Raw genomic sequence first — 72089 nt, 5'->3', positions numbered from 1 at the left:
TATCTTGGGCTCCTTGGCAATTGGTTTTACCGTCATTGGCTCGTGCCCAGATACTTGCGAACTAACGGATTTTGTTTCTGAAGACACCTTTTTACCTGCAATCATCAAGTTGTCTTCTAACTGGATTGCATTGGCAGTGACTGCTTCCCACGTTGTAAGACCTCTAATGACTAGGCCATTGTAAATGTCCTCGTGGCGCAATCCTCGGATGAATCTATCGAGGAGTTGGTTGTTATTGAAGCGTTCATCGGGAGTGCAGCGAGAATTTAGATGCTTCAATCGACTTATAAAGTCTCTCACTGACTCCCCTTCCTCGCGTTCAGCTTTTTGGAGTTGAGATGCTACCCCCCAAAGCACACCCTCGCGTATGTATTCTTTCAAGAACAATCTCTTGAGAGTGGGGTAGTGAGTGCGCTCTTCAACCCTTAAGGTTCGATACCAATCTCCGGCCTTCCCACTCAAGGTTAAGCCTAAAGCTTTACACTTATGCAGCTCATTGTGCTCTTCCAAGGAATCACACACGTGTTCAAAGACTTCAATATGCTTCCTAACATCCTCGTTTCCACTGAAGTTTTGAGTGAGCTTAGCCACTTGTACTGCCTTGCTTCTAGGTTCTCTCTCAGGCATACCCCGCATGTTTTCTGCAATGGATCGTCCGATCGTCTGAGCAAATGCTGCGAGATCACCTAAGTGAGCAGGCATAGTTGGTGGAGGCACTTCTGGGATAGCCTGGCTGATAGGAGTTGGCATTGGTCTGAGTAGGTTGGCAAATGACGTAGGATATGATATGTGGCTAGGCCTAGCTCCTCTTGGATAATGGTGGTGATAAGGCAGTCTTGGAGCATACGCCATTGGCATACTAGGAGGCGTAGGAGCTACATGGGCATGAGTAGCAATAGGTACATAAGGCCGATAGGCACTACCATGCACTGTTGTAGGTACTGTTCCACTAGGTAGTGGTGTCGTACTAACTACAGTGGTAACAGGTGCACTTTCTGTCATGCTCATCATTGGGGTAGGCATTGTGGATTCCCTAATGGAAAGTTGAGCCAAGGTTGGAAAGGTAAAGTTACTGCTCGTGGGCTCAACCTGCATTGAGACTCCAGGCGAAACAACATATGAAGGGTCTATGGGACTCACCGAGGGAGTCTCCAATTGTGATAGGGTTGGTTGTTTGGCCTTGCCCGTATCCAAAAACCTCATAGGGCCAGTGGAAACTAGGTTCACTCCCCTATTTTGCCTCTCAATTTGGATAATTCTATGAATCACCTCACATATCATGTGTTGTTGCTCCTCTAGATTAGTGGCGCTAGATGTAGATCGTAGGACTTCTAACCAACCTACATGGTATGTGTAACCTGTGTATAGGTCAGTTAGAGTCTCTGTGTGTAGATCATATTCCCAATTTTCATTGAGAAATATCCCATCTAGACTTGGTGTGCCAAATGGTTCTCTTGACGTGGACGCAATGTCACTTCTTATGGATTGGCTTCTAGGGACCTCTACTTTAGGAAGAACATCGGAATGTGGTAGCTCAGTAGGGCCCTCATTAAACGAAGTGGGTAGAATATCCACATGGACACTCTTTGGGAGGGTAGGGTCTACATAAGATGTGAATGGCGAATCCACTACCCCTCCTTCTTCATTTACTTCGCTTGTCGCATGTTCAGAGCGTGTAGCTCTACTAAAAGTCTCTATTAGACGGCTAAACATGCTAGATCCAGGTTGTGGGGCCCACACTGGCATGTTTTGGCTTGTCTCCTCAGGGTTCTTGGTAGGGTGTCCTTCCATGGCTTCTGAGTCAGAAGATGAGTCACTATCCACTATTTGTGGATCTTGGGTCGCACTCCCTTGGGTTCCAGCCGAAGGCCAAGATGCTAATGTGGAGGGATGGTGTGAGCCTGCGTAGACTGAAACGCTTTCTAGTGGCTCAGACTCCAGCACCCGACCAGAGCATAGATGCATGTGACGTGGGTACCCTACGTGCGTTGGTAACTACCCTTGAAACTCACACATCTTCTCTCATGGTGGTGAAGCCAATATAACATTAGCGCTTGCACCTTTAAGAGCTCAACATGAGTTATACCAAGACATAAAGAACTCCATAGAATAGGATTGTGAGGACTAGCAAGCTTCCAAACAAACCTCATTAAGAATTGTCAAAGGTCCAAGTGTACTAATGTACACATTGGGTACTCTTGAAAAAGCGGAGAGCCAAAAATGTAAGATTCCTCCCTCTAGCTTTTGAGGTGTAAAGGTGTAAGAACCTCCTCTTTTGTTCTTGTAATTATTCCCCTCTCTAAATTAGAAGAAAGATCCTGTTTTACCTTGTTTTGGCCTAGAGAGAGAGATAATCCAAAATTGAGATATCTTCGGATACTAGTTCCTCAAACTCTTCTTCAATTTTCACTTGCTGGCTACTGTGTGGATGTCCAGCTTAAGCCCTTGGACAAACCAATCATCAACAATTTGCATCAAGGTCAGTCCATTGGCCAAAAGTTAGTGATGTCTTCACTCCATTCTCGTACATGGTCAATGTAGAACATTGGATCATCAAGAAGATCATCTTCCACCCCTAGAGTGGGTTCTCTAGAAAGGTGGTTGATTGGAACATGGTCAATGTAGAACATTGGATCATCAAGAAGATCATCTTCCACCCCTAGAGTGGGTTCTCCATTTGGAATTCTAGAAAGGTGGTCGATTGGAACATGCATAGATTCCTTCTGCACATTGATGGTGAAATTGAACTTCAAAAGAATATCCAACCATTTGGTGATGTGCCCTATGGGTGCAAGGTATGTTCATCACCAAATATTGCAAAGATTGATGGTCATACAATAAATACAAATTTGGTAAGCTAGCAGGTAATGCTTATACTTCTTCATTGCTAACCCTTCTCTTTCGGTGGTGGTAGCATAGTTTCTCTTAACATCATCAGCTAGTAAAGGTCACAAGGAAGTCCATGTATTTCTCCTCAAGTGTGCTAAGGTGCATCCAAAAGCAAAGGATGAAGTGTCTATATACACATGGAAAATTATATCCCATTAAAGGGGGATCTTAGGATGGATGCACTTGGTAATGCCTTATTTAGTTTCTTGTATATCCATTGTTGTCCATTCAAAGATAATCAATAGCTTACAAAGGTCTAGCATATATGGCATATAAGAAGACAAATCCTCTATAATACCACACATGCCCCATGAATCTTTGCATCCCTTTGTAGCTGATAGGTGGTGGCAACTCTAAGATCACATGGATCTTGTTTTCATCAGTGGTGGTGGGCGATACCATTTCTTGGCACAATGATGTGTCCAAGGATGACACCATATTTAACTCAGAATTGACATTTGATTTGACGAGATGCAATAGAGTCTATAGCTCTCGAAAACTCGCCAAAGATGAGTAAAATGATTCTTCTACTAGGAGTACACGCATAGATTTTCAATGAATATCTCCAAGATCTTCCAAAGGACATCCTAGAAGGTTGTACACACCAAGCATTGGAAGGTAACAGGGGCATTGGTCAATAGCACGATATGTGTAGGTTCTCCATTCTGTAGCAATGCCTTTCTGCATTGGTCAATTGGTTAATCACCACTTGGTTGTAGCCCAGTGAAGCCATCCAAGAATCTGTAAGCTTCGGCTTTGATGACTTGTTCCAACACATGGTCTATGTATGGCAAGGAGTAGTGATTTGCAAAATGTGGGTGGTGTTAACGCCGCACACTCTAAGCTTTTTGTTCTTTTTGGAAATGATCACTATTGATGATACCCACTCGTTGTGCTTGACCCAAATCTTGCATCAATGATCTTGTCTAGATCTTCTTTGATCACCATACTTCATGTGATAGGCTCTTTGTTTGGATGGTTTTATGCCTTCATGTTCATGTAGAGGGATGGTGTGTTTCACCTTTTTTGAAGGGATTCCCTTTATGTCACTATATTTCTAGGCAAACACATCATGAAATGCAGAGGGATGGTGTGTTTCACCACTTCTAGAGGGATTCCCTTCATGTCACTGTATTTCCAAGCAAACTCATCATGAAATTCCTTGAGCAAGGCTATCTATTCTTCTTCTTGCTCAAGGGGAAAGTCCTTGGCAATGAACATTGACTTATTTACTTCACCTGAGCCACCAAGGTTTACTTCCTTGAACTTATTGGGGCCATCATGTGAGGCATGTGGCTCTCCACCTAGGCTCCTTTGAGCCTTCTTGTCATGTACTACTCTTACCTCAATTTTGTAGGACTTAATTACTTGGCTACTTGCTCATTTCTTCCTTTTAGAGGCTTTGCTAGAGGCTTTGTGAGCTCTTTGAGTTTTTCTTTCTTCTCTGCATTGGCCTTAATCGTATATTAAGCTTACATCTAGCTTCAGAGCTTGGTTTACTCAGAGCTCATGGGCTCCTTGTCACTTTTATAGACCATTGTCTTGGTCTGAATGGTGACCTTGTTTAGGTTGTCTTTCCACTATCGAGTGTAGGTTTCATGTGAATCCATGGCCTTAAGATAGTGAAGCCAATGAAGATCTATTTCCATAGGGAGAAGATACTTCTTAGGCTTTCTATGTGGTTTCCTTTTTCTTAGTCGCGTGACTATGGGTAATGCAGAAGCTGATCCTTTTGTGGAGGAGTCCTCATTGTTCTAAATTTTTTTGGAATAGTGTTCATGATGGTTACCAAGACATGGACCTAATCCTCATAGTCATTAGGATTTGGGAGAGGTTTGGAGTCCTCATTCTCATCTTCACTATCCAACAACTTGTTTCAACATTTCCACATGTTGATCTTGAAGCAGTTCGGATAGTTGTATCAAACTCATTGGTGAGAATGCCTTAGCCCACAGGATGAGTCTACCCTGTTTTTAGGTTTATCTTTAAGGACTGGTTGTCTTTATGTATATAGATATGATTGGTTTCCTAATCAATGAACGAGCCTTACTTCTCTCATGCAAGGCCTTTTGAGAATCATTACTGAGGGATCATTGTGTATGACCCTTGTCTTTGAAAACCCATTATCTCAAAGGTGTGGTGGAAACTTAGTGTCAAGGTCTTGATTTTTGCATCTTGTAGGATGCGTATGGGTTTGGTTGTGTTCCCATCAGCAAGTTTCACTATGTTGGGCTAACCCAAGCCTCCCACCAATCCTTAGTGATTATGTTGACACCAGCACCACCATCCAAGATTGTGGAGACCATTAAGTCTCTTGTACACGACATATAAACACTACATTCATTTCATTGCCTTTAAAATAGTATCCAAGCTTGTTCATGGGCACTTTGGGTTATCCTAAGGATCTAAACCTCATTATATAGCCCAATAACTAGTCCACACTACTATAAAAACTATGTTCAACCGATCTCCTATTACTAGCCTTGTTATGTCCAAGCATGGGGGGGCATTACATTCTCTCCTTTGATAATGAGTGGAAGATTGGGAGATAAAATTTCGATTTCAGAATTGGAGTGAAAAAACACTCCCAAGTCTTATCTTCATCCATGATCCGTCCATCTAATCAACAAACTGACACACTTCTAAGGTGCATTTGCTATACAATCCACAAGAATAGTCACTAGCTCATGGGAAACATAGATAGATAGATCCTTAAGTCTTGCAAGCTCCTAATTAGAACCAAGCTATCCCTACCAAACATATCTTTCAATCTATTCACATGAAATATATGATACGCTCGTACTACACCCATGAGAGATGCAAATCCATAAGCAACATTATTAATATTTTTAAAGATCGTATAAGGTCCAACATATCTCAGAGATAAAGACTTTTCAAGTCTACATTATATAAGAGTTTTTCGAGATTCTCAAGTAAAACCTAGGTCCATAGGCCTTCTTTCCAAGACTCATAAAGTGTAGACTTTTTGAGTATGCACTTTTTGAGTCTACACTATCTAAGAGTTTTTTGGGATTCTTAAGTAAAACCATAGGCCCATAGGTATGACTCTAGTTGATTGCTTTTGGTTAGCATAAAATTACACTATGTCCCCTACACACTCTTTTTGTTGTGTCCCCTGCACACTCCACACTCTTTATGCTCTCTTGCATACTCTTTATGCTCTCTTTTACAAACTGCAACTTCTCTTACTTTTATTTCAAGAAGTCCAACCTCAACACTAACTCAAATTTTATTACACTATGTCCCCGCACACTCTTTATGCTCTATCCCTTGCATAATCTTTATCCTCTCTTTTACAAATTGCAACTTCTCTTACTTTTATTTCAAGAAGTCTAACTGCAACACTAACTCAACTTTCTCTAAGACAATCATCCATGAGGCTCTAGATTGATAGCCATACATCAACCTAAAAAGGGCTCATCTTAGTAGAAAAATTGTTAGCACTATCATAAGAAAACTCTACTAACATAAGATACTCTTCCCAATGAAATTGTCCCAGAGACTCAAGATGATGTCCACATATGTATATCCACCTCGGAGACTCAAGATGATCAATGAGCTCATACTCAGCTTTGTGTATAATTTCTTGAACACCTCACACTAGAAATGTGCAATGATAATATTCACAAGCCATAAAGACTTAACAACTTAACAAATAAGCAAGTTGTATAGCTGATATTTTCTCTTTTGTAGGAATAAATCTTACCATCTTAGTGAGTCAATCAACGATAATATGCACAAGCCATAAAGACTTAACAACTTCTCAATAACAAATGAGCAAGTTTTATAGCTCATGTTTTATCTTTTGTAGGAATAAATCTTGTCATCTTAATGAGTCAATCACAACAATTTCCTTTGTAGGAATAAATCTTGTCATCTTAATGAGTCAATCACAACAATATCCTTTTGGCATTATTATAGGATCAAGCTCAAAGCATGTGGTAATCAACGATAAAATCTATATAAATATTTGCCATTTCTTTTCTAGTATCTCCAACCGATACAACACACAAATATGTCTCAAGCACTCAGCTTTATTGAGTTGACATTACTAATAGTTTCAAACATATTATTCGACATCAAGTTTTAGCTTTAGCAAAACGAAAACTCTTCTTACCAAATTCTCTGTCCTTCGGTACACTTGGATGCCCATTAGAGAAGGCATGTTGTAAACATAATATAATGTCACTCCTTGCACCATCTACATAGAGACCTTTCCCTTTTGAATGTGCAAACCATTCTGAATAGAACACTCTCTCAAACTAATATAAATTACTTGGATCCACAATTTGGAGTATAGGAGCTATCATAACCTCATTTTTCAACTCATTGAAACATTTATCTAGCTCTCCTCAGTCCCATTCCATAGGCTTGTAACTATTGTACTTTCCTTTCTCCACCCCTTTAGAAAGATTCAAAAGAGGTAATGTAATCTTTGCACAATTCCAGATGAATGTATGGAAGAAGTTTACAAATCCCAAAAAGGATTTAACCTAGGTGTTGGTCCTTAAATCAACCACTCACTTACTTTTTTAATGTTCTCATAATTAATGTGGACACACTGTTAATGGTAATAATGGGTCCTAGGTAATCACATTTGCTCTCTATAACAAGGTATGGATAAAAGATATTGTTTATCATCTGCTAAATGACAACTGGTGCATTTGTGAGACCCAATATGGTAAAACCAAGAACTCATAATGTCCACACCTAGTTCTAAAACTAGTCTTAAAGACATCACCCTCAAATATCCTAATTTGATGGTAGATTATCCTTAGATGTATCTTCATGAAGTATCATGCACCACAAAGTTGATGAATAAGGGGATCCATCTTTGGCAAATGTTATTAGTTAAGATGCTTATAATCCACGTACCTTATTTTTATCTTATTCTTCTTGTCATTAGATGAACTGGTGCTCCCCATGGTGACTTGCTAGGCCTCACAAAGCCCAACTAGAGATACTCCTTAAGCTTTCTAGCAACTGCATCTTCCTTATATTGACTCAACCTATAGGGCTTCCTAAACAACATCAATTATGCCCTAGGTATAAGATTGGTCTTCTACTCTACATCTCTCTTTGGAGGTAAACCATATGGAATTTCCCTTGGAAACATGTCTTAATTATGAACATAATCTCTCAAAATCATTTCTATTTTAGAGAACCAACACTTCAAAGGTTGACACCATTTGAGCTTGCCATATCTTTGGCATGAGAACTTAAACTAGCTCGATGGTCTCTAATAGCCAACCTCTTGGGAAGAATTAAATTACTCACTTCTCCCTTTCCTAGAGGGCTAGCTCGAACAACTCATGCTTGCGAACCATCATCTCCACATTTTGGCAAAACAAGTAGCAAAGAATGAAATTTTTAAATTTAGAAATGCTTCATACTTGTTCCTGAGAAAAGATACACATATACTATCACTAAATTGCATTAAGAACATGAATAACATCACTAGAATGCATTAAGAACATGAATACTATCACTAGATTACTGGTCAGAAGGATTCAAGCAACCACAACTACATCATCACAGATGTATGACAGCCTAAACTAGCTCACTGGTCTCCAATAACCAACCTCTTGGGAAGAATTAAATCACTCACTTCTCCCTTTCCTAGAGGTCATAATCTAGCTCAATGGTCTCCAATAACCAACCTCTTGGGAAGAAGAATTAAATCACTCATTTTCCCTTTCCTAGAGAGCTAGCTCTAACAACTCTTGCTTGCAAAATATCATCTTACAAATACGAGTAAAATGTGTCTCCCACCTATAAAGTTCGGTGGGTGCCTCTTCTTATTCTCGCCAAAAAGCAAATTAGGAGTAAAAGGAGGATAGTCAACTATGGAACTAAATGGTCCTACCTATGGGGTGGTCCATCAATGCTTTCCATGCTAGGGTTATGCAACCGGACCCTTTAATTTTCTTGAAGAGCATAATCAAAAACTCATAAAATTTATCAAATATTAAAACAACTATTTGAATTAAATTAAAAATTAAAGCATATAACAAAACATAAGACAAGAGAAAGAAATACATCACCATCAACACAAGGCAACACAAGACTAGGTGCAATCTTCCCCCCCCAATGTGAGTGGCTTCTTCTCGCGTGGGTATTTGTGATATATTCCAAAAGTAGGCTTTTAGCCAAAAATAAAGTACACATCCATATTTGGACTTTGGCATTTAATTAGCCTTTGTCCTCAATTAACCTTTGTCCTCAAACCTTCTAAGGTTTGCACAATTTTTCTAATACAATAATTTAACTTGTGCACATATGCACATTACAAAATAAATCAACTAATGCTCGTACACACACTGTACAATAAATTGACGCGTGCACACACACACACACATCACACTGATATTAAAATAATATCAAATGCCATAGTACAGCCACAAAATATTGTGAGATCGGTCCACACGCCATGACTCAATCCACCATCCGTGCGACACCTAAATCGGTACCCTCGCACTGTGCAACACCTAAATCGGTACCCTTGCACACCTCATCACCTAAACTCATAAACATAAACCACGTCACTAGTAGTAACAATCAATTGACATCACATCAATCAATCCTAACGTGTTCATGAGAAATAGGCATCATAAAAAATATATAAATTCAAATGACCATGATTATCATTCGTCAAATAACATGGATCATAACAGTCCCCCTATTGGGAATCAACTGTCCTCAGATGAGTGGATGGCTTCATGGCACAAGTGGTGGACAAGATCATCACATCAAACAAAAAAAAAAACCAAACAAGTGAACGCATGTAAAAGGGATCTAAGTGTCCCATACCCACAGAGGTACCTTCCACTAGTGAAAGATAGAAGACATAGATACGTCTGGGGTAGGCATGTAAAACCAATCTAATGTCCCATACCATAGATTAATTCCACACACGACACTACCTTAAGAATAGAAGTTTGAGACGGAGTAGCTAATTCCCTTTGAAACTTTCATTCTGACGTAACTTTTCTCTATCCTCAAAATTAGTCTACAAGTCTTATTCCAAAAATGAATTAGGTCGAAATGAAAATTGTTATCAACTTAAGATTGAAAAATAATCACTTACATTACTGTCAATAACTTGATGAATTCTGGGGATTTGTTCTTGATCTTAATCTTGTAATTGTCTAACTAAATTCAGAAATTATAATCTTTGAATAGGTCTATAATTCTTGAATTTGTGAATCTTACTTGTAAACAATGAAATCTCAAGAGGATCTTGATCTTAAGCTTAATCTTAAACTTGAAATCAGAACTTGAATAATGATAGACATCTTCCACTCTAGTTGACTTGATATACTAGTAATGAATCTTGGCTTAGATTAAAAATACTTGAATGGACAAAAATTGAGAGATTAGTATTTAATTAATCATAATTGTAATTCTTGAATAAATCTTGTTCTCAAGGGGTTTAAATCTTGTGGTTGAATATATCTTTGACTTAGAGCAATTCTTGGTCTAGAAAGAATCTTGTACTTGGATAGATCTTAAACTAGAACACTTGAAAATTTAGACAAAACTTTACTTGAATTGGTATAAACTTCGTAATTGTGATTGGTATACAACTTAAGCTTGGTTTTTAGTCACTTGAGAGCTATTTCTTTAGTTTTCTTATCATCACTAAAATTCGATGGTGGTGAAGCAATTGATAACTTGAAGCAAAGATTGGAGAAACTTGCTTGGTTCTTGAATCTTCAAATTGGTCTTAATCTTCTATGAAATGTCTAGCAATCATTTTTACTTGAATTTGAGCAACTAGATCTTGAAGATAACTTTTACTAATCTTGTCTTGATCTTTCTAGTTAGGTCACTGTATCTAAAATTCTTTTCAGGAGATAAAGTTTTCTAACTAGGTCTAGAAGAAAAGAATATTCAGAAAACAGATACAAAAGCAAACAAGAAATTGTATACAATAAATAATTTTTAACACATACCTCCACCTTTGGTTAATGTGTCGAGTGCGTTAACCTCTTCGGTGTCAAGCTGTTCCTGAATAGTACGATTGTGCAGATATTCACCCATTTCTTGACAATTAAAAAGAATAGGAAAAATTTAAAACAAGAGAAAAGATAAGGTTTCTTATCTCATTTGGAATGTCGAACTAGATGTGAGTCCTGCCAAGTTAGCTCAATACACAAATGCATAATTTTTCAAGAAATAATCCATGTACTCTCTAAAATTAGAAAACTAGCCGTAGGTTAAAGCAAAATTTTAATGATATCTTCACTAACAAACTGTTTATATTATTCGTACTTCATGAGGATTTAGAAAACAACATTATTCACAAGAATTTGACTAAAGTCTCAAAATTTCTCTTGAGGTAAATTCTAAAAATCTGTAGAAGAAATCCAAACTAACTATATGCACATGAGATTCTTTTCCATAAAATATGATGGGAATAGTCAAAAAATATTTTCTTTTGTAAAACATTTTATTGATCTCATTTGTAAAGCTTTAAGCTTATTTGAAAGCTTATTTGAAAGCTTTTAAAGCTTAGTTGAAAGCCTACAAATTATATATATATATATTTTAAAAAAGTCTATGAAGCTTTTATGCTAATTATTAAGCTTAATAAAGCTTTTAGCTAATATAGCCTTTGTAATAACAAAGCTTTTAAGTGTCAATAAGAGCAAATAAGAGCAGCTAATTAAATCCGGGTCTGAAAATTACTTCACCCCTCTGAATTTCGCAACGCTCGGCGTCGCCGGCCAGATGGAGGTAGGAGTGGGCTGCCGCCCGCGTATGAAGGAGGGAGAGAAAAATTACAGCAACAAAAATATATATATATATATTATACTGGTTTTATAAAGCTTTATTAAAGCTTAATCAAAGCCTTTATAAAGCTATCAAACCTCTCTTCTTGACACTACCCGCACAGCGCACAAGGAGAGAAATAAAAAATTCAGCGCAAAAGAGAAATTCTGCGCCTCCTGAATTTAGCGCAACCTGAAAATTCCTCCCCTCCCTGCGTTCGCAGTGTTCGCCGGGCCAGATGGAGATATAAAAGAAAAACGCTGCCGCCCGGGTAGGGAGAGAGAGAGAGAGAGAGAGAGAGAGAGAGAGAGAGAGAGAGAGAGAGAGAGAGAGAGAGAGAGAGAGAGAGAGAGAGAGAGAGAGAGAGAGAGAGAGAGAGAGAGAGAGAAAAGAAATCAATTGGGAAATTTTATATATTTCTCTAAGCTTGCGCCCAGCGTAGAGGAGGAAAAAGAAAATTAAAAATTAAAAATAATTCTTTTTTTGAAAACAACTTGAACAATTCTCATCCCTCTATTATAGAAACTGAGCAAAGGGAAGGTTTAGCAATTCTGATTATGGCTCTCCATGCTTCTCTGCTTGCTCTTTCAATCCGTACAGACAGATTAGAAAGAGGATTAGTGAAGAGGAAGGTGGTTTTATGGTTTTGGGAAACCCACTAATGATTTTCCACCTAGTTTTACCCTTTGGACAATAAATTGATGGAGATTGATTACCCAATGGTCAAAAACAAGCTTTATTTCATCCATACACAAACAAAAATCCCTAAACGTGTTCTTCTTTGATTTAAATTCAAGAAAATTACCAAAATCACTTCTGTTTTCGTCTCTTTCACCTCTTTTGACCGCCTTCAAGAAAATTAAATTACACCAAAGCTCTGATACCACTGCAACCGGACCCTTTAATTTTCTTGAAGAGCATAATCAAAAACTCATAAAATTTATCAAATATTAAAACAACTATTTGAATTAAATTGAAAATTAAAGCATATAGCAAAACATAAGACAAGAGAAAGAAATACATCACCATCAACACAAGGCAACACAAGACTGGGTGCAATCTTCCCCCCCCCAACGTGAGTGGCTTCTTCTCGCGTGGGTATTTGTGATATATTCCAAAAGTAGGCTTTCAGCCAAAAATAAAGTACACATCCATATTTGGACTTTGCCATTTAATTAGCCTTTGTCCTCAATTAACCTTTGTCCTCAAACCTTCTAAGGTTTGCACAATTTTTCTAATACAATAATCTAACTCGTGCGCATATGCACATTACAAAATAAATCAACTAATGCTCGTACACACACTGTACAATAAATTGACGCGTGCACACACACACACATCACACTGATGTTAAAATAATATCAAATGCCATAGTACAGCCACAAAATATTGTGAGATCGGTCCACACGCCATGACTCAATCCACCATCCGTGCGACACCTAAATCGGTACCCTCGCACTGTGCAACACCTAAATCGGTACCCTTGCACACCTTATCACCTAAACTCATAAACATAAACCACGTCAATAGTAACAATCAATTGACATCACATCAATCAATCCTAACGTGTTCATGAGAGAAATAGGCATCATAAAAAATATATAAATTCAAATGACCATGATTATCATTCGTCAAATAACATGGATCATAACAGGTTACTCCACCCAATTGTAGGCTCCAAATCATATGCAATGGGGTAAGCCACCCCCGAGCTAAAGACCAACCTAACCCTAGCAAGCCTGCACCCTCAAGGCATGCGCGTCCCATACCATGCATCCCTAGTCCTCATAATTGTCTCACTGGTACATGGCTAACCCCCTTTCCCAAGGTAGAGCTCCACGCCAAACTCTCTTATAAATGAGCCATAAACTCAACTATACTACCCAATAACTAGTTCACATTACTATAGAACTATGTCTGGACTAGCCTTGTTATTCCCAGTAGGGGGCATAACATTTTATGTATGTTTCTTAGTCTCATAGGCCATTTTGACCTTCATAGATCTCTCTCTCTCTCTCTCTCTCTCTCTCTCTCTCTCTCTCTCTCTCTCTCTCTCTCTCTCTCTCTCTCTCTCTCTCTCTCTAGTCCCCAAATCTAAAACATAGAGCTTCTCTCCCTTGCTTCAATGATCTATCACCTCTAGGATATTGGTTCTCTCTAAAACCCATTTCAAAGTATCATGGCTTTCTTGGGGAAGCCTAAAAGCAAATAGTCACTAGATTTATTTTTGTGATTGATGAATTGAATGCTAAATTTCTCATGTATAGAAGCATTGCTAGCATGATCTAATGCACCATTCATTAGGGTGATACTCATGTGCTCAAGCTTATGGCCCTTGACAATCTTGCATTTATCTAATTTTACCACAAACTTTAAGGTTCCATGAGCATCTACACAAAGACACCATTTTAGAAGGTCAAAGTAGCATCATAAAACCTTTCATGATGCACTAAAAAAGATAAGCAACACGCCACCATAGAAATCTTGTAAAACTTAACCATTGCAATCTCTAATCAAACTAAATCAACAAAATTATGGTTGAACTTGTTATAATTTAAGCACTTAAAATTTTATACCTCGCTGCACTTAAAATTTTAAATACTCCCCAACAATTAGTTTAGAAGAATAATAGTGTTGAGACCCTTTTCCTTAAGACTGCACGTGGTGCATAAAACGATTCATAGCCTTGCTGACTTATACCAACATCACACACATGTTAAAGTTCTAAGTGCTTTATTAGATTTTTCATTTAAACTTGCAAAAGCTCATTGAGCACAAGCATCCTGAATTGTTTTAATCCCTTGATAGTTAACCTTTAAAAAACAAATCCTAGGAACTAAGATCGACTCTGATAGACAAGCACCACCGGAGCCAAGAAGGACGACAAACACTCTTCCAAGTACTCGGCGGTCTATGCCTACTACGTTTGTTAAGAGCTCCTGACACTGTGACGGCCGTGTACAAATTCATGTAATCCTAATAATGTAATCTCTCGACGACACGATCCCTCGTGATCCTAATAATCCTAATAAGAAAAATGTGCACGATCCCTCGTGCACATTTTTCTTGTATTGCTAATCTTTCAACTAATAAAATTTGTCTGCCCTGATTCCTCGTGCACATTTTTCTTGTAATCCTAATCGTTCTAATAATAAAATTTGTCTGCCCTGATACCTCGTGCACATTTTTCTTGTAATCCTAATCATTCAAAAAATAAAATTTGTCTACCCTCAATTTGAGAGAGAATTATAATTATATATATATATATATATATATATTAACGTCGGTAGAATGCAACACGAGGGCATATATGACCAACGGTGGGACTTGAATTTGAGAGAGAAAGGGAGAAGAATAGCAAATTTCTTTTTCCTTTCAAGATTCTCTAAGAGAGAGGGAGAGAGGGAGAGAGGAGGAGGAGGAGGAGGAGGAGGAGGAGGAGAAGAAAAGTGCCTAGTCTTGCCTTTTCTAAAGGCATGTCTAAATAGTCTTTGGCCTTACACTTTGTTATATTTTTTAGCCCCCCATAACCTTGCGTGCGTGTGTGGATCTTGCCATCATCTTCTTGATAGCAATTTCGAGTAGTAGTACTCATGATTTGGGAAACCAAAGAGGGCTTCCCCCTCGCTTCCCCACAACTTCAGGAGCAAGCAAAGAGTTAGCAGCAAAAATAGCCCAGCAAAAACTTCCTAGCAACTATGGAGAACAAGGTAGAAAAAAGTTTCGCTTGTATATGCATCATACTTTTGTCTAGACATAATGGTGATGCTGAAGTGTTGAAAATAACCTTGTCACGCTCTTATTGTTCTTATCTTGTAATCAATGTGTTCCATGTAACTACATTTTGAGGTAGAAGCATTGGGGGAGATTCGGACTCAAAAAGAACCTCATAAGGGCAGAAGTAGAAGTCTACTAATTGACTTTAGGTAGTTTGAACAAGGAGAATGGTGGGGTTCTAGATAAAAGGAGCCCATCTAAAAACTCCCTTTTTTGGGTAGGCTAGGTTTATTTTACATAGTTACCAGATGCCACATAGTCAAAGGTACCCCAAATTTTGACTTTTGAAAATTTTGCTCATTTTCCTCACTTTCAATGTCCTGAATGTCACTATATCCAAAAGAACTTTTGAAGCTCAAAATTTTTAATTGTGGCTCCTCTAAATCATTATCCTTTATAGTTTTGTACACTATAATCCTTCCATCTCTAATGCTCTCTTTGGAAGACATCACTAATGCTGAAAAAATGAAAGTTGACTTGCATATTTGTGTTCTAGAGGAATGTGCAACTCTCAAGAAACCCAAGGATGATGCATCAATTGATTCGTGCAGTGTTCAAAGGCTTTGATGTGGGGTAGACTGAATGTGGATCTTTGGGTTGATGAGTTATTGTATCCTATGAATCCTTTCTCAAGATGTTGCCCACCATTCAACAATATGGAAAGCTTTATGTCTTTTGTTGGGGGATGGAAGAGAAGGATCATGCCTTGGTTATTGGTGAAAGATTGAAGATGTCTAATTAATGGCGCAAAGGCATGGGAAACACAAGTAGCCTACAAGCTCATCAAGAAGTTGCAAGATTTACAAACAAGGTGCTGGAGTTTTAAAGAAAGGAGAATATATTCTCAAATTAAGTGTGGCTATTGACAGAGGACACATCAAGATTAAATTATGCCCGTGTGATGAGCTTAAAAAGAAAATTGGTCTCAAGTCAAAGAGAATTGAAGTGATGGATAGAGGTAGTGCAACTTAAAGACACAATTAAGTGTTTAAAATCAATATCACTGGGTATCAAGGAGAGGTAAAGGGAATTATGTGTCATGGAGTCTCTAGCTAAAGGTGGTGGTGCCCTTAAGAGAAGCATGCAAGCAACAAGGGGACTCATACTCCACATCTACTCAAAGGTAATTGTATTTTTTTTATTTCACTCGAGTAATAATGTCTTTGTTTTTTTCTCACAGTGCTCAATATGTACTTACACAATGCCCTCTTGTCTATTAGATGCTACCTTGAACATAGGTATTAAAATCACATTTGCACTAGAAAAGTCCTTGAAAATCAATGATTTCATTGAGATACTACCACAAATGCCACATAGTCAAAGGTACCCTAAATTTTGACTTTTCAAAATTTTGCTCATTTTGCTCATTTTCAATGTCCCGAATGTCACTATATCCAAAAGACCTTTTGAAGCTCAAAAATTTTAATTGTGGCTCCTCTAAATCATTATCTTTTCTAGTTTTGTACACTATAATCCTTCCATCTCTAATGCTCTCTTTGGAAGACATCACTAATGCTGAAAAAATGAAAGTTGACTTGCATATTTGTGTTCTAGAGGAATGTGCAACTCTCAAGAAACCCAAGGATGATGCATCAATTGATTCGTGCAGTGTTCAAAGGCTTTGATGTGGGGTAGACTGAATGTGGATATTTGGGTTGATGAGTTATTGTATCCTGTAAATCCTATCTCAAGATGTTTTTGTATCCTGTAAATCCTATCTCAAGATGTTTTCCACCATTCAAAAATATGGAAAGCTTTATGTCTTTTGTTGGGGATGGAAGAGAAGGATCATGCCTTGGTTATTGGTGGTGAAAGATTGAAGATGTCTAATTAATGGCACAAAGGCATGGAAAATGCAAGTAGCCTACAAGCTCATCAAGAAGTTGCAATATTTACAAATAAGTTGATGGAGTTTCAAAGAAAGGAGAATATATTCTCAAATTAAGTGTGGCTATTGACAGAGGACACAGCAAGATTAAATTATGCATGTGATGAGCTTAAAAAGAAAATTGGTCTCAAGTCAAAGAGAGTTGAAGTGGTGGACAAAGAGGCAATGCAACTTAAAGACACAATGAAGTGTTTAAAATCAATACCACTAGGTACCAAGAAGAGGTAAAGGGAATTATGTGTCATGGAGTCTCTAGCTAAAGGTGGTGGTGCCCTTAAGAGAAGCATGCAAGCAACAAGGTGAATCATACTCCACATCTACTTAAAGGTAATTGTAAATTTTTTATCTCACTAAAGAGTTATAATGTCATAGTTTTTTCTCACACTGCTCAATATGTACTTACATAATGACCTCTTGTCTTTTAGATGCTACCTCAAACATAGGTATTAAAAGGACATTTGCACTAGAAAAGTCCTTGAAAATCAATGATTTCATTGAGATACTACCAAAAACCACTAAAGAAAAAACTAGGGATGTGCTCGATAAGCTTTTGCAAGGTTAAATGAAAAATCTAATAGAGCGATGAAGGGGATCTGTGTGTGTGTGTGTGTGTGTGTGTTTCTCTGTGCTATGGCTTTATTATAGATGAAGGAACCCAAAGGAGGCTGTTGATGAAGGGGATGTGTGCGCGTGCGCGCGCTAGGATAGACGTTTCTTTTGATGAAGCCCTCTACGTCTCTTTTATGAAAGGCAGCTCTGCGTAAGGTGGTGTATAAGAAGATAAGATGGATCTCTCTGGTGTATGGGTGTCATTGGCCTGCGTTAGGGCCGGGTCAAACAAACCTTGCGACCTATCCAAACGTCTGCTAAATTGCTAATCATCTAGCCACAGTGTCCAGATGATCTCCACGTGGCCGCACGCCCCACTTTCCCGCACGTGCTTCTTCACTACGTAAATCAAAAAATAGACATAAACGGTTGTTGCACATTGATTAAAGTGAAAGGGAGAGCGAGCCTTAGGTTTGTATAATTTGGTGAATGGAGATAACCTTAGGAGTAACTTGACCTTAGGACCTTACGTGTGATGTGGCGTTTATTTTTTTCCTGAATTTTCAAGTCTATCTCCCGATCACCTCAAGATATCGATAAAAGATGGACTATAGCCGAAGCCATTCCGTGGCCTCCTCCAACACGAGAGAGAGAGAGAGAGAGAAGGCGATCACTCGATCACTGACGTTAAAAAAAATTATTGATCCCGCGAAATCAAGAGAGAGAAAATGACCTTTGTTTTTTTGGGCGTTCACGTTCTGTTTTCCCATAGTCGCCTTGTTTTAAAAAAATCGGAGAGACAGAGAGAGACACCGATGCTTTTTTTTTTACATTTAGACTAAGATTGTAACTTTAGACTTGAACCTTAGTTTAAACCTTACTCCATTCATTAATTAGTGTTACTCCATTCATTAATTAATGTTGCCCGCTTGCTAATGAATATGTCGAGTTGAGTGAATATGTCTAATGGAGTCTCTCTTCTCTCTCTACCAGAGAGAGACACTTCTTTCTCTGAACTTGCACAAAAGGACCTCTACAAAGAAGGGTAAAATCTCTCTCTCTCTCTCTCTCTATCAACTTGCATGATAGGGCCTCTCTTTCTTCTCTAACTCTCTTTGTGGGGTGACAAAACAAAGTTAAATAGAGTAGAGTACACTTAAACGGAGTAGAGTACACTAGGAATGGGTAGTGCACGGATCAAGGGACCCTCTATATTTGTATGTGGGAAGGTTGTGAAGGATAAAGGGAATGTGTAGAACTTGGTTCAATGGACCTTCTATATTTGTATGTCATGATTGCTCCTATGGCAGTCGATGGACCAAGGCCTTCTATTTCATCCCAAAAGCTTGAACCTTAAATACTATGAGGTTCAAACCTTACATTAATTAAGTGGCTACATAGATAATGCATTCTTCAACTTAGTTTGTGAATAGGTATATGTAAACTTGTATAAAAGTTTTAATTAATACTATAACCTTAATAAATAGACATGTATAGAGGTTTGAACAAATGGACATGTATGTATCAAAGTTTGACCAACATAGTCATGTATAGTAAAAAATATGTCTATATAAACATGTATAGAAGTTTCAATGAAGTAGACACATATAGTAAATATATATTGCCCTCAAAAACATTTTGGCAAGTCATTTACTCATATAAAGGCTATTTTAAAGGTGTTAATAAATCACATGCTTTATTATAAGGTTGCCCATAGATCTTTCTTTTGCCTCTTCTCATAGTGTTCTTGTCAGAATGTGTGCTATTTGTGTGCCACTAACACATCTGCCCTTTTAGCAATGAAGAGGGCCTCTTCTCGCAGTGTTTTTCTCACAATGTGTGCTCTTCGTGTGCCCCTAACATATCTGTCCTTGTAGCAATAAAGAGGGCCATCTCCTCTACTAATTGATGTGCTTAATGTGGACTTTAGTTAGGTAGAGACCCATAAACATAGTGAAAGGTGCTTAATAGTAGAGTAGAGTTCCTTTTTGGAAGAAAATAGAGAGGATGTGCAAGGACACCATCTTCCTTATGCTTGTCTTTTGATTTTCAAAAAATGGGAAGAGTAGTTGTGATCATACTTGCTATTACATCTTATACATGTACTTTCTTAACTTTTTATTTTCAAAAAAGAGGGAAGAGAGTACTTTAACTCATACTTGCACAACAACTTATACATGTACTTTCTTACCTTTATAAAAAAGGCTTCATACTACGCAGATCTTATAAGCCTTGTCCTATATGTTTTTTGAAGGAACTTGGAGGAGGTTCATGCACAAGGAAGCTTCATAAGTAAAACATTTCCCCTAGTGGATTCAGTAGCTAGAGTTTTCCAATGGCATTACCCATAGTGGAAGTGGCTACGAGGATCCGTTCATGTAACCAAGGCAAGAGGGTGGTAAGGTGGAACACATCCCATACAGGAATAAAGTTTTCTCTATGGTGATATCTAGCTCAAAAGAGTGTGACACCATTTTTCTTTTTAAAAAGTTAGGAAGTCTCAAATTATTGTTACGTTGTAACGTGTATCTATATAATTTTGGGAATATTCCAACATCAATTCATCATATGGAAGATGTTTTTCCTATTTATCCATGAACAATGCATACAAATTTCTTTTGTGGAAAACTAACTTGTGTATTTTTTTGTTGAATTTCATGCTTGAGAAAAGTATAGTTTAATAATTTCTATACTTTCAGAGATAATAAGGATACTTTTTGCTAGCATTGGATATTATAGGATTTGAAGCAAAATGACCTTTACTTGGATAGTAGGATGGGGGCCGAGGGGGAGCCAAAAAGCATGTTTAGCCACTTGTTATCTCCTCATTGGGAAAAAAATCCAAAAGTGGTTTGTAAGAAAAAATCATAGACTGTTAATTGAAGTACTCTTTTTTCAGTAGAAATCTTTAAAACCCTAAAATATAAAGAAGATGGCCAATGCCAAGTTTAACATTACCAAACACTTTGGTGTTACACCATATCTTTGTAAGTACAGTAGCACACAAGTTTTGTAACTCTCCACACTTAGTGCTGAATGTCAAGTGGTAATCGAGATCTTGGCTAGAACATATAGATCTAGAAGCAAAAAATGCCTTGTACATAGTTTTGGGCCACGAGTACCCTACGAACATAGTCTTGGGTGGCCACATGTAAAAAGGTGGTCATGTAAGAAGATACTTTTTCTAATGAGAGAGGACACAAACCTATTATCCAAACTTGAGTGTACTCTTTCTCTCTTTCTTTATGATTCTCTCAAGTGTACTATGTATGTTGTTTGACTGCTAGAGAGGGATTACTTATATGCTATTGCAGTATATTGTTTCTCTATCTATTCTCTATTATGATAATGTGTAAGAATAGCATGTTGTGCATTTGGAGATGCTCACATAGCTCTACATCTGAGCATTTCTTCACACGTGAAGGCCATGATAGAGTGGAGTGCAACCATGCACATAACTTCCATCACTACTATGACATGTTTTTCTCTTGCATGCTTACATTCATTGTATATCATTTAGAATAGGATTAGATTAATTTAGCATCATTTGGAAAAGGTAAGGTCATCAAAATCAAAGATTTACCTCATAATTCTAAGCCTTGGGAAGCACTTCTCTGTAGTCTGGCAGTTACACTTGTAGAAGTCTCACTTCTATGACCATAGAAGTGGCCTTCATGACCCCACTATAGATTTATCCACCATGGTCCAATCCTTAACTTCCACATGTGTTTGATAAGATTGCAAAATAAAAGTCTTACTTCTCTAACCATGGAAGTCCTATACTTCTTTGCCCGTAGAAATTTATTTTTATGCCTATATGACACAGACCACTTCTACATCTATAGATGTCATGTTTTTCCATAATTTAGGAGAATGCAATTTTTGGATGTGGAAATTAATTTTGGAAAAAGGGTAAATTTACTTCTCCGTATGTTATGTAGTAGGACCAATATAACATAAGTTCCATATAAGTCCTCTGACTTCCTTGCCCGTGGAAGTGCCATGTCACTTCCTTTCCCATGGAAATTTGTGAAAGACAAACCATGATTTGCTTCATATGAAGTAGTCTAATTGAGAAGGATTTTAAGAGACATGGGTGTTGCTCAAAAGGGAGCGATGCTGCAATCCCAATGGGGCAGGACCCCAACTAGGAGGACTCCAGGGAAGGCCCTAGGCCAAACCTGGCTAGACCTCAAGTACCATTGGGAGGAGCCTCATGAATACCTCTAGTATCTCCACTAATACCCAGCTAGACCTCATGTACCATTGGGAGGATCCCACTGCTAAATCAAGGGTAGGGGGCCTAAAATAATGTCAAGGACCCCTAGGGAAGGGATGCTCTATAAAAAACCTAGCTAGACCTCAGTACCATTGGAAGGAGCTCAATTAATACCTCTAGTATCTCCACCAATACCCAACTAGACCTCAAGTACCATTGGGAGGATCCTAATGGTTATCTCCACCAGTAACCAATGTAGTAGACAATGAAAATCTAGGCCTATGGAACTTGCACTTAATGGCAAACACTATCCTAGCATGTATGCTTATGTAATACCACCACCATCTTATACAAAATATGTCACCATTAAGGGGGATTGCTATTGCTATGTAAGTAGGATGATTAGATTCAAGAGCTAAACCTATGCATAAACCTATTCATATTTCAAAGCTCTTAAGAAAGTTTCATGGATTGAGAGATCCTATTCCAATACTTGCAAACATTTGAACAAGTGTGTGAAGCTTCTAGACATTTGGATAATGTTGCCAAAGTGAAAGGATTAGGGTTAAGGCTACATGGAAAAGCTAGCCAAAGGTTTAGAACTCTCAAGCTAGAAGATAATATTTTATCTTAATTACCTAATGCTACACATGCTACATTTATTGTTTGATTTCCACCTATTAATTACCCAACTTTGTACATGTTGTAGTTAGTGTTTGATTTTCACCTATTAATTACCAAACTCTGCACATGTTGCATTCATTTTTTGCTTTCCACCTATTAGTGCAAATAAAATGGATTTGGGTTCCAAAGATAACAAAAGGTTAAAAAATAGGAGCACGAGGAGAAACCTTGAAATGGGAAGGGAGTCACTTCTTTATGACTTCGTTTCATGTATGAGGAAGTACTTAAACTCAAGATGCCCAAGAAAAGTTTAATGATGAACAAATGATAATAAGATTTCTTGTGGGTGACTCAATGACTAGCCTGACTTACATAATCTATTGAGCGTGATTCTTTTGATGCGTGTTACTAATATAGGCAACTTGATTTGCTCAACATGCTGGGAAGGGACATAAAAAGGAAACATCCAATACCCCATCAGTTATTTCAAGAACACCATCAGTTTGCAAAATGTATAAAACCTAAAAAACAAGGGGAGACACATGATAATAGCGGAGCTTGTCGGTGTTTCTCTACTAAATCAATTGAGCCAACAATGGAAAATGGGTCCTAGAGGAACCACAAGTTAATCCTCACACGTATCCACATTGATACATGGTTTTTGGTTGTTATTTGTGGGCAAAATCACACTAGCACTGAATAAGACATCTAAAACAAAGGTGACTTCTTTACTATGTAATATGCATACATATGGGAAATCATGACCCTACCCATTTCTATAGAAACTTGCAATTGGCTAATTTACAATCAATGTTCTACTTTAGCCTTACCAAATATTTAAAGATAGCCATTAGCATTGCCAACACTAATAGAAGCTCAATAAAATTTTGGAAACACTTCTAATATTATAGCAAACATGGATCAACAAGAGGTAATAAGGATCCCTAAGGTACCCTTGCCACACCACCTATATTACCACTAAGGGTGCCTATGAATCCCTAAAGTGCCCTTATGAAAATTTTGAAAACACTTCGAATATTATAGTAAATATGGATCGACAAGAGGTAATAAGGATCCCTAAGGTACCCTTGCCACCACCTATCTTACCAACACCACCAAGGGAGCCTATGAATCCCTAAAGTACCCTTACCACCACAACCACTAACACCGAGGCTTGTACCTATGGAATCAAGTGCAACTCTTGGAAGCGCAAGAGGTTGGGAACTTAGACTTGGATTTTCCTAAGTGCATGGACAAGCAAGGAGACATTATACTCTACTACAGGTTGCAAAAAGACATACAGTTTCTAGTGCTTTAACAGTGGGGCTATACCACCTATGGGTAGTGGCCAAGATTTGAATAGTATAACCAAGAGAGGTCCATTGTGAGTGTTACCACTATCAAGGACTACACGAAGTGGTAGAATGCCCCCAAAATCTATTGGCATCAACATTAACCCCCTACCAATACCTTTGGAGTTTATCATCCTTACAAGGCATGTCCTATGAGGATTGTGCAAGCAAAGGTACACATACCATAAGTCTTAATCTATTAATTGTCCAAAGAGGTAGTATCACTTCTATACCTCTTAATGAAATCACATATTTGCAAGACAAGTAAATATTTATGGCAAGAGAAGCTAATGGTGCTACAATTTCAAACCACCTAAGTCAATCCCTAACCCCATCCTAGAGCCAATCATAGCACAAATTAGGGAGCCTCAGTGCCTGCCAAAGGCCTTGACCAAGACTATAACCATTCTAAAGAGGCTACAAAAAGATCCAGATCTAGAGCCTCTATCTCTAGCCTCTATCTCTAGAACCAATCCCACCAGATTTTATATTACTAGATGCAAAGAAATAGGATTTGGTGGGAGGTGAAAGTTGTCTTGCAGCTCAATCTAATAGAAGGGCAAGACGTGTAGAGAAAATTAGGTGGTGAAGGAAAGGTTGCTTTGAGGATTAGTTTGTATCTACTTGTTAGACTAACCATAAGGTGAAGTAATTACCACTAACCAATGACTCAACAAACTAGAAATCAAGAAGAGGAGTAAACAAATCTATAGGGCTAGGTGAATACCAATACCTACTTCAAGATACCTACTTTAGGATAAGCAATGCTTAAATGAAGCCCAAAACTTGGTCTAAGAATGTCAAGCAAGGTTTGGCTAAAAGCAAGCAAAGGACCATCCAAATGTTTTGCTAAATAGACCAAGTGGGAAGCAATACATGAACCTGTATAGCATCTAAGGGAAGATCCTATGGACTCAATTGATGAGATTTCTGAATTCCTCAATACATTGCAAATGATTTATAGATAACCCATTACAAGAGAATAATTTCCAAACTTCCTTACAATGAACCTGTTTCATTTTTTAGTGAAGTTAGCTCTAGCCCCCAAGACATCACTACCACTTGAGACATCACTAGGATTACATCACTTTTATCTATTGAAGTTAAGCTTCTTATTGTGACTTTGTTACATGGTAATGTAAATTTATGGAGAGATTGAAGGATTGGATGAAAGGAAGATTATGAGAAACCATGGAAGAGAAAATATATTCCAATTGTTGAGGAAACTCTTGTGAATGAGGAAAAGCTACATTACTTGCCTGTGAACAATTTGAGACATTATTGTTACAAAACCTTTAGTACATGGAGATTCGAATATCCCACAAATTGAATAATAAAGGAAATAAACCATAGACACCATAGCATAATTCAAGAGCATAAAATCAAAGAACATAAGATTGGGTGCAATCCTCCCCCTGCCCCGCCGCCCCCCCCACAGTCGTGTGTGGCTCCACTCCCACATGCAATATTTAAATCATATTTCATAAATTTAGCCCTTGGAGCTATAAATAGCATAGCTTTTCCAAAATTGGCCTTTTACAAAATTGAACCATAGTCCCAACGCTTTTAAAGAGTCTCATCAAAAATAAACCTTGCCCAACATATGTACAATGGGCCAAACCATACAAAATTAATTATTTTGCACACATGTGCACGTCTAGATAATTCCGTCTAATGTCCTGTCTTCGTTGTACTGAACTTATGATCTATACTCAAAGACAGTCCACAGTGTTAGATCAAAATTACTTTGGGATCACTCACAAAAAAATTACTAATACAAGTAGAAATCATTATCTAAATTCACTACCATGCTTCACACATAAACCATGCATCACACAACCGTAGTATTGGATATTGATATGATGGTATTAGTAGCATTGTCACTAAGAATTATTGGGAACTCTAGGTAAAATCACCCATGGAGGAAAGCTAATTTAGTTGTGAAATTAGATGACAAAACTACCGCTAAACTGCTCGAAGTCTTGAGAGATTTAAAGGTCAAACCTTTTTTTGAGCTACCATCTTGCATTTATAGTGATGGATTTTCACAACTAGGATCCTATGATCCTAGGGCGATCCTACATGCAAGAAGTCCATGACTAGGATATATAGCATTTCTACCTTAGAAAAAAGAACCAAAATTTAAAGGTGAACTTGAAAGAGCTAAGAGCCAAATACCATGACTAGGATAACCTCAACCAATGAGACTGATTATGCGCCATTACCCAAACATAAGGATGTAAAAAATTTAGATGCATCTTTTGCCTACACAATTGATGTATTTCCAAATTCAAGAGGGTGTAAGCCTCTTTGCCTGACAATCAACAATGCTGACCGCACCGAGGGGCTTGTTATCGTAAGCGAGAGGGACCAGTGCAGTGACAACTTGGGGATAGGCACTGAGCATACCGTATATGAGGCATTCCTTAGAATATAAGTCAAACCTAAGGATGTGATGAATTTGGATGCATCCAACTAATGTACTTCTAAGGTAGAGAGGTACCATATATGAGGAGGGCCCTAGATTGGAATTGACATTGGTCACTTGAAAAATTTGGCACCCATAAAGGAGTCACTTTGTATGCTTGGAGTGATAACTCTTTGAGTCACTTGAAAACTCTAACTCTCACAGAGGAGTCACCTCAATCTAGAAGGAAAGCATGTCTCCACCCTAGGAAAGCAAGATTAGAAAGCATAGAATAAAGAAAATTATAGCATCAAGTGTACTCTTCACTGATCAATTATGCTATGTGAAAGCCGTTTAAGGAACACGAACATCATAGCTTCCAACATAAGAGATAATTGAGGAAAGTCCCTATTCCTATAAGATCACTGATGGATGATTAACAAGAAAAATGAGACGACGAAACTATTGTGATCTAGTCAAAGATACAATAAAGAGAAATATTGAGCTGAGAGCTTGGAGCTAATCTCAAGGAGAGGAAGAAGAGTGCTCAAGGGAAGAGAAAGATTTCTGGAAGGTCCTAGAAAGTGGTTCAAGACATACAATAACGTTGATGATAGACATGTATTCTTGGAAAAATCCCATGGTAGTGCTGAAGGGGAAGCATTCAAGGGGAACTTGGTGTTTCCTATATGATGGTCAAGCAGAAGTAAAGGAACTCAATCAACCAGAAGTAAAGGAATTCAATCTACCAAGACCAAGAGAACCAAAATTGATATACATTGCCAAATATTTCAAACCAAAAAAAGAGTAGGAACTCTCGGATTTTATAAGTGAATTCCAAAATACTTTTGCATGGAAGTATAGTGACATGAGGGGGATTCCACTAGACGTAGTAAAGCATATGATCCCTAGCATGGAAGATGCGTGGAAGTATAGTGACATGAAGGTGATTCTACTAGAAGTAAGCATATGATCCCCATTGTGAAAGATGCATGACCTTTGAGACAATGTTTAAAACTATATTTGCTACACAATGTGTGGATTCTGCAAGGAAGGTACACTTAGCTTGTCCAAGGAAAGTCTTGAACCAATGGGAAGTGTATGCTTATTGTACAAGTTGTATCATCTCATAAATGCACCTACACACTTCCAAAGACTTATAGCCATTCATATGGTAGTCATGTTTGGATGTAGGCTAATAATGGGTCAGGGAACTTTTTCCTTCCTTATCAAGTTTTTTTTCCCAAGCGTGTGTACACTCTTATGAGTGTGATCTTATCATGTTAGTTCACTTGTACTTCAACTTATTCTCATAAATCTACTTTGAGTGTTGTGCTTCTCTCTCTCCTTACTTTACTGCATCTATGTGTGTGTGTTGCTACCTTTATCTCCACTAACAATTGGTATCAGAGCATGTTCTCTTGGCCCTCAGCTCCTTGTCATCTCCTCAAGTTTCTCTTTTATTGTCTTATCTAGATTGAGCTATCCTCTTAGGTGGAGAAGGTTTACCCTATTATGTGATGTTAACTACGTTAACTATGTTAACTATTGTGTGATGTTAACTACGTTAACTATGTTAACTATTGTGTGATGTTAGCTACGTTAACATAGTTTTTACGCTTCTTTGGCACGTTTTCGACCTCTTTTACATGTTGTAAGGTTTTTGTTGGGGAAGTGTCAATTCGTGTTTGGTTTTAGGTTTTTTGTATTATACAACATTTGATGTGTAAACAAGGTTTTCATCATCTTTGGCATCGCATCTTCAAGATCATTAATAGCTTCAATAGCATCGTCATTATTGTGATCGATTGTACATTCCTACCATTAACACCTTTGTCAGTTGGGTAGCCATCTTGGTTGTATTCAGTGAGCATTGACAATACCTATAGGTAGTTGAGATATTTGCATTTTGCATGAGAGTTTTGTTTTTTTCAGGCTAAAATGGTAGGCACTGATGTATTTATGATGCTTTCTACTAAGGATAATTTAACAAAACCAACTACTCGTTGTGGTCCTATATGATGCATCATGTATTGGTTGCCAAAGGGCTTTGGAATGTCATTATTGACATTCAAGAACACCCTATCTTACTTGCACATGATAATATAGGTACTTTTGATGGTGACACTAGTTTAGATGTATCTATGGCATCTACCTCTCCACTTCATATAGCAAAATTGTGGATGGTGACACTAGTTCAGATGCAACTGTGACATCTACCTCTTCACTTCCTATAGTGGAATAAGTTAAGTGGGATGGTAGGGATGCATAAGCACATACATTGGTGGAACTTTCCGTAATAAGGAGCATTATTTCTCATATTCACTTATGTAAAACTACAAGCAACCTTGGGATGTGCTTGTAACTGTGCTTAACCAACCACTTAAAGTCTAAGCATATGAATGAGGGAGATTTAATGGATGAGCTCCTCACAAGAGTCAACGATCTCAAGGAAACTTACATATATTTATGGACAGTTTAATTATCTACCGTTCTCACAGCTTTACCAGATTTATACCAAGGTTTTATATCCACACTTCAGTTTATGATGAAGGGTTACCCCAATGCCCTTAAATTTAATGAGCTAGTTGCAATGCTCTTGTAAGAAAGCAATATTAGCAAAACCAAACTAGTATGCATATGGGAGATCAGGCATTCACTGCCAATCAAAAAGGTAAAGGTAAAGCCTTTTCTCAAGTTATAAGCCAAAGGTAGAATTAGATCAATCTTCTAGTAAGGATGCTAGTAAAGGATGTAGAGAAGGGTAGTGTGATAAGCTTACGAAGAAAGGCAAATGCACCTATTGTTAGAAGCCAGGTCATTATATCAATGAATGTAAAAAAAGGTTGGAGAAGAAGAAGAAGAAAGAGTCAAGCATGACTATGGTGGTGGATGCATCAACACTAAGTGTTGAAAAGAAGGAGTCAGTGAACTATACATAGGATGATTAGGAATTCAATGTGCACTGCAATTATGACCCTCCTACTACCCATCATGTATGCATGTGAGTGACAGATCAACATGTCTCGTATTTTGATAGTGATGCTAGCAAGCACGTTACTTCTTAGCGTGATTTATGTTCCTCTCTTGAGTCTGCTCCTCAAGGAAGCATAGACACATTTTCAAAAAACTCCTCATACCTCATGAAAGGAGTTGATAGGGTTTTTCTTATTGTTGCAAATGGCGGGATAATTTCTCTCTCAGAAGTCTTGTTTAAGCCAAGCATTAAAAGAACTTGTTGTCCGTCTCTCTGCCATTGCCTGAGCAGGCCTAGTGGTCAGATTTATTGGTGACATGTGCATAGTTCATGAGACAACAATGATGGAGACATCACTATGGTATATTCAATACTCTAAGCCATGGGCTTTACTAGTTGGACATGGATAAGAGATTGGAACATAATGCTTGTTTAGCTAACTGCCACACATGCTATGAGTGATGTGGAGGTATGGCATGCATTTGTGTCTCTTGAATTTTTGCAATTTGTTATGCCTTAAAAGGCAAGAGATGATGTCAAAGTTGTTAAAGCTTGAGGCCCTTGTCAAACATGTAAGGGTTACATTTTAGGCAAGATGCAATGGGTATCACTTCCAAAAATTATAGCGTATACATAGTGATGTATGTGGTCCTATGAGGACACCCATCAATTGGGGGATATCTCTATTTTGTGACTTTTATTGATAACTAATCCAAGCACACCTAGGTATATCCAACCACACCTAGGTGCATCTATGAAAGAAAAGGCAAAGGTTTTTACATGCTTTAGACACTTTCCATGGCTAAAAATATGTCTCCATGTAAAGTTGGCACCCTTCATACAGATCAAGGGGGGAGTATATATTAAAGGAGTTTCATACATATATGGTTAAAAGAGGCATAAAACATCAATGCACAGTGCCTTACACACCTCAACAAAATGGTGTGTCTAAGAGGAAGAATAGATCTCTCGTGGGGATTGCATGGTTAAAGACTAAGATTGCCTCTTGTGTATTACCACTTATATGTGCTAAATAGATGTTCCACGGCCTTGCATACAATTACCCCTTGTCAAGCTTGGAATGGTAGGGATCCCCCTATGGCTCATTTCCATGTTTTTGGCTATCTTGCTTATGCTCTTGTGCCTAATAAACAATCCTAGAGATAGGATACTTATTCTTGATGCTCAATTGGTTCAAACTTCTATAATTAATGTATATCTTGAGTGTCCCTTCTTTCTTATTCTGCAAGAGCATAAGCATACCCCATGGAGATACACTAGGTGGAATAAATCCTTCTTCTAGAAGCTGTCTCAGTTGTTGCTTGGGCTCAATAGCTTTCGAAACCACCTTTTTATAGACCTACTACCTGGCTATGGACTGGGCTCCAAGAATCAACTCTACTTCATAGTCCAATTCTCGAGTAGGAGACATCTTAGTTAACTCTTATAGGAACATGTCAACATAACCACCCTAGTTCACCAGATTCTAGCTCCTTGTCTGCTTGATTCAACTTGAGAACATAAATAGCTTATTTCTTCCTGATTCCCTTTAGTAAAACTGGGAGCCCTTTACCAACTACAATGAAGGAAACCCTATTGAGCCTTGTTTCCTTAAAGATCAAGAAAAGACATGGATCCCTTATGATAATGGATGTGAACCTGATATTTGGTAAGACAATCCATTCCCAAAATGCCCATCATAGATTCCTAGTGGTAGAACCTTAAATTTACATTCAGTGGTGTTTTTATCTTAGAGAAACTTGATAGGCTATTTCATGACAATCAAAAGAATCTTTCCACTAACAACTCCACTTGCATAGGTTTCCCTGATTTCTCATGATCTAAGACTAGCTTATGTAATTATCTTACGATAGCATTCAAAACGGACACTAGATCGAGCCTATACGTAAATTTTAGTTATTTTCAGTTAAAATATGACAAAATTAAACCTTAATAAATGCACGACCGAGTGTCCGATTGACAAACAGTCAGTCAACACCCCTACGACCAGGGAGATACCTCGAACATTTTCATCGAAATTTTTTTTCGCACTACTAGGCGCTTCAGCATGCATACCGAGGTCGACGCCCCAAATTAGGGGTCCTTGCCCCAAAAAGATGTCGTACACACTTGGGCGCCCACGCAAGGACCAAAGGCTAACTGCCCTAGTGTACAGTCCACATAGACCGCCACGTGGATGCCCATGCTGCCTCTGACCTGAAAGGTACATGCATACCATAGCTTTTGTCCACGCACAGACACCACTGCTCTCCCCAAGCACATGCAGACCATAGGCTGGTCTACTTTCACCGTACACCATCCTTTGCACCAAAGCTTTGCTCTTCGTTTCTCGGCACCTGTACTCGTACCCATACCTGCACCTATATAAACCCCCCAGTACCTCATGGTCCAAAGACCCCAACACACTACTGTACCCATACTTATCATTCTGCCAGCGTTTGCACCCAGCGCCCTGTGCAGTACCACTGAACCGTCGTACTATACTCGACAGCATTCCAGCAAGCCATTTTCGTCCATCTCCAAGTAAGGCCTTTGCAAGATATTTCTTGCCTCCTCTCACCCTTGAGGCTAGAGTGTCCTTAGCTGCTCTCCTCCCCCCCCATTAGCGATGGCTTTAGTAAGGGATTTTAGTCTCTTGGAGGTGATTTACGCTTAGGGGTTTTTTGCCCCCCATAGCTTGGGCAAACGAGCTTAAAATTGTGATCCGACTTAAGCGTTGGATTCGTGGAATCGCGGTCCACAAGAAGGCGGGCAGAATGGCTCCTTCAATGAAAGCACCAAAATATCACCCCAAGAGCCGCGCACATCAACGAGTCTCGAGAAGTTGCTCCAGACACCGCTCCATCTCTCCCCTTGGGAGCCCCACAAAGAAATAATGACCAAGTTAGCTTGGTCATTGTTTAAAAGAAGATTTTTATTTATTATTAATCTTTAATGTTAACTTCAAAGACATTAAGAAAGAGATGCTATTCTTCTTTATACCAAAATTTGCGGTGAAATTGTTGTTTTTCTCAAGGAGAGTGATGAAATATGTCATGTTCTAGAATTTTGTTTGTAAAGTGTTATGTCACACCACTTACACACCCAATATGAAATTGCCTTTTCCTCAGCATCAGCTATCTTTAAAACAATCATTTAATGAAACAATTGTGTCACTGATCACAATCCTCAAAATCTCTGGTTGAATCCTTATTTCCAATCATTCCTTCATCCGTGTACCTATGGCATCATTGGCAACCAGAACGCTCACCACATGTTCACTCAGGGGCCTTTTCGATAGTTCCTAGCTCATGTAACTAGCAATATATTCACATATCAAAATGGAATCTCCATTGAAGATCAGCAAGATCAACCAACAGATCCATATAAAAGAGCCATGGACTCATCCGTTTTGAGGACTAGCAAGATCAACCAACTAGATCCATGCCCGAATTCAGAAAACAACTCTTACTCCTTGTTCCAATATCTTTCCCGACGTATGTGTGGGTATCTTCGGCGACCCAGAGCCCGAGCACCGTATACTCAGCACCCTTTAGGATCCTTCGCAGGTCACCTAGTGCTTCACTCATAGGCCGCTTTCTTGGTCTCTCATCCACTGTACCGGAAGCTCACCATTTAAATCAAACCGAGGCTGGTCAAGACCATGGCCGCGACCTTGCTACACGAGACGTCCTCCGTTGACTCTCCGTCCAGTAGTTGCAACTTTAACAGATAGATCTCCACGACTTCATTCACGAGATGGTCAAAATGTTTCCCCAGCATTCTTGACATAAAACAGTCATTTAAAAACGGATTTCACATACAAATACAGTTTCAACAATATTTCCATTTTTTCTCATCACTCCACATCCTTTCACATTAGTCCCCATCTTTTCTCATCTTCCCACAAATTTTTTTTCCTTCATCGATCCCTATCACATCACATCATTCCCACATCAAATCACATCCAATCGCATCATCCACACATCAATCCACATCATCCATACATCCATCCACATCAATCCACAATATCCACATATCCATCCACATCTTCCATACATCCATCCACATCAATCCACACGTTATCATCCATACATCCATCCACATCAATCCACATTATCCACACATCAATCCACATCATCCATACATCCATTCACGTCAATCCACATTAGTCACACATCAATCCATATCATCCATACATCCATCCACATCAATCCACATTATCCACTCATCTATCCACATCAATCCACATTATCCACACATCCATCCACATCTTTCATACATCAATCCACCTTATCCACACATCCATCCTCATCAATCCATACGTCAATCCACATTACCCACACATCAATCCACATTCATTTCATAGGTATTCCCATTCTCATCTAATCACATCTTTTTCTATCTAGTCACTTATTTCCTCATTTATCCTCATCAGAACACATCTACTTGCATCTACCCATCCATCATTACTTCACATACATTAACATCTATCTAGTTTATATCGCATCTTATCACATCTCATTCATTCACATCCCGATTCACATGCTAGCACATTCATTCACGTCCCTTATCGTTCATTCACATCCCGATTCACATGTTATCACATTTATTCACATCCTATATCATTCATTTACATCGTGATTCACATGACATCACATCTCATCTATTCATTCACATTTATCTGATTCATATCACATATCACTTACCGTTCATTCTCATCACATCCATCCATTCTTTCACATCTATTTACCTTTCATTCTCATCACTTCTATTCTCATCACATCCATCCATCATTCTTTCCCATCTATCTGATTCGCATTACATCTCATCACATCTATTCACCTCACATTCTCGTCACTCCTATTCTCATCACATCCATCCATCCATTCATTCCCATATATCTGATTTGCATCACATATCATCACATCTATTTACCTCTCATTCTCATCACTTCTATTCTCATCACATCCATCCATCCATTCTTTCCCATCTATCATCACATCTATTTACCTCTCATTCTCATCACTTCTATTCTTATCACATCCATCCATCCATTCTTTCCCATCTATCTGATTCACATTACATCTCATCACATCTATTCACCTCACATTCTCATCACATACATTCATCCATTCATTCCCATCTATCTGATTCGTATCACATATCATCACATCTATTTACCTCTCATTCTCATCACTTCTATTCTCATCACATCTCCTCACATCCATTCCCATCTATTTGATTTTCATCCCATCTCATCACATCTATTTACCTCTCATTCTCATCACTTCTATTCGAATCACATCCATCCATCCATTCATTCCCATCTATCTGATTCACATCCCATCTCATCACATCCATTTACCTCTCATTCTCATCACTTCTATTCTCATCACATCCATCCATCCATTCATTCCCATCTATCTGATTCGCATCCCATCTCATCACATCTATTTTACCTCTCATTCGCATCACTTCTATTCTCATCACATCCATCCATCTATTCATTCCCATCTATTTGATTCGCATCACATATCATCACATCTATTTACCTTTCTATTCTCATCACGTCCATCCTCTATTCATTCTCATCTATCTGATTCATATCACATCTTATCACATCTATTTATAGAATGTAAGAGAATTCTTATTTTTGATATAAAGATTCTTTACGCATCTATTTATGCATAAGAACAACTTTAGTGGAAAATAACACTTTTATAAAAATCCATTTATGCATCTATTTATGCATAGATTCAATTTTAAGGAGAATAACACTTTCGAAATAAAAATAAATCTTTTATGCATCTTTCTATGCATAAAATCAAAATTGATGAGAATAACTCTTTTGAAATAAAAATAAATTTCTTTATGTATCTTTCTATGCATAAAATCAAAATTGATGAGAATAACTCTTTTGAAATAAAAATAAATTTCTTTATGCATCTTTCTATGCATAAAATCAAAATTTGATGAAAGTAATGCTTTTATAAAAAAATCTTTTATGCATCTATTTATGCATAAATTCAATTTTAATGAAAGTAACACTTTTATAATAAAAAAATTCTTTTATGCATCTATTTATGCATAAAAATCAATTTTGATGAAAGTAAAACTTTTATAACAAAAATTTTCTTTTATGCATCTATTTATGCATAAAAATCAATTTTGATGAAAGTAACACTTTTATAATCAAAATTTCCCAATATGCATCTTTCTATGTATAGAAATTAATTCTAATGAAAATAACACTTTTATTATAAAAATTTTCTAATATGCAATTTTTTATGCATAGAATAAAAATAACACTTTTAGAATACACAAGCGGTGGGGATTACTCTTTTTGAATAATAAAAGATAAAACTTATTTCACAAAATTTTAAAATTTTTTGCCATAACCTCCTTTGTATGGCTGACGATTTTTCTTTTTTTTCATTCTCAAGTTACTTAGAAATTATGCCAAATGGTTTAAAGCATTCTAAACTAATCAAATTCCACTTTTTAAAGGAAAACAATATGAAAAGTTTAATTCTAACAATTTGATTACACACCTAGGATAAAGAAAGGCTTAATTCAAGAATGAAGAGAGGGGGAAAGCCTTTTCAACAAGGCATAGCATCATTTTTCATTTTAAAGAAAACAAAAATTAGAAAACCATTAAACGGAATAAAGAAAAGTAGGATTTCTAGCTTACATGAATTTTTGTGAGCTTTCCTTTGGCTTGATGGTTTGAGAGATCTACTCTTGTTTGCAACAAGAGTGGCCACCAATTCTTTTGAAGAGAAAATGGTAAAAAACTAATGAATTATCAATAAATTCACTGTTTTTTGCTCTGGGGAGGAGTAGAGTAACAGTGCATAAAACACTATTAACCAATTACAAAGGGGGAGGCTTCATTTATAGGAAAAAGTGAACCTCTAACCAAGCAAACTGATTCTAGAATTTTCCATATCAGTTTGGTCAATTTTTGATCATTTTTAGGTGAGTTTAGCTTACTTTTTGGATCTAGTTGAAGTAGGAGAGAGGAGAGATGAAAATATCTCATTATTTGTGAGTTTAAAACCCAACCACACATGTGAAATAGGCACCTCCTTCATGAGGAGAATCCCCCCACACTGACTTGTCAAAAATGCATTATTTCTTCTAAATATCTCTTCTTTTTTAACTAATAACCTTGTCCTTAGTCAACTCTTCATCTTATGTGAGTATTTACTCATTTTTGGAGGGATTTCCTTTTATTCTTCAATTTATCTCCTCCCTACATTTGGATTAATCTAATTGGTCCATAGGAACCTTAATTCAAAATTTTCAAAAAATCTAGACCCTTAGGCTAAGGTCCTTTTTGCCTGATTTCAATTTGTTCCAGTTGCACATTGGAAATTTTTTTTTGAATATTTGTTTCAGAGGAAACCATTTTAGACACTAGGAGGATTTTTATATCCAAAAATATCTCAATTTTGAATTACCTCCCTCTAGACATTTTCTCTCTCTAGGTCAAAACAGGGTTAAACAAGATCTTTCTTTTATTTCAGAGAGGGGAATAATTATAAGATCAGAAGGGGAGGTTTTTACACCTACACACCTCAAAATCCAGAGGGAGGAATCTTACAATACTGTAGTGAAGATTGTAGGAGGACCTTGGCCCTATAGATTGGAAGCACTATGGCATAGCAATAGATAGTGTGTAACAGATAAATTTAGCCTAAGGGATCTCATACACTTATTATGGGGCTCGAGGAAATGTTATAAATTCTTGGATAAATTGAGGGATGGGCCTTCATATACAATTTGTTACACCCAAGTAAGCCAACCCACCTAGTAGGTTTTCCCTTCCTAACCCATCGACATGGGTTTGCTGTGAACATATAAATATATTATCAACTCCCCAAAATATTATCAAGAATATAGAATGTGAAAAGAGGCTCATGAAATGGTTGCCCATATAAAATATGAAATGGTTGCCCATATAAAATATGAAAATATCATCAAATCTAGACACTTACATAAGGGTTTCTCGGTAGGTCCTATATTTGCTACGTAGATGTGTTTGTATGGCCAGATTCAAAATGAATGGGGCCAAAGCTAGCTAGAAGAAACTGCAATGAATGGGGAGAATCTACCCAAGCTAGTCTTCCACAGCTAAAGCTAGCAACATCAACAAGGGCAAGGGCAAGCGTCATGGCTAAGTGTGGCAAGTTTTGGGCCAAGCATCAAAAGAGAAAATGACCCTTATTGCTCCCTCTTTACAATTGTGGCAAGATCCCCAACCTCCCCCCACCTTTTTTAAAACTTAGTAGAGAGAGAGAGAGAGAGAGAGAGAGAGAGAGAGAGAGAGAGAGAGATGTTGAAAAATAGCGCCTAGAACAAGTGGGCTAGTAGGAGCATAAAAGTCAACAATCAACAATAAATGAGCCCATAATCATGGGAGTTGCAAGCTATAATCAAGGGAGCCATATTAGAACTAGATTAGATAATAGATTAGAAAACCAAGGTGCTAATGATAATGTACTCCAGGCTATTTAAAGGCACCCAATCTAATGTAAATGTTTGTGTGTTGAATCTAACCTCTTACCTTGTCATTAGCTTAATCATTTTTTCTCTACATTCATTATGCAAGTATGAGTACCTTAATCCACTTCTATCCATCTTAGTGAGTATAAGTAGCTTAACCCACTTCTATCCACCTTAGTGAGTATGAGTAGCTCAACCCACTTCTATCCACCTTAGTGAGTATGAGTAGCTCAATCTACTTCTATCCACCTTAGTATGTGTAGCTTAATCCACTTCTATCCACGTTAATGAACTCTAAGAGCCTACCACCAATCCCTAGTAATTAAACGACTCTCTTCACTAATCCCATCTTTACCCACCTCGATGTTAAGCCACTAGAAATCACCCTTTAAAGCCACAAACATCAGGATTGAAATAATCAAGAAGCTCCTAGGAAGCCAAAAATCTATGCAAATTTTACTTTGAGAGAGAGAGAGAGAGAGTTTACGAAAGCATTTAAGTAGGGGCAATGATATGTGGCATTCAAAGAGGAGGCATGAGCTATAAATTGTGGGGTGGCTCATGTTCTTGAAGAAGGCCATAGGAGGAGCGTATGATGGTGGCCAGGAGGCATTGGTGCAAGGCATAAAATGCAAGGATAGGAAAGGTGACCAAAGCGTAGTATGGGCTAGGTGACAACCAAAATGGAGATTTCATGTGCGGAGGAGGATTTACAACCATGGGGGAAGGCAATTAAGGAGGTAGAAGACATGGGACATGCTAGCAATCATGGTGCTGGAGGCCATGTGTTATAGGTATAGGTGTTTAGGATGGCATCGAGAGGTTGGGGCTGCAAGCTTTAAGCTGCATTAGAGTTTTGACTTGTGTGTTAGCCTAATATGCACACACACTAAGCTATAATTACCATGCTTAAAATACCGTTTAGATTTGAGGCATTCAGGCTTTCAAATAAGCACGGGTATTAGATAGCAATTGAACAAGGGCCATAGATATGGCATGATGCACAATAATTCATAGTTAATTATGCAAATGAGGGGAGTGGGTTATAGGGTTACCACCATAAGCATAGGGTGGATAACAAAAAGGGAAAGGAATATATAGAAGGAGAAGAGAATATGGGTGGAGAGAGAGAGAGAGAGAGAGAGAGAGAGAGAGAGAGAGAGAGAGAGAGAGAGAGAAGTTATGGAGAGAAGGGAATATAGAAAAAAGAGAACATATATAGATAGAAAGAGAAAGAAAAAGAAAAAGAAAAGAAAAGAATAGTAATAAAATTTAGCAAGAAGAAAGATATTTTTTTTTAAAGATAAAGAAATAATAGTGGCGAAAAAAGAAGCAATGACAACAAAGGAGGATAAGGAGGAGGAGGGTGTGGAGCAAAGGAGAAGTGATGGGGCAACACACAAAAAGAATAAGACGGTGAGATGATGGAAAAATATAATGAGAGGAGGTGTAGGGACAATATCATAGGAGGACAACTAGAGGAAGGATAAGCATGAGGAGGAGAGGCAATGACAACAGAGGAAGATAAAGAGGAGGAGAAGGAAGATGGGCATTAGGAGGAGTAGTGCAACCTACACCTTCATTAACAATACCAAAGAAGGAGCATTAACAATACCAAAAGAGGAGTGTGTGGAGAAAAGGAGTAGATAATGACATGGAGCAATAAAATACATGGAGGACGAGGAGAAAGAGCATAACGGATCTAATTTTCTAGGGAGATAGAATTTAAAGAAAACTTGCAAGAATTGATTTAATTCAAATAATTCATCAAACACCACATGCTCAACATATTCAATAATTGAGATAGAATTTAAAGAAAACTTGCAAGAATTGATTTAATTCAAATAATTCATCAAACACCACATGCTCAACATATTCAATAATTGAGAGAAAAACAAGTAAAAATACTTAGCTCACAAAGCATGACTCTAAGATTGGGTGCAATCATCCCCCCTTATGGGTGTATGGCCTATTTCCCCCACACATGAGTATTTATGAGATACTTTATTCCAATTTAGGCCATAGCCTCCAAAAATACAAAAAAGGTGCTTTTCTTGCACGACACTCTCTTATCTTAAAAAAATAGAGTGCCCATAAATTGAGGCTAGGGTTTAAAGCATATCACGCTTTACATAGATATTAAAGATCAAGTCTATGCTTGATAACTAATGCTTTTCCAAATAAATCAAAAATGTACACAAGCTAGCACATGTATATACAAAGCTTGTTTACAAAAATGGTGTGCCAAGTAATAAATTTGTGCAACTTCTCCTCAATCTTCAGAATCCTCTTCACCTATAAAATAACCAACAATAAATTGGTGAAACAAATATTCCATAAGCATACAAACCATAGCCACACACATGTTTGCTAGGTGTAAGTAACCCGGGAATCACCCCACCATACAAACCAACTGAAACAAACATTGGAGACCCCAAACATACGTTAATATCCAGCAAATGTATTAATATTTGTAATGGCATCACCCATGATATTAACATAATTTGGCTTGATGTAAAGATAATCCAAGCGTCCTCGAATTATCTAAGATCGTAGAATAATATTTTTAAGAGGGCTTAAAATATATTCCCATAACAAAGAGTAATAGTAAGAGCTTGAGGGGACGAGGAGAAAGAGTAGTCATAAGCATGGATGATGAGCCTTCTCATCCCATGACATGTATGGTATGCATGTCCATTATGTGTTTGGTATGTCCATGATGTGTATGGTTATGCTCATGGTGTGCAAGGTGTATGACCATTATGTGTATTGTATGTCCATGATGTGTATGGTTATGCTCATGGTGTGCAAGGTGTATGACCATAATGTGTAGAGCATATGTCTATATGTGTATGGTATGCCCACATGTCATATGGCATGTTGACTTGGAAACTACACTGCCACACAGCAGCACCCTAGAACAAACGCTCGCAAAAAAAAAATCAGCTATGTGGAGATCTCCTTTAATGCTCATTGCCCACTTAGCGCTATGATGTATCTATTATATCCATGAATCATTGATCATTACAACAAATCACGATCATGAATGGTAGACTACTTTACGAAATTTGTGTATTAAAGAGAATCATGATTTGAAATTTTGAATCACTATGGCAACTAGACTCACTAGAATCATGAATGTTATAATCCATTATAATTTCACTGGCAAATGATGTACACTATTGCAATAAATAGATTTATAAAAAAGGATAAATACATATAGAAGATATAATTCCTATTTGTTATAAGATGGAAAAATTCGTATGTAAAAAACTAGTAAAAATTAGGATTCTTAATTTATACATTTTCTTAGCAACACCACCATCTTACTACTCTCAGCATTATTTGGTTGATTCGAGAGGCAAGCAAGCTCATAGTTAAGGTTAAGGTGAGGCGTTGTTGGTTGCATTGTAAGGGGTGACCCTAGAATAAAATCCAATTTCTTTGAACGTTTTGCTAGGGATTGTTGTACAGACACACCCAAGTAGGTCCTATCGGCTCCCATCAATCATCGCTTGTGCACCAACCGAGGGTGGCTCAATGGGATTCGAACTTGCACCAAGACACACATGAGCAGGTCTTACCCTTGCTCCCATTGATCATCACTTTGCGGTGATTTCACACGAGTCACCCGATTGGTGGTTTTTTTTTTTGGTAATGTGAGATTTTTATTTGTACCAAGCAGTGTTCTTACGGATGAGCAGATGAGAGCCGGAAATAAGACTTGATCATGAGACCTTACCGCAAACACACACACACGCTTCACCAATTGCTCTACCGTACTGTTGGTTAAATTTTTAAACTTTATATGGGAGGGGAAAAAATCCAAGATTTCATTTGATGAAAAAACCAAAGGCTACCGTAAAGCGTTTTCACGGCCAGAGCAGGCTTTTCTTCTCCTTTATTGTGGAAGTCTGCAAACCCTAGTTTCCACAGCCGGTTCTAGTACAAGCTCCCGCAAACCCTAACCCTCTGCCATTTGCAAACCATATCTACAACTCTAACTGTTGCAATTTCGAGCTCCTGCGAACCCTAACGCCCCACGCCCACGCCCATGGCGGACCCCGGCTCGCCGACGCTGCGGAACCTGTACGTGAAGGCGGTTCCACCTCCGGATCTCAACAAGAACACCTCCTGGTTCCAGTACCCGGGCGTCTGGACCTCCTACATCCTCCTCATCTTCTTTGGTTGGCTCGTTGTCCTCTCCGTCTCCGGCTGCGGTGCCGGCTCCGCATGGTCCGTCGTACACCTTGTTCACTTCGCGGTGAGTGCCTGCCTTTTGGATTTGCTTTTTGCTTTTAGGGTTTCTGTATACTTCGGGTTTCTTTGGATTTCTGTGTGCCTATTGATTTTACTACCTTCTCTTTTCGTCGCAATTTTTTCCTGCGTCTTTGAACTTCTTTTCCTTGGCTTTTGGCCTCTGCCTTCCATTTGATCTGCTCTGCTAAAACAAAAAAAAAAAAACTTTGCACGAAAGTTTATTCCATTTGATTTTTTCCGTTACTAGATTGAATCTGTTTGCTTTTTGAGGCGGCATTCTGAGGACGAAGCTTCCTGGAACATCTTTCCCGGCCAGGATCCGGACCAGATGCTGATTCCCAACGTACCCAGATGGGGTCATTCTCAGCTTGGGTTTTACCCTTTTTTTCTTTTTAGGAACAGGTAGGCTGTATCCTCGGGGCGGCGTGGAGGAGAATCAGCAGCACCGCCTCAACTGAGGTGTGGACCGGATCCGCCCGCCAATCTCCTATACCAAACAAGCTCATGCGGGCTGAGTGTAATTGGGTCTGCAATAGGTCCGTGAGCCCCAAGTCACTGAAGTGGTGAGAAAACTCCAGTATCTGATCACGCAAAACTTCCTCTACAGAGTTGCAATCCCATGCTGTGTCTGGGGCAACACTGAGAGGAAAGGAGAAGGCCACCATGCTGCTCACCACTGAAGGAGAACGAGATGGATGGCACACCACGCATACTCGCAAGGGCGCGACTAGTGTCTCGAACGGGCCAGCATCCAGCTGGGAGACACCTGAAGAAACCGTAATCCACTGGGAGTCCCATCACTCGCGGGGGTCCCCCAGGGGAGGCTGGAGAGAACTCTGTGGTGGCGGGCGAAGCTAGGATCGCCATCTCCACCGGCCCGGAGTGGCGATGGAACAGCCGCTGAATTGAACTCTGGTCTACCCAGTTGCGCTGCCCCGGGGCAGTGGGTGGTCTGGAGGAGTATCCTGGAGAGGCCGAGGGAGGGATGGTGGCTCGCGAAGAGGAGGGGGGAGAGCGAGGAGAGGATGGAGAGGCATCTGCCAGAGGAGAGGACACCACACTATGTTTATCCAAGCTTCTTATTGGAAAAGGACTTCATTCGACCTAAAAAGGAAGGCTATTTCATGTCTTCTCGACGAGAGCAGCCTTTTCTTCTCCTTTATTTTGAAAGCCTTCAACCCCTAGTTTCCATAGCCAGTGCACTCCAGGCCCTCTCCCTTTCACCCTAGCATTTTTTTTTTGGGAAAAAGATCCTTCAATTAGTTAAAGAAAAATCAGCCACAAGATACAAACTTGCCTCATATAAGGGCGGGAAACAAGTGATCAAAGGGGAAGAGATGCTTCTTGTCAAATCCCCACGGATCCCCTCGTGATCGATCTTGGTTCGAAACTCGAATCCTGCAAACAAACGAACAAACAAACAAGCAAGGGGGTGCAGGCCTGACTCACCTCCAACCATGACAGCCGTGGGCAAGTCCACAATCTTGGCTGTCCCCACCGAGCCACGAGCTGAGCTAACTAGGATGACGTACCGACCAATCTCCTCCTCGCGACGTCTCATACCGCCACGAAGCTGCCCTCGCGGGCCTCAAGACTGCTGTCGGCCTCGGCCGCGTAAAGCAGGTGCACGTCTGCACTAGATCCAGGCTCCAAGGTTCTCACAAACTCGCGAGACTCTCTATAATACAATAACTAACCTTGGCCACCCTTTTATAGGCTCTTGGTCGGTCATCGGGCGTCCACACTTGGGTGCCCGCCCGTCCATACTTGGATGCTCGCCCGTTAGTATTTCCCTAACTCAGCTCTTCAATCAGCCTGCCTAGTTCCAAGCTTCCCCAAGCCTCGAAACTAGTCTTGCATGCGTATAGCACACGGTAGATACACACTGTGCACATGACATACTCTCCTTCCTCTAAGAGCTCACTCCTGAGCTCACTAAAAAGCCAGGGTAATCTCTCTGAAGAGAAGTCAATGTCTCCCATGTAGCGTCCTCCTCAACACGATCCTTTCACTTAATCTTGTATTCCGTGATAAGTGTATGACGCAATCTTCGTTCACGAAAGCCAAGAATCTTTTCAGGTTCGTGTGGAACAAATGTCATGTCCTGGACATCTATGATTTCTTGAGGAGTAACTAACTGATCTGCCCCACCCAGTACTTCCTTAAGTCTACTGACATGAAATACAGGATGAACTTTCACATGAGAAGGTAAATCCAATTCATATGCAACTGAACCAATCCGTCGTGTAACACGAAATGGTCCACAATATCTAGGGGATAATTTCGGAGATCTACCTGTCCGTAAAGTCTCGGAATCTTTCAGAACTCGCAAATACACCATCGTTCCTTTAGAGAACTCTCTAGGTGAACGATGTCTATTAGAATAAAACCTGTCTCGGTCTTGAGCACTTCTAATAGATTCCTTTGCAACTCGTAACATTTCCTGCATATCTTGCAAAAAATTACGTGCTGCATCATGCTGAAGTCCTGAGAATCCTACTGTAACAGGTGATCTTGGTTGAAAACCATACATAAGCATGAAAGGACTAAACCCTGTACTTCAATGCTTAGTACTGTTATATGGAAATTCTAACATAGGAAGATAATCCTCCCATGAACTCTGTCTTTTGGATACATATGCTCGAAGCATATCCTCCCAAAATCTGATTCACTCTTTTAGTTTGGCCATCAGATTGAGGATGATCTGAGGAACTCAAATTCAAAGTTGTTTCCAACTTCTCAAAAACAAGTTTCCAAAAGTCACTCGTAAACATAGAGTCCCTATCACTGACTATGTTCTGCGGTAACCCGTACAGTCTAAACAATTGCTTGATAAACTGCCGAGCGAATTGCGTAGTTGTAATAGTCTTCCGGGTTGGTAAAAATCTAGCCATTTTTGTCAAGCGATCTACCACAACCCAAATAGAATCGTGGCCTTGATGTGTTCTTGGCAATCCGGTAATAAAATCCATGGAAATACTTTCCCATTTATTACTTGCGATTTGCAAAGGATGCAACAACCCAACCTGTCTAAAGCGTTCAGCTTTATTTGCCTGACAAATCTGACACTTGAGAACATAATCTTCTACATACCCTTTCATCTTCGGCCAATAAAAAGTGTGTTTCACTAATGATAGTGTCCAAGGGACCCAGGGTGTCCAGCAGAAGGGGCGTCGTGACGTTCCCTCAGAATCTTGGACCTAATGTCCGGGATCAGTGGCACACAAATTTTGCCATTACGGAACAGTAAACCATTCCGAATCATCCACTGGCCTCCTGCAGCTTGAATAGTAGACTGCGCAGTCACACTGAGTCTTGGCCAATCAATGAGCTCCCGTCCTGGATCTTCTGCCAAAATGGACCAAAATAACTATCAGTTCTGCAAAGCCCTCTCAATGACTGAAATAAGTCAGTAGAAATCTCGGTGAACGACAAAGTATTCACCTCTTTAATCCGACTAAGTGCATCTGCAATACTATTCATGGACCCTTTTCGATAACGGATCTCAAAATCAAAATCTTGCATTAACTCTGCCCAACGAGCTTTCTTGCCTCTCAAATCATCCGCATCACACACATACTTGATTGACTGATGATCAGTCAATACCACAAACTTGGAGCCATATAAATAATGTCTCCAAACCTTGAGAGCATGAATCACAGCATAAAGCTTCTTCTCAAGGGTTGGCCAACGATATTGAGTGTCGTCTAGCTTTTTACTTTCAAAAGCAACCGGTCTACCATCTTGAAATAAAGCAGTCCCGATAGCATAGTCACTGGCATCAGTTTCAAGAACATAAGGCCGACTAGGATCAGGCAATGCTAAGATAGGTGCTTCCTTGACTTTATCTTTCAAAAGTCTGAAGGCCATATCCAAATCGTTATTCCAAGTGATAGGCTGATTGGACTTATGTCCACGACCTTTCAATAAGTCGGTCATCGGTAGTGTGAGCTGAGAGTACTCCCGTACAGATTTCCGAAGAAAAACAACAAAATCGAGAAAAGAACGAAGTTGTTTCACTGTTCGTGGTATAGGTCAATCCAAAATCTTCTGAACTCGGTCATAGTCAATGCTCAATCCATCTCTAGTGATCTTGTGTCCCAAGTAAATGATGTCGGTCATAAAGAACTCACATTTACTCAATTTAGCATATAGTCGTCTCTGTCATAAAATAGCTAAGACAATCGTGAGGTGTCTGACATGATTCTCAAGAGTACGACTATAAATCAAAATATCATCCAGGAACACCACCACAAATTTTCCCAAATGTTCACGAAAAAGATCGTTCATCATTTGCTGGAAAGTGGCTGGAGCATTGGTTAAACCAAAAGGTAATACGAGAAACTCGTAATGGCCATACCTAGTCCGAAAAGCGGTTCTTTCGACATGCCTTTCATGAATACGTATCTGGTGATAGTCGGTACGTAAATCTATCTTCGTGAAATATTTCGCTCCTGCTAAGCGGTCAATTAGGTCATCTGATCTTGGGAGAGCATAACGGTTCTTAATGGTCAGCTTGTTCAATCTCTTGTAATCTATACACATTCTCCAAGTATTGTCCTTCTTTCTCCTAAGCAACACTGGTGCACTCCAAGGTGATTTACTTGGACGGATCTGGTGTCACCAGCCTGGACATTTCCCAGTCTGAAAGAGGTCTGGTGGACTCCAGGATGTTTAAATATTTGGAAAGTACAAGCTTTGGGAATGGGGGATTATCCTAGAATACAAAGGACCACACTCCTAAAATTTAGGAGAGTTGCTATTTTTGGCCCGCTCCGATGGAAATTCTGTTCGCGTCATTACATGTGGAATTGAGCAGATACCAAGAGTTGGCAAAGTGCCTATGACAGAATGTCTACCAGTTGGGATATTTTTAGAGGTAAAGATTATGGAAGGACCCATCTCTTAAATTGGGACATGTGGCAAGAAAGTGGACCAAAGTGAGACAAGTGGCCTGACACTTGTTAGAAAAAGGATCAAAGTGAGACAAGTGGCCTCACACTTGTCACTTCAGCTATTGTGTGGCTCTCCACTTGTCATCGTAGCCTTCTCTTGCCATTTTAGCTCATGGGAGGCCCAAATCTATAAATTGGAGCCCTCTCTCTTCATTAATGGAGGCTCTCTTGCTGCACACTAGCCTCTACCACCGTTGAAGGCTTCTCTAATGATGGCTACTCTCTTTCTCTCTCTCTTGAATGCTGCCCATGAAGAATACCGGCTGTTTTGGAGGCTTCCATCGCGAAGAAATACTGAAGCCACTGTACTTGCTGTACCAGCCACTGTATTTGCGGTACCAGCTTCTGTACTTGCTGTACCTGCTGTACAACCACTTTTCTTGCTGTACCAGCCATTGTACCACTTTTCTTGCTGTACCAGCCATTGTACCTGTTGTACCGGCTGAATAGAGAGTTGTACTTGTTGTACTAGCTCTATTGCATGAAGACCCGTGGTTTTTGGGGAAGAATCAGTACCCACACGGAGGTATATGGATTATATTGTTGGCTCGGCATTTCTACAGCCTATGTTCCGGCTTGGTTGCCTTGTGTTGGGCTGTGTTATGGCATTTGTATATGGATAATCCGGCATCTCCCGTGGGGAGAGTAAGGCCCTCAAAGCTTGTACATGATATTATTCTCCTTGGGTAATAAAATACTCCAAGGGGGGGGTCGGCCCATTCCGGCCTCTATGCGGTGTCACACGTGCAAGCTCCATTTTCAGCATTTGTGGATGTTTTGTCCTGCTTTATGTTTTATGCAAAGTGATGATGGATATGTGTTAAGGCTGTGGCCATGTTTAAATGTTTTAATATGCATTGATGGTATCAACAAGTGTGTCAAAGGCCCTAGTCCCCCGGGCACCCGCCGCCGCGAGTTTCATTGGTATCAGAGCATAGGCTTTCTTGGAAGCGGAGGCTTCCTTCTATCAATAAGGAAGAGAAAAGATCTGGAGTGGGGACCACACTTACCATCATTGCTATTAAGCATGGCCAGCCACTTCAGAGCCTATGAAGCAAGAGCATGAACAATAGACAGCTTGATCTAAGGATTTATGAATTCACAAAATTTATCTTGGAAGTATGGAGTTGGCTTTATGTGCATACGTTTAGCACTCTTTCCATATGGATATTGTGGATTATATTATCAAGCTTACAGGCAAGCTATATGGAGATATATCTCAAGATATCTTAAGGATATAGTGACGAGATATTTCTTTTGGCTTCATGACCAACCTGGAAAAGAAAAGCTAAGTATACTTTGAGTTTGCAAAGTTAGTGCTTTTGCTATGAAGTGTTTTTGATGTTCACTAACCCTTGTATAGCTATGCAAGGAGAAAGGTGTTGTTGTTTGCCTTGAGATGGTTTCAGGGAAACATTGTTTATGGCTCCCTTTAATGGGATGAATTCTTTTCATGGCTCCCTTTATTGGGATGGAATATATCTATGGAGATTTCTTTCTTGGACGAGATTTATATAGATATTGGGCTTCACAAGCAATTTCTATGGACGAATCTGTCCGAGTTTATAGAGAAGCAATCTTTGGATATCTCATGGATATGATGCTTTTATGGATAAAGTCCACCTCTACTCCAAGGTGTGTGGTTAGCACGGAGTATGTGGTAAGAGTTATGGTATACAAAGATTATGGTATACAGGTCTTACAGGTCTATGGATTCCTGGACTTCTTTTCTAGGGATTTGGATCCATCCTCAGGTTTATGGATTATGTTTATGGCTCCCTTTTACTGGGATGGATTATTCTTTTTGGCTCCCTTTATTTGGGATGCATTGGACTTATGAAACTCATGATTCACATACCCTGTGTAGTGTTCTCTTGTCCTACGTGCTCTCTTGAAGATTGTTTCTACCATGTGAGGGTGGAACAATAGAGAGCAGATGGAAGGGAACATGGGCACTTCAAAGGGTAGTGTGGAGCACAACATACCCTGTGTAGTGTTCTCTTGTCCTACGTGCTCTCTTGAAGATTGTTTCTACCATGTGTGGGTGGAACAATAGAGAGCAGATGGAAGGGAACATGGGCACTTGAGAGGGTAGTGTGAGTTGGTAGCTGAAATGCCTACACACTATTGGTGGCCGAAATGCCTATAAACTATGTGTAGCAGAAATGCGTATGGAACACCAAGTTATCTATGCCTGCGAGTGATTGTTTTCAGGACTCCTTGTTTAGCCGCCCTGTGTAGTATTTCTCTTGTCCTAAGTGCTCTTCAAGATGTTGCTACCTTGCTTGGTAGAACATAGAGCCAATGGTAGAGAATATGGGCACTGAAGTCGGGCCGGGCGTCAAGGCAGCTCCTTGGTGATCTACATGGATTATGATATCTGGACTTATGGGACTGTTTTGTCTCGCCCATTTACTTGGGACATGGATTATGATATCTGGACTTATGGGACTGTTTTGTCTCGCCCATTTACTTGGACATGGATTATGATATCTAGATTTATGGGACTGATTTGTCTCGCCCATTTATCTTGGGACATGATTATGATATCTGGACTTATGGGACTGTTTTTGTCTCACCCATTTACCTTGGGACATGATTTTGATATTGGTATTATGGAGACTTATTTAGTCTCACCCATTTCTTTGGGACATGGATTCTTCAGTTATATTGGATTTTTGAGACTGTCTCGTCTCGCCCAATCGATGGGACATGATTATATCTTGAATATATGGCTTGAAGCTTAAAGTTGCGGACAACTTTTAAGAAGTTGGGGATCTGGTGTCACCAGCCTGGACATTTCCCAGTCTGAAAGAGGTCTGGTGGACTCCAGGATGTTTAAATATTTGGAAAGTACAAGCTTTGGGAATGGGGGATTATCCTAGAATACAAAGGACCACACTCCTAAAATTTAGGAGAGTTGCTATTTTTGGCCCGCTCCGATGGAAATTCTGTTCGCGTCATTACATGTGGAATTGAGCAGATACCAAGAGTTGGCAAAGTGCCTATGACAGAATGTCTACCAGTTGGGATATTTTTAGAGGTAAAGATTATGGAAGGACCCGTCTCTTAAATTGGGACATGTGGCAAGAAAGTGGACCAAAGTGAGACAAGTGGCCTGACACTTGTTAGAAAAAGGATCAAAGTGAGACAAGTGGCCTCACACTTGTCACTTCAGCTATTGTGTGCTCTCCACTTGTCATCGTAGCCTTCTCTTGCCATTTTAGCTCATGGGAGGCCCAAATCTATAAATTGGAGCCCTCTCTCTTCATTAATGGAGGCTCTCTTGCTGCACACTAGCCTCTACCACCGTTGAAGGCTTCTCTAATGATGGCTACTCTCTTTCTCTCTCTCTTGAAGGCTGTCCATGAAGGATACCGGCTGTTTTGGAGGCTTCCATCGCGAAGAAATACTGAAGCCACTGTACTTGCTGTACCAGCCACTGTATTTGCTGTACCAGCTTCTGTACTTGCTGTACCTGCTGTACAACCACTTTTCTTGCTGTACCAGCCACTTTTCTTGCTGTACCAGCAATTGTACCTGTTGTACCGGCTGAATGGAGAGTTGTACTAGCTCTATTGCATGAAGACCCGTGGTTTTTGGGGAAGAATCAGTACCCACACGGAGGTATATGGATTATATTGTTGGCTCGGCATTTCTACAGCCTATGTTCCGGCTTGGTTGCCTTGTGTTGGGCTGTGTTATGGCATTTGTATATGGATAATCCGGCATCTCCCGTGGGGAGAGTAAGGCCCTCAAAGCTTGTACATGATATTATTCTCCTTGGGTAATAAAATACTCCAAGGGGGGGGTCGGCCCATTCCGGCCTCTATGCGGTGTCACACGTGCAAGCTCCATTTTCAGCATTTGTGGATGTTTTGTCCTGCTTTATGTTTTATGCAAAGTGATGATGGATATGTGTTAAGGCTGTGGCCATGTTTAAATGTTTTAATATGCATTGATGGTATCAACAAGTGTGTCAAAGGCCCTAGTCCCCCGGGCACCCGCCGCCGCGAGTTTCATCTGGCCCATCCTCAAATAATCTGCGAGTTGTTTAGCCAACTCATCTTCCTCAGCTTGGCTCATCCAATAAGGTGGAATACTGACAAGATGAGCACCAGGGATCAAGTCAATACGATGATCTATTCCCCGTTCAGGTGGTAAACGCGATGGCAATTCCTTAGGAAATACATCTTGAAACGAATCAAGTATCTTCTGTAATTCTTTGCTTTCAAACACACTTAATTCATTCACATCCATAGAAGGGATGAGAAAAGAAGAAAGTGGAATCAATACACAATGGAAAGCGGTGTACAAGGAAGAATCCATTATATTTCCAAAATCAATTGTATTTACAAGAGGTCCCTGAGAGGGATGAATACAATCACCTAAAATACTATACTTGGTGTCCCTATGCTAAAAAGAAAAAATATGACTAGACCAATCTATCTGGACTTCAAGAGTCTTAAACCACTCAATCCCTAATAACAAGTCTACATTTTCCAGATGCATAACATAGCATTCCAGAGTATCTTTGTAGTCCTGAATCTGGATTGGAAGCATCTTCACCTTGCGATCCCAAACTTGTCTTCCCGCAGGTAGACGTACCTCATAGGTATGGTCGCTAAGTGTCGTATCAAGACTCAATTTCTGCACAAGTTTGTAGTTAACAAAGTTATGCGAACTGCCAGGGTCTAAAAGAATGTGAACCTTATGGCCATTCACTTCTCCATAAACTCGGGGAAGATCATGCATGCCAAATACCTTAGAATTGAACAGACAATCAGAACAAGTACTAGGACGAGAAAGTACAGTAATTGACGTACCTGTCAAAGATAACTGGTTAGCTGCCTTTTGCTTGGGTCCTGCGTTTGTCTTGGTACCCTTTTGCTTTGGGCACTCGTTACGCATGTGTCCTTTTTCTTCGCAGATAAAACAACGTCCTTCCTTCTTGAGCTTCAAAGCCCTAAGGAGTCGTTTCTTCTTCGCTGGTGTGGAACTGGAATTCTTCGAAGATTGGTCTGAAGACTTGCCTTCAGTCGTGTTAGCCATAGGTGCGGAGAACTTTCTTTTATGCTTGTTTCCCTGCTCGGTAACGGGTTTCGACTTGGAAGAGACCATCGTATCATCATAGATACGAGCTGAATGGATAGCCTCGTCCAATGTATTACATTTGTTATTTTTAACCTCTAATCGGTACGAGTCGGGTAAACCAGTTACGAAAAACCCCAACAGAGTAGTGGGATCCATCTTTGTAGCTTTCATCTGCAAGTCACGAAACTTCTGGAGGTAGACTGCATAAGTGAGGTGCTACGAGGTCATGGTCAAAGCTGAAAACCGGGCAACAACATCATAATCATCCTCTTTCTTGAGGAATTCTTTCTTGAAAATGTCTTCAAATTGTGCCCAAGTCGTTGGCTTAGGGTTCAGTTCCTTCCACCAAAGCAAAGCTTTGCCGGACAGGAAACCTGCTGCTAATTGGATCTTCTTTCCATCATCATATGGATGAAACTGAAAGTGAACTTGCCACTTATGTAGCCAAGTACCTTGGCTTCAGCTTTAGGCCCCAACATTACTCCGGAACCGTTCGGGGGCGAGCAAAAGCAGCGAACCAAGGAGATCGTGGACATCCATACTTGAGAAAGTATAGAGGGTAGTGGTCAATAGAGCGATGGAGTTCTGCAAAGCCTGCAGCACCAGCCGGATGTGTTACCCGCGTTGGGCCGCCTATAGGGCCTGGCTGGGCGCTTGCGTAGGCCTGGGCTGGCCTGGGCCGCCTGCGCTAGGCTGCGCAGCTAGCCAGGCCGCCTGGCTGGCAGGCCTGGCCACGCAAGCCTAGGCGCCTGCCAGTCGACTGGTCTTGGCCGCCCATACCATTGCGCCCACTACACCCCGCAGCATCGAACAGCACCCGGCCAACGCACATGATCAGCAGGATAGCGGTCGCTTCGCACGCTCTCTCTCTCTCTCTCTCTCTCTCTCTCTCGTTCGTTCAATGAAAATCAACGAAAAGCAATAAACGTGCATTTTTTTCTTTTTTTTCTGTTTTCTCTCCCTGCAAGTTATGCGACTGCACAACAAAACTTCTCTTCTTTGCAAAAGCAATCAACCTTCCAAACCTACCATCTCCCATCAACATGGGTGTCTTAGATGAAAAAAGGCACATACTAAATCTGAAAACTGCAGTATGCACAGAAAAAACAGCAAGTTTTTTAACACATACCGTTCTTCGACCTCTTCTTCTCTACCTACCGACTTACTCGTTCACGAGGTATGCTCTGATACCACTGTCAAATCCCCACGGATCTCCTCGTGATCGATCTTGGTTTGAAACTCGAATCCTGCAAACAAACGATCAAACAAACAAGCAAGGGGGTGCAGGCCTGACTCACCTCCCAACCATGACAGCCGTGGGCAAGCCCACAATCTTGGCTGTCTCCACCGAGCCACGAGCTGAGCTAACTAGGATGACGTACCGACCAATCTCCTCCTCGCGACGTCCCATACCGCCACGAAGCTGCCCTCGCGGGCCTCGAGACTGTTGTCGGCCTCGGCTGCGTAAAGCAGGTGCACGTCTGCACTAGATCCAGGCTCCAAGACCATAGAGCTCTCACAAACTCGCGAGACTCTCTATAATACAATAACTAACCTTGGCCACCCTTTTATAGGCGCTTGGCCGGTCATCGGGCGTCCACACTTGGGTGCCCGCCCGTCCATACTTGGGTGCCCGCCCGTTAGTATTTCCCTAACTCAGCTCGTCAATCAGCCTGCCTAGTTCCAAGCTTCCCCAAGCCTCGAAACTAGTCTTGCATGCGTATAGCACACGGTAGATACACACTGTGCACATGACACTTCTCCTCCAGCTGGCCGCTCTGTGAAGGGAAGGCTATCTCATAAGGGGGGGGGGGAACAACCACACAGGTGGTTTGTAATGCCAAATGGGGTCACCGCCTCTATCTATGAGGAAAGGGCCAGGCCTCCTAAGTCTCAAGAAGGCTTCCCGCTGCTTCCGTTTGCGGTTAGAACCTCCATGAAGCTTCCTCCACTGACCGCGGAGTGTGCGAATGATCTCGAGCCATATGCGCCTGATGGTCTCAGTCGGTGGAGTGTGGGTACCCTCGATGGCCTCATTGCATCTAGCATGCCAAATGTGTGGGGTTGCTATGCTGCTGCAAATCTCCCATCTCTAGCAAGAGCTTGGTCGCCAGGCACCTGTCGGTGGGGCTGTGATTGGTACTGTTGCTATACGATGGTGGGAGACCTGAAGGGCTTTCGCCCTAGCATTTGCAAACCATAGCTACAGATCCTAATAGTTGCAAAGCCTGATTTTTGAGCTCTGCAAACCCTACACCATCTACGTGGCCTGCGTCCATGTTTGTGCCCACGCCTGTACTGGACCCTGGGTCACTGACTCTGCGGAGTTTGTATGTGAAGGTGGTTCCACCTCCGGATCTCAACAAGAACACCTCTTGGTTCCAGGAGCCGGGGCTTTTGGACCTCCTCATCTTCTTTGGTTGGCACGATGGTGGGATACCTGAAGGGCTTTCGCCCTAGCATTTGGAAACCATAGCTACAGATCCTAGTAGTTGCAAAGCTTGATTTTTGAGCTTTGCAAACCCTACACCATCTTTGTGGCTTGCGTCCACGTCTGTGCCCATGCCTGCGCTGGATCCTGGGTCACCGACTCTGCGGAGCTTGTATGTGAAGGTGGTTCCATGTCATGACCCTGATGCATACTTGGGTGTCCGGACAAAAGAAATATGTGTGGACAGCCCCAAGTATGAATGAGGACCAAGGTTTTTAAGTTTCGAAGGTTAATAAATCTTGGGTGGCCCTTAGAAACTTTAATAAACTTTAAAAGGGCCCTAAGATATTTATGGAGGGAGGGCTACTCCACTTTTGGAGTACACGCCTCCTTTCCATCTCTCTCTCTCTCTCTCTCTCTCTCACTTGCTTTTTGGAGAAGAGGAGTCGGCTGGCTGCGTGGAGAGTACTGCTGGCTGGCTGCGTGGAGAGAGACTGGTACAAGTCGGCTGGCTGTGTGGAGAGAAGCCGTACAGTACAGCAGCTGCAAAACGACTAGTACAGCCTGGTACAGGCTGCAGGTACACACTGGTACGACAGGTACGGCTGCTGCAGATTTTCTGACGCGGACAGCTGCAGGTGCTGACCGGTACGGACAGGTGCAGGTGGGTACTGACCGTCCTGTCCAGCAGGTACAGGCGGGTACAGTTCAGTCCTGTACAGCTGGTACATGCGGTGCATCACAAGGGTACAGGCGGCATATCAAAAGGACAGCTGCAGGTACAGTTCTGAGGCGGCTGCAGGGAGAAAAGTACACAGGTACTCACGTGTGCTGCAAGTACAAACCTGTACAGACAGGTGCACACGTCTGCTGCAGAGTTGCTGATACAGGCGGCTGCAAGTACAGATTGGTACGGTCAATCCCTCCGGTGCAGAACTGCGCATAACAGTTGGTAAACTCTGAACATATCTTTCTTTCTTTCTTTCCACTGGCGTATGTCTGCTACAGAGTTGTTTCTTCTGGCCCTTTGTGAGAGGAGGGGTATGGCAGTTTGAAGGGTGGAAACAGAGTTGGACAGTGGATTTGTGTTCCGTACCAGTCTGTACCTGCAGCACATACGGCTTCCCTTCAGGCGACCTGTACCAGTCTCTCTCCACGCAGCCAGCCGACTAGTCTTTTCCAAAAAGCAAGAGAGAGAGATGGAGAGGGAGGCGTGTACTCTAAAAGTGGAGTAGCCCCCCCTCCATAATTATCCTAGCGGCCCTCCCTTAAAGTTTTTAAAACTAAGGGCCACCCAAGGTTTGTAAACCTTATAAAATTTAATACCTTGGTCCCCTTTCACACTTGGGGTTGTCCACACATGCTACCTTTTTGTCCAGACACCCAAGTATGAATCTTTAAAAATTTATCTTGCTCACCGACCACCATGCCCACACTTGTGGTGTTCCAATTTCACAGGGTCATGACATATGTATGTATACATACATATATGTATATGTATGTATGTATACATACATATATGTATGTATGTATGTATACTACATACATGTATGTATGTATGTATACTACATACATGTATGTATGTATGTATACATACATACATACATGTATGTATACATACATACATACATGTATGTATACATATATACATATATGTATGTATACATATATAATATATGTATACATATGTATGTGTATATATGTATATGTGTCAAATCCCCACCGGATCTCCTTGTGGAACGCTCCTGGTACGAGACTCGAAACCTGCAAACAAACAACATGGGGGTTCAGGCCTGACTCACCTCCCAACCATGACAGCCGTGGGCAAGCCCAGAGTCGTGGCTTATCCCACCGAGCCACGAGTTGAGCTAACTAGGTTGACGTACCGACCAATCTCCACCTCGCGACGTCCCATAACGCCACGAAGCTACTCTCGCGGGCCTCGAGATTGTTGCCGGCCTCGGCTGCGTAAAGCAGGTGCACGTCTGCACACTAGATCCAGGCTCCAGACCATAGAGCTCTCACAAATCACGCAAGACTCTATATGACTAATGACTAACCTTGGCCACCCTTTTATAGGCTCTTGGCCGGTCATCGGGCGTCCACACTTGGATGCTTGCCTGTCCATACTTGGGTGCCCGCCCGTTAGTCTATCCCTAACTCAGCTCGCCAATCAGCTTGCCTAGCTCCAAGCTTCCCCAAACCTCGAAGCTAGTCTTGTGTGCGTGTAGCACACGGTAGATACACACACACACACACACACACACACACACATATATATATGTATATGTACATATACATATACATATATATGTGTGTGTATACATACATACATACATATATGTGTGTGTGTATATATATGCTAGATGACACCGATTTAATAGACAAAAGAAATCAAATGGACTATATATATATACACAATACGTATGGAACTGTATTACACTCACGGAAGGAAACGGATTAGGAATTGACCGGATAGGGATACAAGCGGAACCTCGGGGAATATGTAGGAAAAATTACTGAAACGATGGGTTTGGTCTTTGGTAAAAATACTCCTGTGGTTGCTATCGATAGTAATATGCTTTCTTTTGAGTGACACAATATTGCCTTTAACATATCGCTTTCTGTCTGTTAGATGAGGAGGCTCTGCTTCTTTAATCTTCTCCAAGGATACGAGTAAGAAGAAAAAGAAAAAGCGAGATGCAGAACCTCAATTAGACCTTGATGTTACGCCAACCCCACGTGGCGATTCAATACCCGAGTCGGTTAGCGAAGACGCCGTTAAACCAAATCCAAGTAGCAATTCAGTGTCCGAGTCGGGCGGCGAAGACAACGTTACACCAAGTAGCAATTCAATACCCGAGTCGGGTGGCGAAGACCGTGTTACACCAAACCAGGGACGGATCCGAAGAGAAAATAACTTAAACTCCAACAGGGACCGACCGGAACCGAAACTTGATACTCCAGCAGGGACGGACCCGATACTCCAGCAGGGACGGATCCGATGTTATGAATCAGAACCTCCAGCAGGGACTGAACGGACCTGAAACCGATGTTCCGAGCAGGGACTTATTTAAGTCTTCAACCGAAACCGATGTTCCCAGCAGGGACCAAACCGATGTTTCCAGCCAACAGTGTCTTATTCTCGTTTTCTGCTGGTCTTCGCGTTGTCCTATCAATCACAAAACACGGTCTTCGCCACCCGACTCGGGTATTGAATTGCTACTTGGTGTAACGTTGTCTTCGCCGCCCCACTCGGACATTGAATTGCTACTTGGATTTGGTTTAACGGCGTCTTCGCTAACCGACTCGGGTATTGAATCGCCACGTGGGGTTGGCGTAACATCAAGGTCTAATTGAGGTTCTGCATCTCGCTTTTTCTTTTTCTTCTTACTCGTATCCTTGGAGAAGATTAAAGAAGCGAGAGCCTCCTCATCTAAGAGACAGAAAGCGATATGTTAAAGGCAATATTGTGTCACTCAAAAGAAAGCATATTACTATCGATAGCGACCACAGAGGTATTTCTACCAAAGACCAGACCCATCGTTTCAGTAATTTTTCCTGCATATTCCCCAAGGTTCCGCTTGTATCCCTATCCGGTCAATTCCTAATCCGTTTCCTTCTGTGAGTGTAATACAGTTCCATACGTATTGTGTGTGTGTGTGTGTGTGTGTGTGTGTAGTCCATTTGATTTCTTTTGTCTATTAAATCGGTGTCATCTAGCATTTCCGGGGACGAATCTTTTTGGAACATTTCTTCTGGCCAGGATCTGATCGCGAGATTCTGGGAAGATTTGGACCAGATGCTGACTCCCAATGTATCTAGACTGGTGGTCAGCTTGGCTTTTATCTTTTTTTTTTCCTCGCATGGAACGAAATGAAGTTATCAAGGGCAATCAATTTCTATCTTTGAAATCTGCATCCCTAGTTATTTTTTGCTAAAAATTGTGGGCTTCCCCACGAGGATGTGACCTAAGCTCACGCAGTAATGTCACTGATACTGCAGATATGAGCGTGGCCAAAGCTATGATGTGCGCCGTTTGCTGGAATGCATGCAACTGTCGGCTTGCAAACGCATGGGAGTTCGCTGATACCACAGATATGTGTGTGGCCAAACTTCAAAGCTATGCATGTGTGCCCTTTGCTGGAATGCATGCAACTGTCGGCTTGTATTTGAACCTTCATGGTCCCTCTTAGAACAGATGCATGTCATAGTGGCAGGTTTAGACTGTACCCAGCATAGGCTCAGCTATGATTTGTACCAAAGCCTTCGTGCCTTGGTGTACGCTTATGAAATACTAACTTTTAAGCCTCATTTAGCCTTAAGTGCTCCTCCAGGCTCCCTTGGGCATTAGTTGAATGTCATCTTCGGACCTGAAGAAATTATGGCCTTTGTGGACATAACCAAGGTTTACAATGAGTAAGAGGGCAGACCGAAGATCATGTTTCCGGGATAAAAAAGAGGGGTAGATGGCATGCAGGGAAAGTTATTTACATACTAGCGCGTCCCATGCTAGGCTATAATCCTACCTAGGAGGATCTTCACATCAACAATGAGCCCCCCTCTGAAGAGAAAGGTTGGATTTTAATAAAATGCTTCACCTTTTATCTAAAGTAGCGATTGCCATGACATCTCTTGTGCTGGCAGCTCATATAAAACTGCCAGTATGGCTGATAAAGTGTAAATTCTGCCTTTTGCAATGATTCATGCATGTGCTTGTTGTAGCCCTGGCAGTCTTGTGCTCTACGCTGTTTTGGGCTGGACCCCCGCTGAGTTTGGGTGTGTTCTTTTGCCTTAAGGTGGTGTGATGTGTGAGTAAAGAGGCACTGTTAACAGGCACAATTCTCAATTTGTGAACGTTACCTTGTACATGCACAGATCACATATTGGTCATTTCATTGGAGAAAGGGTACCCCCTTTGCTGAAGACCAAGGGATGTATAACAAGTTAACATGGTGGGAACAAATGGATAATGGACGGCAGCTCACTCGCAACAGGAAATTTTTGATGGTCGTTCCAGTGGTCTTGTAAGTATGTGCTTACGGTCTTATGTTTTCTTTAGAGGGATTTGGGCTTCAACAGTTATATTCGCATTTTTGTTGTGTTGTAATGGGTGCCCTAGCCTATTAGGGCTCACATGGGTTCTGATTCCTCTACAAAACCTTGAGCCTAACTAATGGTCAGCTGAGGTGTCATCGAATCTTTGTTGCTGACTTTTTTTGGAATTTAATGCAGATACCTGATTGCCTGCCACACGACAAATTATGGCAACCCATGGCTCTTTCTCAACACAGTGGCTGTGTTTGTGCTAGTGATTGCCAAGTTTCCAAACATGCATAAAGTAAGAATTTTTGGTATCAATTCTGACTATCCAACTTAAGTGGGATTTGTGTAGAGCAGCGATTGCAGGTGTACAAAACAAAGCTGTTGAAGGCTGCCAGCCCTTTGGAAAGGTACTGTGTCTCAGACTGAGCTGCTTTTGTATACGCTTCCCTTGTCAATAATGGAAACTCATTGGAGCTTGAAAACTTGAATCTTCGTACATGCAATATGCTGTAAACACATCACAATCCTGATAGGCATCATCTGGAGTTTTGCCTAGGAATGGTTTTATTTGTACAGGCCCTGGACTCAATACATGTAACCAAGGTGGTCTTACTCTTGAATCTTATACGCATTTGTAGTATCAGAGGAATTTTGAATGCCCGGAGGAACTGTTGATTTGGTTTGCTGATTTTGGATTATTATGAATGCAACTCTCAGTTGGTAGATGGCTGGGTATTGGAAGACTCAATATCTAGGTATGTAATATGTTTTTGCCAGGCATTGGAAAACTTGATAGCAATTTTTGTGGCTGGCATCATGTCCATCACTTGCCCAAAAGCAGGTTTGATTCAACTTGGAGAATCGATTGAAAGAAGAGATGTTTGATTTTGTCATGCTACATTATATGTGTTATTTTTATTCTGTGCGGTAAATAAGGATTCAATCTTGCAGAATTAAACCTTAGTAGAACAGGTTGCCTTTCCCTTTGTTGCTAGTGATCATTGCCGTCTGGCTTCAACGGTGTTTCCGAGCATGGCTTCCTCTCTTTTCTTCATGCAATGCATTCATAGGGAATGCATTGAATGTGAATGAGTGAGCGTATGTCATTAAAGCAAGCTTACACCACATTGGACAAGGAAAAGTTGGCTGTTTCACTTTTCAAATTGAATTCCAAGTCACATACATCATAACTCAAGTCAATCCATTCAAATAAGTCCTTGGTTTGTAACATGCAGATATTTCTTCTCATGAGTAACTTGAGTTAGCATATATGTAGATCGTTTTCTGTCAAATATACACTTGGAGATGGTCAGATGGAAGTCACGTATTGATTTGAGACAAAAGTGAGTTGTCCATGTCTACGGATAGTTGCATCCGCGAAGTCTAGTGTGCATTGGGTGCCAAGTACAAATTTGAATATCGTGACCCTAATATTCTATTGGCAACGACTAAGTGGATCAAGATGGGGAACTAGCGCTTTGGCAAGGAGGTTGAGAAATAAAGAAGTGCTTGAGGATGTGTACTCCCAAGGATAGCCGCACACATGACAAAACAAGGGTACATGTCATCACCCTAGTTTGAGTTAAGTTGGCGATGGAATAGTAGGTTCAATGGGTGTACAGATGCGTGTGTATGCAGGACCAAACGATAGCGGCAAGAGTAAGTGTGAGAACTAGCTAGTTCATATGGATGCGCCCAAGAAACATTGCGATATATAATAAAGGGAAGATATTTTCCTTGTAATGTCTCCATAGACCAAGCCCACGCATCATCTAACCTAGAATCAAAGGCCTAACGAGGATTCATAGACCCGATATTGTACGCATGCAATGCATGGTCACAATAGATTGTAGCTAGTGACTCACCACTTGAACATAGAATCCTTCGGATTCACCCCAAGCTTGAGGTCTAATTGTCTAAATCCTACTTGGTACTGGTGGCTCTAACCTAGTGTCCCATACCACTAGGTTGAACCATCCACCTTGCATCTCCATGACCATGAGGTCTTGCATGCCTTTGGTAGACCTCTTGTCTATACCATGCAGATACCTCAATAACTCATTAGTGTCCCCCAAGGTCTCTTATATAGCAATAACTTGACTATTATTGTCACTTTCTTTATTTAGAAGCTTTTAGCCATTATTACCCTTGGGCTATTAATCATAAGCTCTTAATCAATCTAGATCTCATCATGTTAGTGCCTTTAGCCTGTGTGTAAACCCTCAAAAGTCCCCACACCCAAGATAAGTCCTAATCCGAACTTGGGTTAGCTCACATCCCTAGCCCTAACCCTAAGGATGCAACGTACTTTCCTCCTTCACAACCTGGTGAATTCATAAGGAGACAAGCCTATGTATGCATCTACCAAGTACTACCTCTTATTTAGGCCAATGTAAGGCTCCTCTTGTAGACTCTGCTTCAAAGATGCAATTGCTTATTGTCAATCCAACTCTCATCCAAGAATTGAACCTCAATTGGAGATCCAATCTTAAAGTGCAACAAGCTCTACCAGAACAACCCTAGTGCAGATACACATCACAACTCAATTGCCATACCAAATGGCATCCTGCATTAGTTGTTGGCAAACACTAGCCCACTTAATTCACAAGCAAGTCCTAGTGCCTTAGACTTTCGATACACTACTTGGTTAATCCTCAACTAAGATTGAACGGAGATTGTGTTTCACACATAACAACCAATAGATACGTCTACTTTAGGGCAAGCACAAAACTTGCCAACAATTTTTGCGTATGTCCTGTGTCCTCGAACATCACGGAGCCAACATACAACTTCAAGCTACTTTTCACCCCACAAAATTAGAATGAACTTAAGGTTACCAAAGGTCCACACAATCCCATTAATAGAGATCTTGAAGGACTATAGTTATAACATATTCTACACCTAACATGTCCATGAGGTACACTCCATCAAACATGTAGAAAGTCCATACAACTCCTAAGTCTTGGAATCAAATAACGTGGAATTTTGTAATCAAATAATTGCGTGGAATTTCATCCACCTTGGAGTATCAAACGGTTAATCGTCAGTTTCTTTAGACATTTAGTCTAACATTGAGAAGTTTCAAACTTTTCCTCTCTCATGTACAATTCTTCCTACTCACTCCAATTGGATCACAAACCTCCACCACCTTCTCCTCTTCCAACACCCTCTGTAAGTTTCCTCCTTTATACCTCTCTCCAGGTTTTGATTTAAACCCTAAATTTTGTTAATATAATGTAGTGAGAGAAAAATTAACTTAGAGAAATAGGAAAATCAGTTTTAAAAAATTACTTGAATAGAAAGTTCTCTTTTGATCCTAGGGACTCGTAAAGGCAAACACATTGCTGATTAGATGTGAAATGAGTTAGATTTTTAGAGATCAAGTTAACACGAACACACTTTATAAGCTAGTGCAAGTAATTTTTAGATCATGTAACTTATCAAAATTTTTGCTTGTATCTCTTAAGAACTTTTGGAAAAACCCTTATGAGAAAAACATTTTTATATGACCTATAAAAAGTTTGTGAGAGAAAGTTGACTGGAAAAAGTGTCTAAAGGAAAAAAATTGATTTGGTCCCCAGAGCTCGTATATGAAAAGAAATCTCAAATCAGACTCCATATGAGTGAGAGTTTTAAGACACAAGTTGGCTACGCCGTCCGAAAAGTAAGCTGGCCATGAGTAGCCTCGGAAAATGGTCGTCCCAAACCTTGATTGGATCATGTGAGATATCAAAACTAGGGTTTTAAATAGTTTAAGAACTTTGGATCATGTAGATTTTTAAAATAACTTCCAAAACTTTCCTATTTTATATTAGGATAATAGATAAGCCTTCTTGTGTAAATTGTCAATTAAATATTCATTCCCTAGAGATCATAAAAGGGGTATGGCTCGATGAAACTTGAAGATATTCATAAGAAGTGAGGGGTGAAAACCCCAAGACCCAACATACGACTTATACTTCTCATACTAAGCTTTTGAAAGTACGCAAGATTTTGATTGCCCTGCTCAAAACGAGTGTGTATGAATGCACAACAACTAGACATCTTGGATCTCACCCATATGTAAGGAGATACTAGTTGAAGCCTATCAATGTCTGAATTAGTATTGACATCCATATACACGAAAACACCCTCTTACTAAATTAAGGTCAGAACTAAAGTCCTCGAGCCCATGAAATAGTAGAAACAAACATAGCAAAGCAGTCAAGGTCTGAAGGTCCCAAATGGTAGCAAACTAATCTTGAGCAAAAGTTTATATTGAAAAACCTAAGACTTAGCATTAAGGTTTAATATTTGGAAATAGATAGAACTAATACACTTCTAGAAGGCCCTTGCATAAGACTAAGGGTTAAGGTTTAATATTTGGAAATAGATGAAACTAATACACTTCTAGAAGGCCCTTGCATAAAAGATCCACGGATGATATAAAGTATTTGATTAAGATAATACTCACAAGTGTCAACCCATGTGCACAAGTAAATGGCTAAAAAAATGAAGCAAAAGCTTGTTATTTCTCACTTTTCTTTCCATGCCTCTTCCTTGTTGGGCTGGAAGTTTGCTTTCTTATCCACCTCTCTCTCCACCTCTCCATCCTAGCTCATTTGGAGCAAGGTGAGTTACCTTTGGCCCTTCCTTATCATTGCTAAGCTATTGTCCATGATCATTGAGGTCCATAATGATGATTAGAGAGCAATTATTTTCTTCTAAAAATCCCAACCCTTCCATTCCCTTGCTTGCTTGATTATTTTTTGCCTATGTATGCCTTGTTTGGATACCTAATGGCTACAGAAAAATGTTAGAGAGCTTAATGCTTGATGATGGTAATTTTGATAAAAATCCCCTCCCCACCTTGTAGCCATTTTTATGGTAGTGATGTGCGGACACGGGCTAATAATGGGCCAAGGCACTTTTTCCCTCTTTAGGAGGCTTTTTCAACCGACCATAAGTACGCACTCTTATGAGTGTGTGTAAGTGACCTTATCATGTACCCACACTTCATGTGTGTAAGTGACATTATCTTGTCACTTCACTTGTACTTCACTCATCAATCTACTTTGAGTGTTATGCTTCCATCTATCTCTTGTGGCATTCGCCTCCACAGCTCCCACACGGAACAAGCCAGGTGGGATGGTAAGGATGCACATGCAAATGTATTAGTGGAACTTTCCAATGAAGAGGAGTATTATTCCTCATATTTTCTCATGTGAAATTGCAAAGCATGCTTGGGATGCACTTACAGGTGCGTAGTAACAATGCACACAAGTAGCTTCTTGTGCAAGCAGCTAGAGTTCGAGCATAATGAATGAGAGAGATTTAATGGATGAGTTCCTCACAAGGATTAAAGATCTTAGGGAGAAACTTTCTTTTATTGAGATGAGGCCTATCTGGATAGTTCTCTGGTGGTGTCAGGTCTACCGTATTCATACCATAGTTTTGCATCTACACTTTGGATCATGATGAAGGGTAACCCCAATGCCCTTACTTTTGATAAGTTGGTTGCAGTACTCTTGCAACAAGAAGAGAAATCTTGGTAGAACCAAACTAGTATGCGTGTGGGAGGCAAAGCCTTTTCTTAGGGAGGCAGCAAAGGCAGAATTAGCCTAGTCTTCTAGAAAGGGCACCAAGAAGGGGGGTGATAAGCCTAAGAAGAAAGGCAAATGCAAATACTATATTGAAAGACAAGCCCCATTACATTAATGAATGTAGAAAAAGTTGGAGAAGAAGGGGAAGAAAAAAAGCTAGGCATGGTGGTTGTGTGGCTGATGCATTAGCACCAAGTGTTGAAAAGAGGGAGTAGTCATTGCAAACTAAGCACAAGACGATTGGTGGGGCATTCATCGTGCAGTGCAGTTATGAACCTTCTATCCATATATTACTGATAGATCAACATATCTGGTACTTTAGTAGTGGTGTTAGCAAGCACATTACTTCTTAGTGTGATTTATTTTCCTCACTTGAGTCTGCTCCTCAAGGAGGAACAATCACATGTACAAACAACTCCTCGTATCCAGTAATAGGAGTTAGTAAGGTTGTTCTCACTACTGCAAACGGTGGGACAATTACTCTCTCAACATTCTTATTTGTGTTTGGCATCAAAAAGAAATTTCTATTTGTCTATTATTGCTAGGGTAGGCCTATTGGTAAGATATGTTGATGACATGTGTATAGTTCATGACTGAAGTGATGGAGACATCACTGTGGTATGTGGTACTCTAAGACATAGACTTGTCAGGTTGGATAGGGATGAGAGATTGCCACATAATAATACTTGTTTAGTTAATGCCACACGTGCTATGAGTGATGCAGAGCTATGGCATGCCTGCTTTGTTCACTTGAAATTTGGAAGTTTGTTGCACCTTAAAAGGCAAGAGATGGTGTCAGAGTTGCCAAATCTTGAGGCCCTTTTCAAACATGTATGTGAGGGGTGCATTTAGGAAAGATGCAATGGGAATCATTCCTAAAAGATGGATTAGTTAGGGTTGTCAAAAAATTATAGCTTATACATAGTAATGTATGTGGTCCCATGAGGACACCATCGATCACAAGGGATATCTCTACTTTGTGAATTTTATTGATAACTACTCCTAACACACCTGGGTGTATTCATTTGAAGGAGAACTCAAAGCTTTTACATGTTTTAGATAATTTGTTTCTATGGTTGAAAATGTGTCTGCATGTAAAGTTGGCACCCTTCATCTAAATGTGTCTGCATAATGTAAGTTGGTACCCTTCATACATATCGAGGGGGGGGGAGGGGTATATGTCAAAAGAGTTTCATGAATATATGGCTAAAAGAGGCATAAAACATCAATGCATAGTGCCTTCTTACACACCTCAACAAAATGGTATGGTTGAGAGGAAGAACAGATCTCTCATGGAGATGGCATGTTGTATGGTTAAAGGCTAGAATTCGTCTCATGTTTTTTGGTTAGAGGTAGTTATGTGTACCACTTATGTGCTAAATAGATACCCCACCAAAGCCTTGCACATAATTACCCCTTGTAAGGCTTAGAATGCCAGGAAGCCCCCATTTGCATGTTTTTGGTTGTCTTGCTTATGCTCTTATACCTGAGAAAAAATGTAATAAGCTAGATGATAAGGTGATAAAATGTATTTTTATGGGATACAACTCATAGTACAAAGGACTCTACCATCTGGCCACATTGCATGGTTAAAGACTAGGATTTGCCTCATGTTTTTTTGGTTAGAGGTAGTTATGTGTGCCACTTATGTGCTAAACAGATGCCTCACCAAAGCCTTGCAGATAATTACCCCTTGTGAAGTTTAGAATGGTAGGAAGCCCTTTGTGTGGCTCACTTGCATGTTTTTGGTTGTCTTGCTTATGCTCTTATGTTTAAGCAATAATGCAATAAGATAGATGATGAGGCAGTAAAATACTTTTTTTGTGGGAGCAGCTCATAATACAAAGGACTCTACCATCTAGCCACAAAGTGGATCTTGGTGAGTAGAGATGCTGTCTTTGATGAAAACTTGGTTTCTGTCTTTGATGAAAACTTGGTTTAATCCATGTTTTTATGCAAAAAACAACAAAATATATGGTCACAAGACATCTTTGATACACTCCTACCTTTGTACAATGCCATATGTGGATGCAAATCAACCCTTATCGATTGAAAATCACCTTGAATTTCAGCCCATAGATTAGCTTACTATTGATGAGGAAATTGTGGATGATGTAGTGAGGAAAGGGTAGCCATTGCGTCCAAGAGTATGCAAAAAATGGTTGGCACGAACATTGCGGGACAATAAATTATCTACTCCTTTACCTAGCAAGACACGTGCAAGTTCTCATCATGTATCTTATTCTTTTGTGGATTATTGCTCTCATTTGCCAGTATATACAATGAAGAGAAACATGTTTCCTTTGAGGAGGCACATGAAAATGATCATTGGATGCAGGCCATGTAGAAGATTCACTTGATACCACAATGCCACATGGAGGAGAGATTCCCTTTCTATAAATATTTCCTACCCCACGTTTGACTAATTGTGAGGGTCAAGGTCTCGATCACACTTAAGCCACCCTGCGGATGCAACTCACATGGAATAATAGCCTATGGTGTGGGGTTCAGGCTCCACATTCTCTAGTGCAGGCTTCATCCTGTACCACTGGCATTCAAATAATTTATCAAGTTCACTCTACCCGAATAAGAATAGCTTATGCTAGATTTTAAATAGGGGGTAGGGTCTTCACATCATTGCTCTCATAACCTAGTGGCTACATCATGTAAACGTCTTATTGCAAATCACTATGCAAGAATGCATTCTTCACATCCATTTGATGTTTGTTGCCATAGTAATAATAGCTCTCAAGTTGTCATTCTTGCAACCATGCTGAATATATCCTTATAGTTAATGCTATATGTCTACATATAACCATTGGCAACTATTCCTATTCATAGATCCATCCCACTTACATCCGATTGCCTTCTTATCATTAGGCAAAGACACTAATTTCCATGTTGCATTTGTGTCCAATGCTGACATCTCCTCATCTATGCCATCTTCCCATGTCTGATTTCTAAGTGCCTGCTCTCAAAATAAGTGGACTCTATCTCCTATATCTATTTAACCATGTAAGTATAGTGATGGGATGTATATCCATCATATCTCAACCTATCAATAGGGTATTTCACCCGAGTAGACCTACGTATACCTGGATCACTACCAAGTGTCCTCAAAACAACCATGGATCATCTCCCTACACTCAGAGTAACCACCACTAATAGAATGCTAAGCTCCTCATCAAGACTCTCCTCGAAGCCCACTAAAGTCACATTCACAAACGAGTGGACCCACTGACATATCAAGCACAAAAGGTTGATCTACATTTTCCTTCCCTTTGTATGATACATGTGTACCAGCATTTTAGTACCACTAGATGCTACATTTACATTCCTTATATTTGTCCTTAACTTACGAGATAGAGCCCACTTGTTTTGAGTAGGTACTAGGAAATTATAAATGGGAAGATGACATGGATGAGGAGATAGTATCATTAGATACAAATGCAACATGGAAGATGGCATGGATGAGGAGATGGCAGCATTGGATACAAATGAAACATGGAAGATGGCATGTATGAGGAGATGGTAGCATTGGATACAAATGTAACACATAAAAATTAGTGCCTTTGCCTAAGGATAAGAAGGAAATAAGATGTAAGTTGGTGTACAAGGTATAGCATAACTCAAATGGACTTATGAGAAAACAGTTTATACAAAACAAAATGAATTGTCTCAATTACATAAAATGTCAAAATTCTTCTTCTAAACTTTTTGGTAACTTTGAATAAAGAAAACAATTTATACAAAATAGAATGAATTGTCTCAATTACATAAAATGTCTCAAAATAGAATGAATTGTCTCAATTACATAAAATGTCAAAATTCTTCTTCTAAACTTCTTGGTAATTGTCTCAATTACATAAAATGTCAAAATTCTTCTTCTAAACTTCTTGGTAACTATGGCTGGCTCACTATGGTCTCATCATATCAACCCTTGTGGTAACCACCATTAGCTTGCCATGGATTTGATCCTTGATTACCACCAACAGCCCATTGCCATGATCGTATCTTTCTCGTCGCATATCCTAGGTTCACCACCAATACTTGGGAGCATGTGGGATCCCATCATCTATGGTTAGGCCTATTAGGAGTGAAGCGTTGGCTTGTGGATATACCATTCCATAGCCTATGGCTGGATTCACTTACCTACCCAATTTACCTAGCCTATGACTAGATTCACTTGCTACCATGTTGCCATGGAGGATAGATTCCCTAGCATATGGCTGGATTCACTTGCTACCATCATGCCATGGAGGATGAATTCCCTAGGACACTCCCTACCTTTTCTAGAAAGACTACCCACCCCATCCCTCCCCTAGACAACTCGAAAATCTCACCCATGTTTTGCCATCCTTGAGGGGTCAAGGTCCTGGTTGCACATGGGCCATCTTGTAGATGCAACTCACATGAAATAATAGCTAGTGCAGTACCTCCATAGGCTCCACATTCTCTAGTGTAGGGTTCACCCCATACCACTAGCTAGTTTAAATAGTTTATCCAATATAGAACACAAGTATAAAAATAATGAAAAATATTTGCATATAAAAAATATATCATACCGTGACTTTTTTGGCATAGTATTACCTTCTTTGCATTGGAGTTTTTCACTTGGTTCAACTTCTTTTGGTTCATCCTTAGGTACCCACTCATAAGAAGGTTTGACCTTGCTTGTGAAATTAGTTAGGGAAGCCATCTTTAACCTTAGTAGTCAATCCTTAGATACCCACTCATAAGTATGAAAACGATGGAAAACACCTTCATACAAATAATACATTCTTAGTCACGGAAACCATCTTTAACTTCAATACTCAATCCTTAGATACCCATTCATAAGTATGGAAAACACCTTCATACAAATAATATATCACACTGTAACTTTTTTGGCATAGTATTCCCTTCTATGTGGCATTAGAGTTGTTCAGTTGGTTCAACTTCCTCAGGTCCATCCTGAGGTACCCACTCGTAAGGTTTCACCTTACCTTGATGACCTTAGTCAAGGAAGCCACTTTTAACCTTAATACCCAATCTAATATTCTTACCCATATCTAGGGTTAGTAAGGCCCATTAAGCCTTACTAACCCATATGATAAGGCCCATTAAGCCTTATCATAAGACTCTTACCAATCCACAACACATAAGACTTGCCACTTTTAATCCTAGATGACTCTTACTCTCATCTAATCTTAATTGAATACTTTTGAAACCCATTCCTATGCAAGTAAGATCACCAATCCTTAGATAAACAAGTTAACCTCTCTTTATATTTTAAACCTCCTCTCTGTAGAATTAAGTATTGGGTTGATTCTTACTGACTCGATAAACTTAATTCTTCGTATCTTCAGCATCTAATAACTATTCTCACTTGTTTTACATGCATCTAAGTCCTTTTTCAATATATTCTCTCTCTAACATTGCAAAACTTTACTACTCTTCTCTATGTAGAATTTACCATATCTATGATCCAAAAAATTGAATAGCTTTATCCCTAGACTATTTAAATTGATGAAAATTAATTTAGAGAACCTATTCATCATTTAGGTAGATTTTCTCTCTAGAAATCTGGGCCTAAAGCTAACTTATCTCTCTAAAACCTCACCTACCCTATTTCACAACTTGATCATGTGTTTAATAATCATAATCCTAAGATTATGAGTTATCCTAGGTTTATTTATAGAATCGAATTTTAATTTAAACTATATAAATCCATACATTCTCTCTCTAGAATCTATTTAATTAATATTCTTCTTCTCAAGTCCAAAATTATTAAATTATTTCAAAACATGAATTATTTTCCCATCCTTGGTTTAGATTCATCCTATTTCATCTAGAGCTTCAAAATCAACTAAAAGGACTAGGTATGGTTTAGATTCATTCTATTTCATCTAGAGCTTCAAAATTAACTAAAAGGACTATTTCATCCTATTTCATCTAGACTCATCCTATTTCTCTTGAGCTTCAAAATCAACTAAAAGGACTAGGTATGGTTTATCTATGAATATTTTATCAAAAACTTAAGCTAAGGTCTAAGGTGACATTCTGTTTTGGGATAACTATGCAAAAAATTGAAGCTTAACTAACATACTATGATAGCACTTGTTGTATCATAAAAATGGACTTGTTCAAGTACTAGTTAAAGCTAGATGTGCCCAATTTTAAGTATGGCTCTGATAACAAGATGATTTTGACCTCCAAAGCGATGTAGAAATAGACGCAGGAAATTTTGGTCTCCAAAGGATGTAGAAGTAGGCCGAGCTATACCAACTCTACCCACTCAATGAAGAGCTAAAAGGAAGGTGAAGTGTTTACTTGCACTTATGGACTATTTGAAAGAGCATGGGTGAAAGACCCTTGCCCCCTCCGCGCAACGAATTCTGTGCTACCAGTGGAAGTAGCACTTCTTGCATAGGACATAGCCTCTCACTCGAGGCCTCGCCCACGGATACCCCGACAAGAGACTAATCCCTTGGTTCTTCCAAAATCGAACAAGAAAAACTTCTCTCGCTCAACAAACATATGCGATTCCTCCAGGATATGTTATTCGAACGTAGTCAAGGTCTTCACTAACCAAACTGGTCTGACCAAACCCGTAAGTCTCATGGTCAGATCAAGGAAGAGACTTGCACTTGGATCATAGAGACCAACGGTTTTTTCCTCGTCAAGAGGCACAGCCGTTGATTCTTTTCCATAGAACAAGGACTATCCGGGATTTACTTCATCTATCGT

General features: G+C 40.0%; 1 protein-coding gene across 2 annotated transcripts; it reads left to right on the top strand.

Moving 5' to 3' along the window:
• The first annotated feature begins 41807 nt into the window (after positions 1 to 41807).
• On the top strand, positions 41808 to 60592 carry LOC147621514 (uncharacterized). Of its 2 annotated transcripts, XR_015269844.1 has the most exons (4): positions 41816 to 42256; positions 59611 to 59759; positions 59968 to 60185; positions 60417 to 60592. XR_015269844.1 is itself a non-coding variant. In XM_086824276.1 (3 exons), the coding sequence occupies exons 1-3, from the start codon at positions 42047 to 42049 to the stop codon at positions 60110 to 60112; spliced, it is 504 nt and encodes a 167-aa protein (XP_086680402.1). In that variant the 5' UTR covers positions 41808 to 42046; the 3' UTR covers positions 60113 to 60592. The 2 variants fall into 2 exon arrangements, 1 of the variants encoding a protein (XP_086680402.1); XM_086824276.1 differs by having other exon boundaries at positions 41808 to 42256; positions 59968 to 60592.
• The last annotated feature ends 11497 nt before the right edge of the window (positions 60593 to 72089 follow it).

The sequence above is a fragment of the Cibotium barometz genome, chromosome 30, assembly GCF_041138505.1.
Source record: "Cibotium barometz isolate CiBa-2024 chromosome 30, ASM4113850v1, whole genome shotgun sequence".
Taxonomy (NCBI): domain Eukaryota; kingdom Viridiplantae; phylum Streptophyta; class Polypodiopsida; order Cyatheales; family Cibotiaceae; genus Cibotium; species Cibotium barometz.
This window is presented reverse-complemented; position numbering and strand designations above follow the sequence as displayed.

Bases quoted from the DNA above. Each gene is read 5' to 3' on its own strand.
- LOC147621514 (XM_086824276.1), top strand. From the start codon at position 42,047: ATGGCGGACCCCGGCTCGCCGACGCTGCGGAACCTGTACGTGAAGGCG. The intron at 42,257-59,610 runs GTGAGTGCCTGC...GTACATGCACAG, and splicing joins TACACCTTGTTCACTTCGCG to ATCACATATTGGTCATTTCA. The intron at 59,760-59,967 runs GTAAGTATGTGC...AATTTAATGCAG, and splicing joins ATGGTCGTTCCAGTGGTCTT to ATACCTGATTGCCTGCCACA.